Source organism: Triturus cristatus, chromosome 6 (assembly GCF_964204655.1).
Source record: "Triturus cristatus chromosome 6, aTriCri1.1, whole genome shotgun sequence".
NCBI lineage: Eukaryota > Metazoa > Chordata > Amphibia > Caudata > Salamandridae > Triturus > Triturus cristatus.
In genome coordinates this window covers 88,451,371-88,523,459 of record NC_140589.1, presented here as the reverse complement: position 1 = coordinate 88,523,459, position 72,089 = coordinate 88,451,371, and positions in this window count along the sequence as shown.

Sequence of the window (72,089 nt, the reverse complement as noted above, 5' to 3'; positions counted from 1 at the left end):
GGAGAAACAAGACAATACCCCCGCATACCAGGGATCCATGCAAAAGTACAAGAATTTAATCAAACAAATGATTAAGGCACAGCAGCGTTCAAAACGCCAACAGCAAAATTGTCCACAGAGGCATGTAAAAAATCCAGGCAATAATACCCGACAAATGTGTGAAGGGACTGCCAAGGGGCCACCGTGCAAATCTCCTGGATAGAGACCCCAGCCGCCTCAGCCCAGGAAGCGAACACAGAACGTGTCAAACGACCCTGCACCTGTGACAGAGGAGGCAGACGCACAGACTTATGGGATTGGCAGACTGCCACATGCCCCCAACGACTGATGTTGGAAGTAGACACCTTCTTCCCCTTAGCCACACCCCAACAGGAGACAAACAGAGCAGGGGAAAGATGAAACCCCAGCGTAAGTTGGAGGTAAACCTGAAGGGCTCTGCGAACATCCAAGGATGAAGTAACAAGGGAATCCCCATCCCCAGGTAAATCAAGAAGGACCACCTCCTGCTGCAAAGGGAACTTGGAGGATATTTTTGGTAGAAAAGCTGGGTCAAGCCGCAAAACAACGATATCCTGCAGGAACTGCAAATAAGGGAAGGTGATAAGCAAAGCACCCAACTCACCCAACCGCCGAGCGGAGGTGATGGACAAAAAAAAGCCACTTTTGCCAACTAACACAACAAATCAGCCTCCAATAAAGGCTCAAAAGGGGGCAACTGAAGATCCCTCAAAAAAGTCGGCAAATCCCAAGAAGGCACAATCATAGGAGAGACCGGACGATGAAGCCGAAAACTACGCAGAAGCAAACTCACCAAAGGAACAACAACCTCCAAGGAGGCCCCGGGACCCCTACATGCCCGAACCTCAGCCCATTGAGCTGAAAAGGTGGAAGGGGAAAGGTCCTTCATAAACCCTTCTGGAAGAAAATCAAGAATAGAAGCCGGATCCCCAACCACAGGATACACATCATGTGAGAAGCACCAGGAGACAAAAGAGCCCCAATGCTTACCATAGCTCTTAAGTGTTGAATGTCGACCCAATATTTGAATGTCACAGGCCACCACAGAACAGCCCAAAGACTCCAACGTCAGCCGCTCACGAGCCAGACCGTCAGATGCAAGCGACGAAAACTGGGCAAAGACAGGAGCAGATACTGAAGCGGAGCCGGAACCAAGGGAAGCAAGAAAAACCTGTCCCCCGCCAGCTGCATCAGGAACGAAAACCAAAGTCTGCGAGGCCAAAAAGGAGCAATCAAAAGCACAGACATCCTCTCCCCCAGAATCTTCTGCAGCACCCTCGGGAGGAGGGGAATAGGAGGGAGGCATACAGAAGGACCGAAGGCCAAGGAATCGAGAGAGCATCCACCGCCCAAGCCTGAGGACAAACCACCTCGGAGCAAAACTGTGGGAGAAGAGTGTTGTAAGGGGAAGTGAAAAGATCGATCCAGGGAGTCATGAACCGGAGACAACTGTTCCGGAACAGAGGAGCAGACAGATGGTTCAGAACAGAGGCTGGAAGGTTGCGGCTCAAGTGGTCCGCATGAAAGTTCAGATGCCCCTGAATGTAAACAGCCCTCAACGCCAACAAGTGAGATTCCGCCCAGGCACAAATAATGGAAGCCAGTAGATTCAGAGACGCGCACCTGGTTCCCCGCTGGAGATTCAAGTAACAATGAGCCACCTGATTGTCAGTACGAACCAACAGATTCACCCAGAGGAGAGAAAACTGAAAGAACTGCACTGCCTGCCAAATGGCCACCAACTGCCGCCAGTTTGAGGAACGGGCACTGTCCCTCCGAGACCACTGGCCCTTGGCCTCCAAGGACCCCAAAGTGGCCCCCGTGGTCAACAAGGGGGGAGGAGGAAGCTGAAAACGCACCCCCTTCTCCAGATTGGGAGTGCAAAGCCACCAGTCCAAGTCCCGAACCAGAACAGGGGAGAGAGGAACCAGAGCCTCATAATATGCCCAGGAGGGGTCCCACTGAGCCAGCAGATGATTTACCAAGGGCTTGAGATGCAGGCGAGCCCTAGGAACCACCGCCGTTCTGGACCCGCAGCCAAACCCGAGCCGGGGCAGAAGGGCGACCCAGCAGGTCCAGCAGTAGTGTCTGCAGGGAAAGAATCCGAACTGGAGAGAGAAACACTGCCCCCAGCAAGGTGTTGAACAGTTCCCTGATGAACTAAAGTCTCTGACCAGCAACCAGATGAAACTTGGCTGGATTCAACTTGAACCCCAGATCCTGGAATAAGGCCATTGCTGCTTCCACTGCCAGAAGAGCCTTAGGGAGGGAGGAAGCAGAGACCATATAATCATCAATATAGGGAAACACAGAGCAACCCTGACGCTGCTGCAAAACCCCCAGAGCAGGAGCCAATACCTTGGTAAAAGTCTGGGGAACAGTAGAGAGGCCGAAAGGCAACACCCGAAACTGGTAATGGATCCCGTTCACCGCAAACCTCAGGAACCTCTGACTTTCCGGATGGACGGGAACGTGAAAATAGGCATCTTCCAAATCCAGAGAAGCCAAAAAATCATCCTCCTGGATGAGGGGAATGACGAACTGTAAGGAAAAATGATCCAGCCGCACCAACTTGTTCAAAGACTGGAAGTTCAGATTCTGGTGGAAGGTACCATCTGGTTTTGGGACCAGGAACAAAGTGGAATAGAACCCCAGGCCCTGCTTTGCCACTGGAGCCAGCACAACAGTGACCTTTGATAACAACAGGCTGACGCCTGACAACATGGCAGACCATTTCATGGGGTCTTTTGTCAAAGGGGTAACCCAAAAACAGTCCAAAGGGGGATGGCCCCAGAATGGAATCTGGTAACCTAGATCACTGACTTATAAGACCCACTGGTCGGAAATCAGACTTGACCAATGGTCCAAGAACAAATGGAGCTGAGCCCCTACCTTGGCATAGTCACTTTTGTCCAGCAGCCTGGAGATGCTGCTGCTACTGCTGTTGAGGCCGGGATTTGTAATGGAACGCAGCCTCCTGACCACAGGCCCAACCACGAAAGGGCTGAGAAGAGGACATAGCACCCTGAAACCCCTGCTTATGGAAAAAGGATTTCTTCTTCTGTACAGTCTGAAAAGGTTTCAACATCTTCTTCTCCTTCACATACTGCTGCACCATCGTGTTTAAATTGGCCCCAAAAAGCCGGGGACCCTCAAAAGGTCCCAAGGACCAAGGCCTTCTGAGCAGCATCAAGACACCAAGGCTTGGTCCAGGGAGACCTCCTACCCGCCACCGCTGCCCCGGCAGCCGAGGAGAAGGCCCACAGTGTATCAAAAGTCACATCAGATAGAAACTGAGCTAAGACCTCCATCTGCGCCAAGATGGGAGTGGGATCCCCCTGATCCTAAAGACAGTCAAACAATTTTTCAAAATCCTTGATAAGGAACTGTGAAGCATAGGCTGAATAAGTGCTAGCATGCACCCCAAAATGAGAAGCAGCAAAGAACGCTTGAGAGCGGACTCCACCTTCCGCTAACCACAAGGGAAGCCTCCTCTGAAGACAAAGAGGAAGAAGAAGCCATAACAAAATAGAATTGACCTTAGGAACTTGAGGGAACTGGGTATCAAAGTCCGCCAGGCAATACCGATTCTCCAGAAATTGCGTAATCCCCTGCTTGTCGACTTCAAGCCATTCTTTAGTCAGAATATCTTTGATGACATCATGAAAAGGCAGGTCATCTACCACCAAGTAAGTAGACTGGGAGTAAAACCCATCATCAGACAACGACTTAGGATCAAATCCCAGCACCTCATGAATATGGACCAACATGTCCGAAGAAACCTTCCCTTGGATGTGCTTCCCTTTAGGGGAATTGTCCATGTCCTCATCATCATCCTTAGCTTTCTTAGCAGAAGTTTCAAGCAACGCAGCCTGGAAGGAAGAATGAATCAAATCCTGCAAATCAGACCTGGAAATCTGCAACAGGACCTCCTCCTGAAGCTCCTGAACATTATGCTGCTTGGAAAAAGACTTTGCAGGCACCGGAGATGAATCCTCATCACTCATGGCCACAAGCAGAAAGAGCAAACCAAACAGGAAGCCCAGCACACACAGGAAGTGCCCAGCCACTCCCCTTTAAACCCTGTCACCAAGCAACCAATTCCCAAAGCAACACAAGACTTGCAAAAACAAAGGGACAGTCCTTCCGCCTCCCCCACAGCCACAGAACAACAAATCATGGCTGCGGGAGCCGGATGCTGCTAGGAGAATCCAGAGCTGGAAAGACCCAAGGTCAGAACACCAAGGAGAGCTCCCAGCCCCAGCACGTTCTAACAACGGAGCCGGAACGCGACTGACCGGAACACCGTTGCGGCAGCAAGCACAGTAAGAATTACAATTCAAAAACTCATCTTGCAAGAAAAGAAAAAACTCACGGCACCGTTGTCCTCCAGTCACCTGAAATAATCCAGAAACAGGAAAACACGGCAGAGCACACCAGCACTCCGACCGACGTGTCGGAGAGCAAAAAAAACAGGCATAGCGGTGGTTGGGAGGGGTTTATATAATAAACATTTTTAAAAATACTAGCGTTTCTATTGGCTGTACATGATAAGGACTGGGACGAGGAGGACATATGAGGGGGTAATGTGCTCTCTGAGCCATTCCTTCTCATCTGGTAGCCTGTAGGCAACTGCTTTCATTCAGGGTGTTAGTCCGAGGTCTAAACCCATGTCCACCGGATGGCGGTCCGCAAGCTCTGGCTGCAGAAGTTAACATTAGATAACAGCTTCCCATGATAAGGAAGTAATCTATATGGGACTCGGTTCCATATGGACAAGAACAAATGGTACAGTCTCTGTCAGATGGTTGTAGAAAGTGGCAGACCTCCACCAATGCATGATTGTCAAGATGGTCCTGGAGTGAGGACCTATTCTTTAAGTTGTGCATGTCACCACTGCCCGACCTGTCCAATACTGGGTCTGGGGGAAGATTCCAGTCCTTGCCCAGAACCACAGGAGATGTCCAAAATGATTGCAGTAGTCTGGACAGTTGGGGCAAGTTTTATCGGAAGTGGGTGTGTAAATGGAGCCAACAGTAAACATCCTGTTGAGTACCCAGAGCTCAGCAAAGGCCCATTGGCTTTCGTCATCATCCCATATTTGAAGGACCTTAGAAGCGAGCCCTTTCTGTAGAAGTATTGCGACACCATATTTCCTTGAGCAGCGCTCCAGGAGGAGGGCTGCCCCTGGGCACTGACTATCCTAGTGCTACTGACCACCCTACCAACCCAATCGCACTTGAGCTTACTCGATTCCTCTGGGGAGCGATGGGTCTCCTGCAGGAGGGCTGTGTCCGTGTGTTTTGCATGTAGGTGATGCAGACTTTTCTTCCTCTTAACATAATGAGACAACCCACTTACATTCATGGAGACCAGTGGGAGTGAGCTGGTCATCGAGAAGGTGAGGAAGTGAGTGTCAGGAATGCCCAGCAGGAGAACCAGATGAGGATGAGGCGCGTTCCGACAAGGGCAGCAGAAGTGGGGTGCAAGTCAGTGCCGGAGTGTGTGGAGGGGAAGGAAACCGCCCAAGGATACGCCTAAGTGGGTAGAGCCCAACCCCATATCTGCTGGCCAGCGATCCCACCCCAGTCCTCAGGGCTGGAAGAAGAAGATATGCACCATATGAACCAGCCCTGAGCACTTCAACCACCTCTTACTTGCTCTGGAAGAGCTAAGGGTGGAACAAGGAGCACAAACTACAGAGAGTAAACCGGGCTCTCATGGGCTCCTAGTCTGGTGTTCGCGAGGGCAGTGCCACCAGCAGCACAGGGGAAGCCAGATCTAGTTCCTTCCTTTCAAAATGACTGGGGCGGAAGAAACTCCTTTTTATTCCTCCTCAAGTCTTTCTCTGACAGTCTATTGTGCCTGCAAAAAAGCACCCCTGTCGCCGGGAGGTGGCGTACCTTCAAGGAGAGGCTGCTAAAGTGTTATCCTCCCAAGTACCCCACCACTGAACCCTTCTACCAGCATCAACCAGACTGCAGGAGCGAACACTAGCCACAGTCAGCGCCCACCAACACTCTTGGTTGTGTCCATTCTTGAGGCGATCACCACCCGCCCTGTTACAGGCAAGGTCAGAGCCACCAGCACTGCACGTCACCACTACCACCATCTTGCCACCATCCCAGCCTCTCTGCAGTCACATGTCCTTCAATCACAGTAGTCACCAATGCATCAGCTGCCCTCTCCTCTTTGGATACATCAGCTGCCCTCTCCTCTTCGAATGCATCAGCTGCCCTCTCCTCTTCGGATTCATCAGCTGCCCTCTCCTCTTCGGATTCATCAGCTGCCCTCTCCTCTTCGGATGCATCAGCTGCCCTCTCCTCTTCGGATACATCAGCTGCCCTCTCCTCTTCGGATTCATCAGCTGCCCTCTCCTCTTCGGATTCATCAGCTGCCCTCTCCTCTTCGGATTCATCAGCTGCCCTGTCCTCTTCAGATACATCAGCTACCCTCTCCTCTTCGGATTCATCAGCTGCCCTCTCCTCTTTGGATACATCAGCTGCCCTCTCCTCTTCGGATGCATCAGCTGCCCTCTCCTCTTCGGATTAATCAGCTGCCCTCTCCTCTTCGGATGCATCAGCTGCCCTCTCCTCTTCGGATGCATCAGCTGCCATCTCCTTTTCAGATTCATCAGCTGCCCTCTCCTCCTCGGATGCATCAGCTGCCCTCTCCTCTTTGGATACATCAGCTGCCCTCTCCTCTTCGGATACATCAGCTGCCCTCTCCTCTTCGGATTCATCAGCTGCCCTCTCCTCTTCGAATTCATCAGCTGCCCTCTCCTCTTCGGATTCATCAGCTGCCCTCTCCTCTTCGGATTCATCAGCTGCCCTGTCCTCTGCGGATTAATCAGCTGCCCTCTCCTCTTCGGATTAATCAGCTACCCTCTCTTCTTCGGATTCATCAGCTGCCCTGTCCTCTGCGGATGCATCAGCTGCCCTCTCCTCTTCGGATTCATGAGCTGCCCTCTCCTCTTTGGATGCATCAGCTGCCCTCTCCTCTTCGGATTCATGAGCTGCCCTCTCCTCTTTGGATACATCAGCTTCCCTCTCCTCTGCGGATTCATCAGCTGCCCTCTCCTCTGCGGATTCAGCAGCTACCCTCTCCTCTTCGGATTCATGAGCTGCCCTGTCCTCTTTGGATGCATCAGCTGCCCTCTCCTCTTCGGTTTCATCAGCTGCCCTGTCCTCTGCGGATTCATCAGCTGCCCTCTCCTCTTCTGGTTCATCAGCTACCCTCTCCTCTTCGGATTCATCAGCTGCCCTGTCCTCTGCGGATGCATCAGCTGCCCTCTCCTCTTCGGATTCATGAGCTGCCCTCTCCTCTTTTGATTCATCAGCTGCCCTCTCCTCTTCGGATACATCAGCTGCCCTCTCCTCTGCGGATTCATCAGCTGCCCTCTCCTCTGCGGATTCATCAGCTGCCCTCTCCCCTTCGGATTCATCAGCTACCCTCTCCTCTTCGGATTCATCAGCTGCCCTGTCCTCTGCGGATGCATCAGCTGCCCTCTCCTATTCGGATTCATCAGCTGCCCTCTCCTCTTTGGATGCATCAGCTGCCCTCTCCTTTTTGGATTCATGAGCTGCCCTCTCCTCTTTTGATTCATCAGCTGCCCTCTCCTCTTCGGATTCATCAGCTGCCCTGTCCTCTGCGGATTGATCAGCTGCCCTCTCCTCTTCGGATTCATCAGCTACCCTCTCCTCTTCGGATTCATCAGCTGCCCTGTCCTCTGCGGATGCATCAGCTGCCCTCTCCTCTTCGGATTCATCAGCTACCCTCTCCTCTTCGGATTCATCAGCTGCCCTGTCCTCTGCGGATGCATCAGCTGCCCTCTCCTCTTTGGATTCATCAGCTGCTCTCTCCTCTTTGGATGCATCAGCTGCCCTCTCCTCTTCGGATTCATGAGCTGCCCTCTCCTCTTTTGATTCATCAGCTTCCCTCTCCTCTTCGGATACAACAGCTGCCCTCTCCTCTTTGGATACATCAGCTGCCCTCTCCTCTGTGGATTCATCAGCTGCCCTCTCCTCTGCGGATTCATCAGCTACCCTCTCCTCTTTGGATTCATCAGCTGCCCTGTCCTCTGCGGATGCATCAGCTGCCCTCTCCTCTTCGGATTCATCAGCTGCCCTGTCCTCTGTAGATTCATCAGCTGCCCTCTCCTCTTCGGATTCATCAGCTGCCCTCTCCTCTTCGGATGCATCAGCTGCCCTGTCCTCTGTAGATTCATCAGCTGCCCTCTCCTCTTCGGATTCATCAGCTACCCTCTCCTCTTCGGATTCATCAGCTGCCCTCTCCTCTTCGGATTCATGAGCTGCCCTCTCCTCTTTTGATTCATCAGCTTCCCTCTCCTCTTCGGATACAACAGCTGCCCTCTACTCTGTGGATTCATCAGCTGCCCTGTCCTCTTTTGATTCAGAAGAAGATTGTTGGTACCAAGTTGTGGTCATGAAGGCTGCACCAGGGCCAGAACTGCTAAACAGCGGCAAGAATATTTGGAACAAATACAATTCTTACCTGGTGAAGATGAAAATGATAAAATCCCTGAGAACATTTTCGTTGTTACCTTCACAAGCACGAAACCATACACTGTAACCAATTATGTAAAGTCAGCTCAGTGAGCCAATCACAGGCATGAAACGAGGACGTTATTAGTCCATGATTCCTAAACTGTGAGAGCAAAGGAGGCCTTGTTTTGATGGTGAGGCGTGGCTCACTGTTGTCTTGTGTGGCCTTCAGGCTGTAGCGCTACCAGGCTCATGATTGTAAGTGTCTGTGTGGCTGAACTGATGCAGAGGAACCTACAGTTTTTAGGTCGAGCCTAGCGACAGCGCGCAGGCGCTGCTCGCTCTGCGAGGCATGCAGTAGCCGAGTATGCTGTGGAAGCCTCGCCTTCTCTCTGCCCATATTTTTGATTGGCTGGTGGAAGATTCTTAGGGTACGCCCCAAGTGATGTCCTTGAGTGTGGAAGTGAATGGAGGCAGTCAGACGCTCTGTGTGCGTTCTGAGAGGAAAGAAGTGATCTATTTGAGGCCGTTTAGCTGTATGCCGATGGTTTGGAGTCTGTTGATGAGGGTGTGGTGGGAAAAGGTTACAAACACCGCGGAGCGGTCGAGGAGGATCAGGCCCACAGTTTCTCCGTGGTCGAGAAGAAATCTGATGGCATCTGTGGCGGCGATCAGCATGGAATCCAGACTGTGGGGCGTCGAGTAGTTGGTTGAGTTCCAGGTATTTGGTGAGCTGTTGGCTGAGGGCTTTGCCGAGTACTTTGGCCGGAACGGGGAGCAAGGAGATCAGTCTGTAGTTTTTGAGGTTGCTGGGGTTGACCGAGGTCTTTTTTAGAAGAGGTCTGACTTCGGCGTGTTTCCATCCATCTGAAAAAGTTGCTTTGGAGATGGAGGTGTTGAGGATGCTGGTGAGCTCTGTGCTGATTAAGTTGGCTCCGAGGTTGAAGAGAGGGAGGGGGAAGGGGTCGGTGGGCACCTCCGAGTGGATGGACGACATGATGGTAGAGGTGGTCTGCGCAGTGAGAGGTTGTTAGTGTTTAACTAGAAATTAATGGTTGCTTGAGGTTGTTGAGGCTGAGGGTGGTGTGTTGGGGGTTGAAGTTGTTGCAGATTGTGACTATCCTGTTGTGGAAGTGGTCAGAGAGGGAGTCGCAGAGTTCTTGGGAGGAGTGGATGGTGTTCCTTTGGCTGGAGGGTTGGCAAATTCCTTGACAATCTTAAAGAATTCCTTCATGTAGTCGGCTGTGGTGTCGATGCGGTCGGAGATGGCTACTCTCTTGGCTTCCTTGATGCACTGATGAGAGTTGCTAAAGGCTGCTTTGTGGACGGCTCTGTCAGAGGGGTCCTTGAAAACTCACCATCGTTTCTTGAGTCAGTAGCAGTTGCACATGGTGGTTCTGAGCTCTAGGATGTACTAACTGCCTTGCTTGGAGGCTTTATTGGTTTTAGTTGGCGCATTTGGTTATCCAGATGGAGAATTTCCAGATGGCCTGGTTGAGATTTGCTGAGGTTTCAGGTTGTGTGGTGCTGAAGCATTGGGTCCATTGCATTTTGGTAACTTTTCCCACACGGCGGTGGGTGGTACTTTGGTGCTTGGTGGTTGCATGCTGAGCTCTGCTGTACATGGTAGAGTTGATGATGGCATGGTTGGTCCAGGTGAGCTCTGTGATGTGGGTGAATTTGACTCTTTCGCTGGAGGTGAAGATAGAGTCGAGTGTGTGTACGGCTTTGTGCGTGGGATTGGTGATTAGTTGGTTGAGGCCAATGTTGTTGAGGTTCTCCAGGAGGGAGGCAGTGTTGATGTTGTTGAGGTCATTGATGTGGAAATTGAGATTGCTTAACAGGACGTGGTGGTGGGAGTTGATGGCAAGAGGGGGCGATAAGGTTGGATATGGTATCACAGAAGCTGGTCAGGGTCCCGGTGGTCTGTAAGTGAGGGTGCCTCTTATCGTGGTCGTGGCGTCGATGTGTAGTTGGAAGTTGTGCTGTTTCATAATGGGTGTGGGGTCAACATTGATGATGGTACATCAGATGGTTTCTTTGAAGATTATGGTGATGCCTCCACCGTGTCTATTTGTGCGGTCTCTGTGTATCACCTTGGAGCCGAAGGGTGTGGCAGTGGCGCGCACAGGTGCAGATGCGCGAAATCTTTGACACGCCTTTGGCGTGTCTAGGACGCGGCCTCGCAGCAGCATTCATAAGTAGTCCTTGGGAGGTGGAAGGGACTATCAGAGATGTGGGAGGCTGGGGGCTTGAACAGGCGGGAACCAATCACAGTTTCCAGGAGGAGGATCGCAGCCCTGAACCTGAGAAGACTCAGGTCTTGCTGTGGGCTGCGAAGCTGTGAGAGCTAGGAGGAGGCAGGGGAGAGCTGCGTGGAGACCGGGGGCTCAAGGCTGCTCACGGGGACCGCTCGGTGGCCTCCATAAGAAGCTCTTGGGAGGTAGAAAGGGCTGGCTGGGAGGTGGGAGGCAGGGTGCGGGAACCAGTGGGAACACATTAACAATTTCAAATAACACAATGGCAGAGGCACTATATTAGCCAAACTATTATTAATGCCAAAACCAACCACAATTACCACAATGGCAGGGGTGCTATGTGTGCAAACTATGCAAAACTAAGTTGGAAGCTAAAGACCAATCATAATTACCAACAGATGATCCCTATTCTGGGTTTCGCAGCGGGAAGCGAAGCTGTGAGTGCTAGGCGGAGGCAGGGGAGAGCTGCGTGGAGACCAGGGGCACAAGGCTGAAGTCATCAGGTGAGTGCTCTGACCCATTGTCATTCTTAGGCTGAGCCTAGGGCCTCTTTGAATCACTCCAGACTTCCCAGAGACTTCTCCATGTGGGTCGGACTCCTCCCACACATTCCATTGACCTTTGCTTGTGGCTTTCAATAATGAAAGCATGCAAATGGCCAAAGACAGGTGCATGTCCTGCCTTTCCTCTAAACTTTCACTCCCATGGCCTAGGGGTCTCGGGAGCGAGCAGCGGCATGCATTGTGCCAACTGCATTCCTACCTTATCGTTATTTTGGCTCATGTTACTAATTAAACAAAGCACGGTCGCTAATGCGGCCGCGCTTATTTAAACTTTGTTTTTCTCCCTCTTTGATGCTTAGAGCTTCTGCCAGTTCAAAAGGACTCTTCATTAAAAATAAACACTAAAACGTTTAATGTTAGGGGAGAATTGTGTTTATATCTGTGCAACAACGTGCAACAGTCTTAAATGTAAAGAAACTGGCATAGAATCCAATTGCTGTTAAAAGATTTATTTTGCGCCTCAGAAGCAACATAGGTTCCAAGGAGTCAGGCACAGTGTTAAGGAGATGTGAGAAAAGATGGGAGGCTTGCTACAAAAGCGAACAGACCCATTTAGAGCGATATTAATTTTCGACAGGGAAATGTTGAGATATACAGCAGAAATGACATGCCACTGCGCACTTACCAATTCCAGTCCCGTTGGGCACGATGCCTGTAACGAAAGATAGCAACGTAGGGGTGCACGAGTACGCCCTCTAAATAACTAGCCGCACTTTACAGGACACTACATCACAATATCTTGCACTCCCTTTCCCTTCAGCCTATCCTTTATGCTGCCGCCTCAGCACAAGTACACATAATACCGCTCAGTGCCACATAATTACACACCACATATTTACACTCTACTCAATACAACATAAATACACTCCACATAATACCACTCAGTGCCACACAGTTATATGCTACATAATTACACTGCACTCAATGCAACATACACTCCAAATAATACCACTCAGCACCACATAATTACACACCATATAATTACACTCTACTGAATGCAACATACACTCCACATAATACCACTCAGTGCCACATATTTACACACCACATAATTACACTCTACTCAATACAACATAAATAGACTGCACATAATACCACTCAGTGCCACGTAATAACACGCTACATAATTACACTCTACTCAATGCAATATAAATACACTCCACATAATACTACTCAGTACCACATAATTACACACCACGTAATTACACTCTACTCAATGCAACACAAATACACTCTGTGGTAAATAAAATAAATATTACCGGACTGAATTTCATGCGGAATCTTAAATTAAAGTAAATAGCTCAAAATAACAAGAGGCAGAATCCGTGGTATAAGAGGTTTTCTAATGGGCTTTATTCCATTCAAAATGGCCGACTCGAGTCGCGGCCCTCAGGTTCCGTCACCACGAAGGTTCAGGAAGTGAAGTACAATAATTTATTAACAGACATGTATTTTTATAATAAGTACATTACAATGAAACGAATGTAGAAGGCGTGACATTTGATAAGAAAAGTGACGTGACAGTGACATAATCGAAACTAGGCGTAATAAGGAATAAAAGAAACATGATTGGTTAGAATTATCAGACATAGGTGGATCTATAAGATAATACTTGGCATAGATGCGCGCGCGGCAGCATGACGTGTAATTGACGTGCAACTAGGGGGTGAAGGGGACTTGACATTTAGCTCTACATGTGGAGACGAGAAGTCTGGGGTCAAGTCAACCTAATCCCAAATCATATCTAACATCCTATGTTTAAAGAACTATGTTATCCTCAAGGAAGAGACTCTCGGACAGAATCTATTCTATACTGACTGTGTGCGTGTACAAGCGTCTAAGTGTCTATATGAGATGCGAGGGGCAGAAAACTTTCCATGGCAACAGGGCTATGAATCACTTGCAGGAGGACGGAAAGGCTGAGTCCTTTGCTTGTGAGCTAAAGGAAATGTTTACCTAAATCACTGGACAGGAATGCATCGGCTGGAGAGCAAAATAGATAATTCGAAGGTGAAATACAACTTCTTGGCAGACAGGCGAAAACTGGCCGAGGCAGGCACCGTTAGCTGCACAGGGAGTAGGACAAAGTTCATGGATACAGATGCGAGCTCAAGCTGAAGCTGTCAGAGACAGAGAGCAGGGAAAGGCTTTGAGGACAGAATCGGGCCTACTCGCCTGAACTGTAAAAATGAAGTAACTTAGCCATATAAAGTCGGTGGCCTTTCATACTTAGGAATCTAATATCCAGCCCATTGATGGCGGATCTGACAGAGAACATGTTGACGGTAGACACACATATGTTTGCGTCTTAGAAACTGGAACTGGAGGGAACATACATGTACTTGTAACATGCATATAGAACCGTTGGGGTCCAAGATAGGGGACATAACTGATCAGGAAAATCCACATTTCCACATTCCCTCCTTGTCCCCTTCTTGCCCTTCACGAGACATCAATCTTCATCATTCCTTCGATTTGCTCATGGAGCATCATTTCTTCTTCTTTCTTCTTCCGGGATCTTGAACGAAAACCTTGATGTGGAATGCATGATGTGGCACACAGACCACAAATCGCTGGTCCACATTGTAGGCATAAACAACAACTGAAGAGCATAAGAAGGCCAATACCTAGGAAGGATAGAACTCTCCATCCCCAGGCTGATATCACACTCCAAAACCACCCGGACCACGTCCAAGTGCCTGGATTCTCGTGTATCTGGCTTACAATCTTATGAAGGCGTGTTATAGCTTTATATACAGATGGCGAATTTTCTGGTATGAATATGCAGCAGCTGGATCCGATGACCCTGCAAGCTCCGCCCCTATCGGCCAGGATGACGTCAAGGACAAGACGATTCTGGAGAACAACAATTCTCATCACTGATTGTTCCTCTGTCAGATTGCCTAGGGCGGCTATAGTCTCGTTTACTACAGCTTCAAGAGTCTTGGTGAGTCTGCGTATCAGCTTACTATTTGATATTGTACCTATATAGGGAAAGATACCTTTATTGAAATCTACATACTTGTCCCATGCTGTCTCAGTATAATCGACAACTGGGAGATCTCTCCGCTCTCTATTGTGTACTAAATGAACATCTCGATAATAATCAGGGGGAGCTAGGAAAACAGGTGGCAAAAGGAATGCGATGTAACAGGTACCATCCCAATCTAGAGGCAGACGCATATATGCCGTCTGACCACATATGAAGTAAGAATGGCGAGAAGCTCTAAATGAAGATTTACCTTGATCACTATATTCTACTGTAGTAACGCATTGGCTATGGCCCATATGTATGGAACCAACTTTTCTTACACATAATTCACCCTTAACTGGAAATACTGACATAGTGGGCAGAATTAGTTCAACTTCGGATTTGACATTCAAAATCATAAGATTAGGCGTAAAATTACCTAATTTATACACTTCATTTTCTAAATCAGTTCCTGTTCTACTGGGGTGACCCTCCTTATTAGGGTGACAGACTTTGAATAAAACTAGATTCAGATTTCCCCATATCCAATGTTGTTGATAAACTGCTGTGTCTGGGTCTATGGAATTTAGTAAACTAAACCATGCTCCACAGGAGCCATTGTGTGTGAATGGATGTGGAAAGAAAGGCAGAACTCCTTTGTTATTCTGATAGGGAGGAAGTCGGCCACACACCCAACAATTGGTCGCATTACTAGTCTGATGGGAATGATGTAACATACTAATGAATGTGTTATTGCGCAGCGCAAGTCTATAAGATAATTCATGTGGCGGTAGGTCACTAAAAGAATGTTCATCAGTTATATTGAAAACACGTTTAGAGATAGGATGATATATGTGCAAAATCATACTCGTAATAATTACTAAAATACTCAATAAAAACAAAATTAATAATGTCACAATACAGTGGTTACGCAGTAATTTACAATAAGCATGTCGTTTCATTATGATTCTGGACTCTACATGATTCAGACCTAAGGGGTACATGTCGGGACAGATTCAACCGCTTCACCTTGGAGAGGACTTAAACAATCAAATCGTCCGACAGTTTAGATCTGGACCTGAGTTTCTGTTTATAGAGTTCGGTGCTACTGGCCTCAGCCAAAGGTAGCTTTGAGTCAATGGGGGAAGACACACGGGCAGTACTGTCTGTGTCAAGAGGAAGTCCATGAAATTTTTTTGACGTGACTGGAATGAATCCACCCTTTTCGTCCCTCGATCTTCACGGCTGTTCTTGTGGTCAACAGGACCAACTTGGGTGCTTTCCACCTGGGCTCCAATTGACTTTTCCTGTCGAAGTTTCTCACAAAGACAAGATTACCCGGAACAACGTCATGGGGTTTCGCCTCAGTGTTGTCGGGAAAGGCTGCAGCTACCTGTGAACGAGAAGATTGTAGTGCAGACATCAAGGAAGCCAAGTAATCTGTCAGCATATTACAGTCAATATCAGTTATTTTACGTGGTATAGGCGTCCCCCACATATTCGGTGGTCTACCAAAGATCACCTCATACGGGGATAGCCCTGTTCTAGAGTGTGCTACCATTCTCATGTAAAAGAGTGCAACTGGTAATGCTACTATCCAGTCGACACCTTTCTCTCTACATATTTTGGACAGTCTGATTTTCAGTGTCTGGTTATGTCTTTCTACGAGACCTGCTGCCTCGGGGTGTCGGACACAGTGGAATTTCCACTGATATCCCAACAAGAGTGAGACATGTTTCATTAATTCGGATGAGAAAGGCTGACCGTTATCTGAATATACAACACGTGGTAAACCGTACCGTGGGAAGAATTCTCGAACTAGCTGCTTGGCAGTAGTCGGGGCAGTGTAATCTGATACGGGATACGCCTCTGTCCAACGGGAGAGAGCGCAGACAACTACGAGGACATATTTGAATCCTCGACAACGTTCCATCTGAATATAATCCATCTGGAGGACTTCAAAAGGATGGTCAGGAGGCTGAAATCCACCCTGCTCTACGGGAACACTCTTTCCTGGATTAAACTGACAACATATCATACAGGTACGAACTTTTTGTTTAGCTGCTGCTCGTAAATGTTTGTTGAACCAAATGTGCTGAATGCTGTCTAGCATAGCCTTCTCTCCTAAATGTGCTGGACTGTGAACTGTAGCTATAATGGCTTGAACCATGGAATCAGGGAGAAACCATACAGATTTCTCCTTCGTCATCCATCCTTGATCTGTCTGGATCCCTCCTAGTTCAGTCCACTTCTTTATTTCTTCTGCTGGTGCATGTGTCTGTATGTCAATTACGTCAAGTGTGGGATCCTTAATTGTCATACACTGTGTTGGTGTCTGAACTATTGGCTTTGTCATGTCTAATGTGCGATTCTGAGCAGTCTGTTTAGCTGTTCTGTCAGCTAAATCATTGCCTTGAGAAATGGTATCAGTAACCTTCGTGTGTGCTTTACATTTCATAATCGATATAGCAGTGGGTAGATGTATTGCGTCTAACAAAGCATGAATGAGGGGCCCGTGCTGAATGTGGGCACCATGGGACGTTAGATAACCTCTCTCTCGCCACAGCACGCCGAAGTCGTGTACAACTCCGAATGCATAACGTGAGTCAGTGTATACATTAACTTTCTTATTTGTGGCTTGAATACAGGCTTGCGTTAGAGCAATAAGTTCTGCTGCTTGGGCTGACAGAGTATCTATACAATGTGTCTCAATAACTTCAGTGTCTGTTGTGACTGCATACGCGGCCACTAAATCTCCTTTACTTGTTCTCATGCATGATCCGTCTACATACAACGTCAGGTCTGGATCTAACAATGGAACGTCTGTCAAGTCTTGTCTAGGTTTCGTCTTTATTTCAATGATTTCAACACAATCATGAGCTAGTGGGTCTGTTCCAATTACAGGTAATAGTGTAGCAGGATTCAATGTATTACACCGTCGGATCTCTATGTGTGGTTGAAACAATGTCAGTTCATAACCGGTAAGTCTTGCTATGGTCAAGTGTTGTGTTTGTGTTCGGTTCACAAGAACCTCTACTGCATGTGGTACTTGAACTGTCAATGGGTGTCCTAATACTATGGCATCGCTTTGTCTGATTGCTAAAGCTGTCGCTGCCACTGATTTCAGGCATGCAGGCAAAGCCTGAGCTACGGGATCTAATGTACTGGAAAAATAAGCACATGGCTTGCGTGATCCTGCTTGATCCTGAGTAAGTACTGACAAGGCAGTACCTTCGCGTTCTGTAACAAAGAGTGTAAAAGGTTTGCTATAACATGGTGTTGCTAAAACAGGTGCTTGACATAAAGCTTCCTTTAGGCTTTCAAAAGCTTGTGTATGTTCCTGAGTCCAAGGGAGAACAGTCGATGTGGCTGCCTCCTGTGTGGTTAACTGAATGAGTGGTTTTGCTAGAAATGCGTACTGAGGGATCCACTGCCTACAATATGAAGTGAGGCCTATGAAAGCCCGCACCTCCTTTTGTGTCTGGGGTATTGACATGTTAGCAATTGACTGGATGCGATCTGGTGTAAGCTGCCTTCCCTCCTTGGACAGCGAGTGACCAAGATAAATAACTCGCTGAACACAGAATTGCAGCTTAGAAGGGGACACCTTGTGCCCCTTGTCGGCTAGGAAATGTAAAACTGTCAGAGAAGCTTTTTCACATTCTGGCTCGCTTCTCGCGGTGATCAGCAGATCATCGACATATTGAAGCAGTGCAGTATTGACTGGCATGTGGATACTGTCAAGTTCTCGTTTCAGTGCTTGGCTGTAGATGCTGGGGCTTTCTGTAAATCCTTGAGGAGCGCGTGAGAATTTAAAGCTGCGCCCATTTAAACTGAATCCGAACAAGTATTGGCTTTCCGGATCTATTGGGACGCTGAAAAAGGCATTCTTGAGATCAATTACAGTAAAAAATGTTGCTTCGGAATCAATTGCTGTCAACAATGATGATATATCAGGGACCACGGGGAATTGTGGTACAATACACTTGTTTAGTTCACGCAAATCAATAACCAATCGGTACACTGGTGGAGCAGTAGGATCAGTTCGTTTAAGAATCGGAATTATCGGTGAATTACATACATTGGAGTCTGTTTCTACAACTACTCCCTGGGCAATTAGCTCATCAATGATTTTCAACAAAGCCACTACAGCATCATGCGGTAACTTGTATTGTCGCATTCGTGGTAGTACCACTCCTGCTTTCAATGTAACTCGATAGGGTGTAATGTTCATGCAGCCAACATCCGTAGGGCCTTGTGCCCATAGATGTACCGGTAAAGTCTGTAGTCGGGGATCCATGTCTCTAGACACATAGTGACCTTTAAAATCACGCAAAAACAACCTTACTCCTTCCGGAGAACAACATATTATGGCTCCTAGTGCTTTCAGAGTTTTAATTCCTAACAAATTTTCTGGGCATGATTTAGTAAGCAATAAATCTGTAGTTCGTGTCAAAGGTCCTATCGTAAGTGGTAGAGGCTGTGATACTTCATTAACAATAGGTTTTCCTGAAAAACCAAGGGAAACATTTTGAGAGCCTGAGAGGGGTGCCCCTGGAACTTCACTACGTTTTATGGTTGTTCGACTTGCCCCTGTATCGAGTAAGAATTTTCTATCTTGACCTAATAATTCACTATGTACATAAGGTCCTTCTTGATCTACCGGAATCTCGATAAGCGGTAAGTCAACTTCCCTCTCTAGGCTGGTTCATGCGTAACGCTGATACTCAGGGTATTCATACTGTGCAGTCTGATACATTTGTTGTGTTGTGGTTTGTGTGGCAGTAGCAGGCAACGGTGGTGCAGCTGGCACAAACTGTATGGGTTGCTGTGAGGCTGGCATAGACTGTTGCTGAACTGGCACGGACTGTCCATGCTGCATAGCTCCTTTTTCATTCTGATCTTGTCTAACTAATCGTGGTCTCTCTTTTGCAATACCTGTAGCTATATTTCGTTTCAGGACTTGACAATCATGTACATAATGGCCTAGTTGTTTACAGTAATTGCAGGTTCCTTTTACAGGAACTGCAGAATCACCAGAATGTGTCACACCCTTTTTGTGACCATCTGCTGGTACTGTCTGAGAAACTAGCATTTTCATTTTTGTATCCTTCATGCGTTTATGCTCGTGTTCTTGTTCATCCCTAATTCTATTGTGATGATACTGTAACATTTGTAGCATTTGCGACGGAGTGTTACTTTGCCAGGTACTCTCGAATTTCAATATTCTATTCTTCACTGGAGGCAATGCATTTTCCACTAATTTTGTCACAAATAAATGTGGATATGAATCACTACTTGCTTTTATACCACTATTTATACCAAAACATTTTTCAAATCGAGCATAATAATCGCTTGTGTCTTCATCTTGCTTTTGTTTACAAGCTGTGATTGCACCCCAATCTTCCTTTTTTGTAGTTAATAAACGTGGCAGTACCTGTACTAGTAAACCTGGTAATAGTTTAACTTTATCCCCGAGCCCTGAACCTGCAGCTCGGCCCCTTTCTTCCTCTGCTAATGCTGTCCAGTCTATCTTTTGGTCTCCCACTTCCCACTCTTTTTCTTTCAGTTTTTCATAAATGCCAGCAGGCAAAAGCACCTTTAATATCGTCATAATATCAGGAAAGGTGTACTCTCCCATCAGTAACATGTCTTTAATTTCTCGGTGGAAACCCGCTGGGTCTTTGTCATGACTAGGTACTACTTTCTTCATTTCTAATAATTCCATTTTTGATATGGGTGTGTAAACAAATACACGGTGAAACTCATTGTCTTCGCCTTTTATTGGGTGCACTTCCCGTAAAGGATTTTGTCTATCCATGTAGTACGGTGCTCTTTCTCTGGGGGGCAAGGAGAGAGAATCTGGACTTACAAAAAGGACGTACTGCTTACGTGACACTAATATCTCTTTAATTAGCTTGTTACTAGAACCTCTCCATCTGTTCGTGAGTAGTTCCGTTAATATATCAGGTAAAGGACCAGGGTCAGCATGTTGGCTCTTATATAATATGAGGAGTTGCTGAATCATATAGATTCCAGCTAAACGTTGTTCATCTGTACTGAGGTTAAAAAACGTGTGTGCTACGGTCTCATCACCGTATTTTTCAGGACTGTCAATCCAGTGAACGGCTGATCTGGCTAATTCTTGCTCATCTATGGAATCGAGGAGGTGGTAACCTCTTCGTTCTCGTAGTATTTTATCTGCGGCTTGAAACGAATGTTCAGGAGATTTCAGATTTATTACAGGCGTCGGATACGTTCTGCTATTATTTGGACATACAGAGTGTATTGGATCAGAAAAACATCTAGTATTTTCACAAGATCTTCCTCTGCCTACATAGGCTATGGTCTCTGACTGTCTTGCGGAGTTCCCTGATTCGGACACTTCATCTTGCTCAAACTCGTCTGTTCCCAATCTTTCTTCATGAATACGCTCTATTTCTTTACGTATTTTTCGGCACATGGCTATTATACAATTTTGCTTATCGTGTCTCCCTTCCGATATATTCTGACTCCATCTTGTAAGAGTAAGCATTGCATTCGGGTCTACCCCCGGACGATCTTGATTTCTGATCACACAGTTTATGAGGAAACGTAACAGTTCCCCCTGTATCTCTACTTTCTGGAATTCCATAGCTCTGTTAATACATCCTGAATCTCGTCCTGTTTGAACAAAATGATATATGTTATCCAGATGCGTAGTCATTCCTGGTAACCTTGCTAAATACTCTGCGGCTCGTCTGATACGTAATGATGCCAGGACCATTTCGTCCTCTTTACCAACCACCGGGTCATATCTACAATTTACAAGGAGTTCCTTAAGCGTACGTTCATTTACGAATTTAGGTGTACGTGAATGCGCTGACTCTTGAAAAACAAGTTTATTTATTCTAGGTGGTGTGAAAGTACTGCTAGCACCTCCCGTGGCCCCATCTGGGGCGTCGGGTGTGAAAGGATTCGTTGAACGTGACACAGCAACTATGGGTGTCGATACCTCTGTAGAGTCGACTGCGGAGACAGATGCGGAAACAGATGTGCTTGCCGAAGCTTGTATCGGAACTTGCTGTTGCACGGGGACAGATACCTGCTACGTGCTTTTTCTGTTCGTCTATGAGATTCTTTACGCCATAACTCAACAGCGTCTTTCTGTGACTGTCTGACCTTTCTTTTCCATAACTCTTCCTCCACTTTCATGATGCACTCTGCATCCCAGGTTCCCGCTATGGGCCACCTTTGACTTTCCGGTAATCCTTTGGTATAATCTACCCATAGATCAAGAAACAATATGGCATCTAAGCCATGTTTATGGTACATGAAATGTCCTGGAGTGTCTCTAGGAGGAATAGGAACTGCTTCTTCAAGCACCCCTTTTCTGGTAGTAATCTGTCTTAACTTCGAAAAGAGCGGCATATTGACAACTGATCTGGTACTTACTCTTGAACTTGCTTAATACGAGAAACACAATAATGAACAGTGAACAATAAACAATCATTCATACCACAATATGCAAGACATTTTCTGAATACTTTAAACATTAAACATTAAACATTATAACAATGATCGACAATGATGACAGTCTGCCTAACTAATCACCACGCTGAATTCTTGACAATAACTGAATACTTCGGAATACTTGATATACTGCTAAACAGTACATTTACACTGCTAAACAGTGCAGACCGGATTTGTGTACCCAAATCCGTCTTGACCGGCACAACCTATGTGCGCGTCAACACGCCTCCCCGGCGATGGTACTCACCGAGTAGCTCCTTGAAACGGAAGGCCTCAGAGAATGGACAGGACTCGATAACTGCGGACATCGGACCCTCTGCACGTCGGGATTTCGGAAAACCTGGTGGGCCTCTGTATACCTCGGATCTTGCTCTCTCAGCTAGGCTCTGGTCGGGATACTTCGCACTTCTCACCGCCTCGTCTGGGTTGATCGCAGCCTCAGTCGCCCCCGCTTGACCGGAGGGAGCTTACAGGAAATCCTGCTGGTACGCGTTTATGGTCCGTCCAGCTGTGGCAGGAGACCGGGCCTGCAACGCACCGCCGGCGCGTGAGATGAGAAAGTGTCCCTATTCGGGCGCCATTATGTGGTAAATAAAATAAATATTACCGGACTGAATTTCATGCGGAATCTTAAATTAAAGTAAATAGCTCAAAATAACAAGAGGCAGAATCCGTGGTATAAGAGGTTTTCTAATGGGCTTTATTCCATTCAAAATGGCCGACTCGAGTCGCGGCCCTCAGGTTCCGTCACCACGAAGGTTCAGGAAGTGAAGTACAATAATTTATTAACAGACATGTATTTTTATAATAAGTACATTACAATGAAACGAATGTAGAAGGCGTGACATTTGATAAGAAAAGTGACGTGACAGTGACATAATCGAAACTAGGCGTAATAAGGAATAAAAGAAACATGATTGGTTAGAATTATCAGACATAGGTGGATCTATAAGATAATACTTGGCATAGATGCGCGCGCGGCAGCATGACGTGTAATTGACGTGCAACTAGGGGGTGAAGGGGACTTGACATTTAGCTCTACATGTGGAGACGAGAAGTCTGGGGTCAAGTCAACCTAATCCCAAATCATATCTAACATCCTATGTTTAAAGAACTATGTTATCCTCAAGGAAGAGACTCTCGGACAGAATCTATTCTATACTGACTGTGTGCGTGTACAAGCGTCTAAGTGTCTATATGAGATGCGAGGGGCAGAAAACTTTCCATGGCAACAGGGCTATGAATCACTTGCAGGAGGACGGAAAGGCTGAGTCCTTTGCTTGTGAGCTAAAGGAAATGTTTACCTAAATCACTGGACAGGAATGCATCGGCTGGAGAGCAAAATAGATAATTCGAAGGTGAAATACAACTTCTTGGCAGACAGGCGAAAACTGGCCGAGGCAGGCACCGTTAGCTGCACAGGGAGTAGGACAAAGTTCATGGATACAGATGCGAGCTCAAGCTGAAGCTGTCAGAGACAGAGAGCAGGGAAAGGCTTTGAGGACAGAATCGGGCCTACTCGCCTGAACTGTAAAAATGAAGTAACTTAGCCATATAAAGTCGGTGGCCTTTCATACTTAGGAATCTAATATCCAGCCCATTGATGGCGGATCTGACAGAGAACATGTTGACGGTAGACACACATATGTTTGCGTCTTAGAAACTGGAACTGGAGGGAACATACATGTACTTGTAACATGCATATAGAACCGTTGGGGTCCAAGATAGGGGACATAACTGATCAGGAAAATCCACATTTCCACAACTCCATAAAATACCCCTCAGTACCACATAATCACACGTCACAATTACACTCTATTCAATGCAACATAAATACACTCCACATAATACCAATCAGTGCCACATAATTACTCACCACATAATTACACTCTACTCAGTGCAACATAAATACACTCCACATAATACCACTCAATACCACATAATATCCTGTCACATAATTACACTCTATTCAATGCAACATAAATATACTCCACATAATAACACTGTGCCACATAATTACACACCACATAATCACACTCTACTCAATGCAACATAAATACACCCCACATACCACTCAGTACCACATAATCACAAGCCACATAATTACATTCTACTCAATGCAACATAAATATACTCCATATAATACCACTCAGTGCCACATAAATACATGCCACATATTTACACTCTACTCAATGCAACATAAATACACTCAACATAATACCACTCAGTACCACATATTTACATGTCACATAATTACACTCTATTCAATGCAACATAAATACACTCCACATAATACCAATGTGCCACATAATTACACGCAACCTAATTACACTCCACAAAATACCACTCAGTGTGACATAGTTACATGCCACATAATTACACTCTACTCAATGCAAAATAAATACACTCCACATACCATTCAGTACCACATAATTACACTCTACTCAATGCAACATAAATACATTCCACATAATACTACTCAGTGCCACTTAATTACACACCACATATTTACACTCTACTCAATGCAACATAAATACACTCCACATAATACCCCTCAGTGCCACATAATTATATGCTACATAATTACACTGCACTCAATGCAACATACACTCCAAATAATATATCACTCAGTGCCACATAATTACACGCTACATAATTACACTCTACTGAATGCAACATACACTCCACATAATGCCACTCAGTGCCACATAATTACACACCACATAATTACACTCTATTCAATGCAACATAAATACACTCCACTTAATACCTCTCAGTGCCACGTAATAACACGCCACATAATTACACTCTACTCAATGCAACATAAATACACTCCACATAATGCCACTCAGTACCACATAATTACACATCACATAATTACACTCAATTCAATGCAACATAAATACACTCCACAAAATACCACTCAGTGCGACATAGTTACATGCCACATAATTACACTCTACTCAATGCAACATAAATACACTCCACATACCACTCAGTACCACATAATTACACGCCACATAATTACACTCTACTCAATGCAACATAAATGCACTCCACATACTACCACTCAGTGACACATAATTACTCGCCACACAATTGCACTCTACTCAATGCAACATAAATACACTCCACATAAATGCACTCTATGCCACATACCACCAATCAACATAAATGCACTCCACACCATGACACAATTTCACTAAGCATAATTTCACTCAACACCACAGTTCCAGGCCACACAATTCAACTCCACACATTTCCAATACACACCACATAATTACACACCAAACAACATCAACTCCACAACTCCACAATCCACAACGTACCCCTAATCCACACCATATAGTGGCACCACCTGAGCACCAAACATCACTCACCACCATCATTTTGCATCGGCGCACCACCTGAGCATCACCTACGCATCACGTCAGTCTGCCCTCGGAATCGGGCATCTGTTGATTCTCCCCTAGTGTCCGTCCGCTGCTCGTGTTCTAATTAAATTACTATTTTCCAACCTCCACTCCCCTGTTATTTATGTCCCGCTGTCCCGCTGCCCCATAACAAAAAAAAATTATAACAAACAAGCATGAGAACAGGCAGGAAGAAGTTGCCAGCAGTGCAAGTACAAAAAAACTAGAAGACATTTTTTATGTTAAAATCGTTTTTTAATCAGGTTGTTCAGTTGTATATAATGTCGTCTTGGTTTGTATAAAGGTAATAAAAATGCTTAACACTTTTTATTTTAACTTTTCAACATGATACACAGCAGCCACAATGCTGTACAACATAGCCAAAAGATCTGGATAAATACATAAGGTCCCAAAGGCCAGACCTATTGGCTTTGCCAGTGCTTGTTGTATTTATAGCCTCTCTGGAACACCTTGATAGAACCCTAGAATGGGTGTGTCGTGTACTAGAAAATGCAAAGCTGACTCTAAACCCCACCAAATGTGAATTCCAAAATGTCATCTAAAATTCTTTGTACTTATCTTCACAGACAAAGCCATGCACCCTATTTCAGAGAAGTTTACGGTCTGAATGAGAATCCAGCACCAAGAGATGTCACTGATGTTCAATCATTCCTGTGAATGTCAAGCTACTGTGCTCGGTATATCAAAGACTAGCCTACCCTCAGCAATGAACTCTGGGAGCTGCTTTGAGTGAACACGGCAGTGTGAACAGGCCTTCTGTGAGGAAAGTCAGCCGTGTGACCAACATGGCCCACTTTAATCCAAATCTGTGCACAGAGATCGCCATAGACGCAAGCTCCGCAGGCCTTGGAGCCATCCGGGAACAAGATGATCATAGAGGGGTAATATCATAATCTATTAGAAGCCTCTCAGACACACCTTCACATACAGCAAATACTTCACCCCCCATAACTGATCATCCTGCACATCTGACCAGTTTTGAAAACCCGAAGCCAAGATGCCACCACGATTGGAGGAATACACAAGCACCATCATACATAACCAGGGAAGGATAACATGCCACTGTGCTTCGTGTCGCGTCATCCCTCTGCCAGGAGGAAGACAAGGAGATGCTCAGAGGAAGAATGCATGAATGTGGCCATGGACCAGATAACGCCACCCTCTGTACTGCTCAAAAGAATTCTTGTAGCTGCTCACACAGACTCTACTGTACACAAAGCTAAAAGAGGAATGGAGAGAACCAAAGGGCTTCACAAAGATGACTCCTCCCCTCAACTGGCATAGACATGCAAGAACTGAGCTCTTCTGACTTGTCAGTAAAGGACTGTCTGTATCCACAGGTGGCATTTTGCATTGAGACTGGCAAATCATCATTTCTGCAACTCTGAAAAAACAGGTTGTTGACCGGGCTCCTGGAAGGCACCAAGGGCCAGCTGCAACTAAGCAAGAGTTTTCCGCATTTCCAACGCTCCACAGTTTTCAGAAAATAATGCCTATGAGGCGCATGGTAGAGCTGTTCATGTCAACCATCAATAGATCCCTACAACAAGCCGACAGGCATCAGTTTACCACAACAAACACCGTTCTACCAGCTTATGGAACTACATCTCAAACCACCACTGGCCCATGGTCAGCTACACTCATACCTGGCTGTGAAATGTGCACACGAGTGCCGCCCTGACCCCACCTGACTGCCCTGGTGCTGAACATGACGCGATGAAGCGGTGTGCAGAAAAAAATACCAAGTGAAAAAAGATGAAGAAGTTTGCTGATTCTTGAAGACACACGTCAAACTCAGACCTAAAAGAAGGTGACTGGGTGCTGGCAGGTGAAGAAAACGGATTCCAAGTTCAACCCGGATCCTATGCTTTAAAATAATCCATGATAACTTTAGGAAACAGACAGTTAAGTCACAATGTGTCTGACTTCAAGACCTACCATTCACCCACCACTGCGAGGTGAGAGCCAGAGGCGACCGAAGACACGCAATTAGGCGATGACTCCATGGCGAGCGGTCCTCTCGAAGAACAAGACCGGGACCATCTGAGAAGATCACAGTGGACCCCAAACAGACCCTCAGACTGACTGAAGAGATATGAACACCCCCACCATCACCAGGAGTCCAGCGCAGTCCCTGGGAGGAGAAGAGATGCTGTTTCTTTCTTTCTTCTCTTCTCTTGGTTTTTTTTCTTTTTCTCTCTTCTCCTCGTTCCCGCGCGTTGTATGTCGGGGTTGGGGGGGGGGGGAGAACTGTCATATGGCCATCTAACGTCCCAAGTGGATAGGGGTCAGGCTGGTCCACTCACCAGTTGTCACATGACACTACTTCCTAGGGAGACAAAAGACTGGACAGGAGGCGACCAGGGGCAGGGAATCCAGCAACGCGAAGGACATGATCGGACACGAGGACGGGCAGCTCCAAGGTTCTTGACATGTATGACCCAAAATCATGGTAAAGGAAGAAAACAAGAGGGCTTTTACTCGCCAGTCCTGCACCACCTGCAGTTCTTCAGGAGGTGCCCCAACATCTCAGCCTCAAATATAAATTCAGTAGCCATGTTTCTGTCCTTCCTTTACTGGGCACCGGAGATCTGCCCAACAGGGTAATATTTACAGACCATACAATATATTAGGCGTTTAGATAGTGGCTCAGTGATTTCCAATATGTAGGAGATGAGGGTGATCAGTGCACATTAGCACCTTGCCTCCCAAGTGCATCGTGGGATATGCAGTTCCTTGTAAAACTAGTACTCACCAGTGAAGGTGCTTGCATGAAGTATTCGTGCAGCCTGTTCAGCAAATCCCTGGACACGTGTTTCCTGGTACTGGCCATTCATCAGCAGAGTGGGCAGTACAGATGCACTGTACTCACGCGGTAATCATTGGATCTCCAGCAGATGGTGTGCATGGAACCTTCCAGAAGGGTTTGACATGCACACAAACAGAGCAGCACAGTGGCTGGCAAAGCAACATCAATCCACCAATCAGCATTTGTATAGCGCAGCACTGTCACCCCTGGGGTATCTGGGCGCTGTGGAACATATTGCATGGGCTGCAAGAGGAGACAAGGATTTTGGTCCACAGAGGCATCCATAGACTGCCTGCGTTATTTATTTATTTACCAGTTGTGCTCTGAAGTATACGGTGCTTTATATTACAAGAATAAACATTGAGTGTACACTGAACAAGCGAAAGCCAGAGAAGGAGGATGAATGACTAAGTAAACGTTCATCAGTAACGTGCAGTTCAGTAGTGTGGTCCCGGTCTGATCTGTTCAACAGAAAGCCCTGCTGTACAGCATCCCACAACGCCATCACCTGCACTTGCCATATGCAGGTACAGCATAGACATACACAACGGAAGGACACCAAGGCCATTGTAGCGCTTAGAGGCGCTGCAGAGCCCATTTATGTGCTTGCAGATAGTTCGCAAGCATAGTTACCAAAATGCCCTTTAAAATGCGGCTTTATCTATTATTATTTTTTACAAAATAATAACTGGAAAGTTATTAGAGAGTATGTGACTTAAGGCCAGAGCTGCCGACTTTGGAACGGGCTTATTTACAAGCCCCTTGTGCCACTGCTGCATCACTTTGTTTTTACGCAGCGGCGACGCAATCAGTGCGCCACACTGTTCCATATCTACAAACTAACGCTTTGGGTCCAATGTGTCAGTTTGTAGAGCCCGGTGTCACATTATACCTGTGCCAGGTATAGTGTTTGCAGGGTGGGCGTTCCCACGCAAAAAAGCCACGTAGAAGTGGCGCAGTGAAACTTGCAACATTCATTGCGTCACTCTTGGATTTCATTACGTCAGAATTATTACGTATGCTCAGACCAGGCGTAAGGTTTGATGCAGGGCTTTTACAATAGCTTTTACTCATAGCAATACCTATGAGTTCTGACGCATTGCTGGAGTTGCGTCAGTCTTACAACCGACTCCAGCAATGCGTCACTTTTGCGCCAGCAGATGCGTCAGAATTTCTGATGCATCTGTTAATCCTTGCGCCATGGAGCCTTGTATTGTAAATACAGCGCATACACGGTGTCGCAAGGACATTTGGCGCAGGCGCATCACTGCTGATGCGTCAGTTTCTTGTAAATAAGGCCCTAGGTTCGAGTCTCAGCGTCGGATCAACATCCTGTGATTCTAGTCAAATTCCTTAATCTCCCTGTACCTAAAAAAACCAATGTGACCTTTTTCGACATACCTGGTGCTCATACAAAGCGCTCCAGTACCTTCGGGTGCAGTCCCGTTATATAAAGCTGCAAAACACAGTCTAGGACCCATACATCAAAACGGTATTTTCCTTAACTGGGGTAAAACCTGGAGTGAATGTTACCGTTATTGCAAGGAGCGGTTGAGGGCCAGAAGCGTAAATGGTTTATTTTGAGGCCTAAATCCCTGTTTTCAGTGGTCGGGAGTCCAGACACTGTAAGAGTTACATATTTCTCCTCGAGCTTGTAGCAGACTAATTAAGAAAAAACCCTTTGCCCTTTAGCCGGATTACAAAATCAATATTGTGACAGGACAAGCGATTATTGTCAGTGGTGAAAGCTCCGCGGAGCCGCGCCGGGCGCGCGGGTGCATGGAACGGGCCATCTTTGGGGGGCAGGAGGAGAGCTCATTAGCCATGGATAAGACCCTCGGGGCGTCACCTGGGCCTGGCCAGCGGCAGCATCGCCTCTTCCTCCTCCGCTGCTGTCGGACACAGTCACCAGCCGCTCAGCGCCGCTCCATCCATACATTTGGCAATTCCTACATCCTGCGCACTTCTGGGAGCGGGTCCCTCTCTCACCAGATAGGTTTGCTCTCTATGAATCCCGGCGCCTCACAGTCCGCCTCAGTGAATGCTCCTCGCTGGGTTTTCTTCGGTTTGCTTTTGTACATAAGCGCGTCAGTTTTTTTATTTGTGTTTCTGAGTTTATTGTAAGTCCACCTGTAATCAATTGTCGCTCATTATGTTAAGACGCGTTCTGGAGGTGTTTATTTACTGAATGTATGTGTGGGATCCTTTTCAGGAGTCCCAGAGCAATCACTAGTTACTGAGCTCAAGAACATCAGTCGAACATTCATCTCCCCTCTTCCATCCTTTGTACTCATTCACAATAAATGAACTCCCGGTACAGCTCCTTGCAGGCCTCCTTTTCCAAGCAGCCTCTCCTTCATGCTAGGATAACTCCAGCTCTACTCCTCAGCAGTCAGTCAGTCAGTCAGTCCCTACCCCGAGGCCGGGCTCGAGGCAGCCCTCCTAGCAGGCTGCGGAAGGTCCGGGTTCTAAAGGGAGGGGGGCCGTCAGCGGCCACTTCTGGTCCACAGAAGAGTGTCTTGGTCGCCACTGCTGTGAGACCACGGATTCTAGTTAATGACAAACCTGGGCGCACCGACTAGCGGTTTCTGTTTCATTGGTATACGGAGTTTGCAGACGGATTTTGTGCACTCCACAGGTTCAGGGTTGAGAGTAATTTTCCTCAATCCCTGGCATTTGTGCATCCCTTCCAGACTAGTCAGTCTTTGTTCCCCGGTGCCACCAGGGGCTGGAAAAGGGACAAAACAGAGAGAAACGATCTCACCCAGCTACCTCTCATTGGTATTCAGTGCCAAGATGGCCCATGTGTTTCATGTTTGCTTTAAAATATGTCATGTTCCATGTGTTTTCACACCTAAGGCTGACACACACGCTAGTGAAAAATATCCCAGCTGTCTGTCCCTGTTCAGTCATCACCCCTTGTTGTGTGATATGTTATGATGTTGGGGGTTTGGTACCTTCTCCCCCTCTGGCTCTATGTCAGATCAGAGATGGTGTGGCTTGTGAGTTGTAATCTGCAGCTGCACCGTATAGGACTCTGGGCCCAGATTTACTAAAAAGTAACACAACGCAGTGTAGCGACTAACATTGCTGGCTGTGTGATAGAGCTGAACATTGGCGCCATATCTAAGATGTGCTACTGTGTTCCTCTCTGCCTCCGCGTGCTCACTTGTGGCTGCCATGCCCTAGCGAACACACACTCCTGCGCCATAGCGCAAGCGTGCGTGCGTGCGTACTGTAAGGAATAGACTTCCTGCTTTTTGCGTGTGCTGACACTGCAGCACATATGCAAAGTAGGAAACCAAGGATAAATGAAAGCCTTTCTCCTCGTTGCGCCTGCCTCCCTGTCTGTGATTGCTTGTTGCTAGGAATTCGCATAAAAACCCATGGCTGGTTGCATGGGGGCGCCCATGTACCAGAGTCGGATTAGCCTATAGGGCGAGCAGGTAGTGCCCGGAGGGCTGTTTCTCCGGCTGGTTGTGGGGCGGAGTTATGGTCTGTTGGGCCGGTTTTTACTGGTAATTTCTGTGCTATCACCACAAACAGGTTCTGGAGAAAGCACAAACACATGTAGTTTCTTGCAAAGCACCTATGCAGCTTGTCTTCACGAGTTTAAAATGAACTGATTTGCAAAAAAGGGCCACTTTATTAGCTATCTGATTCACTAACGGGGCCACTTTCAATTTGGTACCTGACGATTTTTTGTCCTAGTCCGAACCTGCCATGTACCACCCATGGAACGCCCCTTAATGCAGGGTAATGCAAGGAAGCGCATTACGCACGTGTGTGTTTTGGGAAACTATCCAAGGCACCATAACCATAACACCGTGTGACGGGTTTGTGTTACAAAAGTAACACAAAGACTTGGTAAATCTGGTCCCAGGTGTTTGTTGGATGTCTTCTAAGTGTGTTGGGTGTGGCCAGGATGCTTACAGGAGAGAAGAGATTGTTTCATACTCTCCTGGAAAAAAGAGCTCGCGACTGACAGCCTCAGGTCAAGCTGCTTTTTAGTTTCATCTTAAAGTAACTCAGTCTTCGGGTGTGACTTCCTTCAAGTGGCCACGCCCTGCCGTGGGCCCATCACAGCTGGAGTTATTTCGAGGGTAGGTTTTAAGATATGGGCAAGAGATGGTCAGGTCTGCTCAGGGCCGGACTGGGAACCAAAACCGGCCCTGGCAAAGTGCACGGCCGCCCCCCCCCACCCCCCCCTTGGGGGTGCCGCCGAGCTCTTTTCCAGGGCCGGTTTTCGGCCGATTTGGTTACAGGGCCGATTTTGCAGCTATGCTGCAAAAAAAACGGCCCTGTAACAAAATCGGCCCCCAGGGGTCCAAAACCGGCCCCCACCCGTGCAGCCCACCGGGGATTGCCCGGTGCCCGCTACGGCCAGTCCGGCCCTGGGTCTGCTGTGCGCTCAGCAGCAAATGTGAGCCTTCTCTTATTAGGTTTGATAGCAGCTGTGGCCCTGAGCGTGCATGGTTTGGGGGCGTGGCCAAGCAGAGGCTGCAGCCCCCCCACCCTCTGAAGTCAGGAGGGGTCAGGCGGAAGCAGGATCGATTGTGTCAGGCCGTCTTTGATGCTCCAAAGCTGACAGCTCTGAGCTCCTCACTGCACATCTCAATGCAAACATCAGCCTAATTGTCTCTTTGCTGCCCCTTAAGCTCATTACATGCAGTGCTGGCAGCCACAGGACATGACTGGCATGTGAATGATAAGGGGTGGACCTGCCTACTTCATCATAGGAAACTAGGGGGTGGTTGGGTAAGATCTCGGTTGACCGTTCCCAGGTGTAGCTTTTACCTGTTTTGAGTGTCTCCCGCAGGGCGAGGTTGATTGCACCCCATAAACCAGCAATGATGCGTACTGCAGAGAAGGCAGTCCTGGAGGTATTTATTTATTTTATTTTATTTTATTTATTTATGAAATTTATGTAGCGCGCAAATACCCTGGGGTGTCTTGGCGCTGTGGAGTAAAAGGAGCGCAGCTAAATTAGATGGCTACTGGTTGAAGAGCCAGGTTTTTACTTGTTTCCTAAATGTCAAGAGGGTGGGACTGGTTTTGATATGGAGGGGGAGGGTATTCCACAGTCTAGCCATGGCAACTGTGAATCGTCTATCTCCCCAGGATGTTTTCTTTGTGCAAGGAATAGTCAATGGGTGGGCTGAGGAGGAGCGCAAGGGTCTGTTTGGGTTGTATGGGCAATGTACTTTTTTTTAGGAACTCAGGTCCCGTGTTGTTAATCGCTTTATATGCGATGAACAGTGCCTTAAATTTAGTTCGACTTCTGATAGGCAGCCAGTGAAGCTGACGGATGACTCGAGAGATCGATTTGAACTTGGGGGTGCCGGACAGAATTCTGGCAGCTAAGTTCTGAACTAACTGCAGTTTGTTCAGGATTTTCTCCTGGGCGTTTAGGAGGAGTCCGTTGCAACAGTCAACCTTTGACATCACCAATGTGCACATGAGAGTCTTACCCGCGCTGGGCGGAGGAATGGTAGAAGTTTCCTTATCATTTTGAGGGTGTAGAAGGATGATGAGACGACCGCGTTTGCGTGGTGGATGAACGACAGCTTGTCATCAAACATTACACCCAGATTCCTGACCTTTGTGACCGGTCCAGGAGAGGGAGGGCTGCAGCCATGTACTCTCTGCAAGCGCCCTTCCAAGTAGGACCAAAATTCAGGAATGTCAACTTCCCAGAGCATGTCCCTATGTGAAGGTCCCCAGTGCAAGATGGCGCCCACGATCACAAAGGTATTCTTGACCATGGAAGGAGAAGGTCAGCAGTGTTTATTTGCTATACTGGACTATGATTAGTGGATGAGCCCCCATCTTGCGAGCAGTAGTTTTTACATCATAGAACTCTGGGTTTTGTAGTTCTTCTATGTCATTATGATTTAATGTTTGATCAATGAGGTTGCTTTTAATAAAAGCAACACGGGGAAGGCCTATTCTGAAGCCTCCAGCCCAGCCATTGAACTCAAGATCTTCTAAAAGAGCTCTCACTCTCTTGGCTGAAGCTGAGATTCAACTTTTACGAACACCATAGATGCCTGGATTGAGATATCCTTTCTCTACCGCGTCGAGTACGATGAACGCTGCACTGAGGCTCCCATGCGGAGCTTGTGGCATCTAAAACACTCATGCGACCTCAAGGAATTCAGGGCCTGATTTAGATCCTTGCGGACGGGTTACTCTATCACAATAGTGAAGGATATCCCTTCCGCCAAAATATAAATCCCACAGGATATAATGGGATTTATATATCGGCAGACGGGATATACGTCACCCTTATGACAGAGTAACCCATCCCCCAAGATCTAATTCAGTGCTTTAGTCTCCAAGTTTCATAGTAGAAGTGACGGTGCTGAGACTGCAGCTCAGAGCGGACGTGTACGTGTTTATATACTCAGGTACTTACTCGCGTTAGCTCATTTTTCCCAGCTCCTGGGTGGCATTGTCTCCTTCTTTTTGTTTTTCCCATATCTTCTGCTCCCCAGGGAGGCTGAGGGGTGCCCTTGGTTCCTGAACATGGTGTCTGTATCTGCCAGGCCGGATGGAACTATCAAACGGTCACTATGAGCTTGGTAGCTCTTGCGGAAGGGGCGGTGGTCCTAGTGGGGCACGCCCTTCCGCTCAGATGTATGTGAAAGCATGACGAGTCCAGGCCGGGTGAGTAATGTTCAAGGGCAGCACCTTGAGCTCCCATGCTGTCAACTCTTGGCCTGGAGGAATTATTTCTCACACTGACATTACAGGAGCCTGTGGCGTGAGCATCAATAGCTGTACACGCCTTTTGAAACCTTACGGCAACATTCAGCCTGTGCGGAATACATGTCAGCTTTCATTGCCTGGACTCACAAGATTTGAGTCATAGCCTGGTTATTGGAATGTAATGATGTAAATTGCAATTAAAATAACATATCATTTAATCCAAGTAGACTCCTGAATTTATTCTCTCTGACGACATGTTAGAGTGCAGTGCTCTAGCGAGACAAACAACAAGGTGATAGAGGAACGCTTGAATTAATCTCAGCCATTGACGACATTCCAGTCCATCATTTTTCGCTATCCTCAGCGCGACACCCCAGGTGCGACATGTATGCCCTGAAGTGGGGCCGTGCTCACTGTGCATAGGTCTCAAGCTGCGTCCTACTGACGACACGCAAATGGACCAAAACCAGCATGCAGTAGCTTGTGTTCCAGCCCCAATGGGACCAAGCCTGGCGGTTTGGGATGAGCTGTTACATTTCTAGCAGAACCACTGCTAATTTGCATATGGTTGGTTCCTTTCTGAGGTAGCATGGTGGACAAAATGATGGATCGGAATGTACCCCGAGTACTCGTCAGTGCCTGAGATTAATTGAAGCGTTTCAACCACCACTTTTCTTTTGCTCAGGGCAACGTCCTAAGTGCAACAGGTCCACCCAGACCCAGACGTGGGTCCTGTGCTCACTGTGCCCTAGGACTCACGCTGCACCCAACAACCGATGAACCAAACCGGAGCAAGTCGTGATTGGAAATTTAGAGTTTTAGGATACTTCGGGAGAGTCTACAAGCAAGTCGCTTACAGGGTAAGTAGTTCTAGAGCCGACACACACAAGAGCACCGTAGTGCTGGAGTTACCTCACCCAGGGAAGCCGGGTGCATAGGTGTCTTTTGGTGTCGGGCCGCGGCGTCGTTTTCAATGGGAGCCAAAGAAGACTTGCTACTTGTGAAGACAGGAGAAGTGTCCGGTGGAATCCAAGGCTGGATTCAGAAGAAGGAAGACCTGAAAGCAGAGGGGACAGTGTTCAAAGTCACCCGGGGCAAGGAAGATGGATGCCCACTGGCGTCGGGTGATTTCAGGTGATCACGGGTGTCTTGACTCTTCAGCCACGAGGTCCAGGAGGCGTCGGTGACCAGGAGCTGGATTCGGTGTGTCCCACGAAGTCTGCAGCTTACTGCGGTGTCGGTGACCAGATTGGAGCCAACAAGCCTTGGTAATAGCAAGTCTCGTGGAAAGGATAAAAAGTCCTGCAAGGTCTGAGGGACTCACCCAGCAAGGGTAAGTCAGGGCAGGCCTGGAGCAACCAGAGGAGCCCTTTGTAACTGTAGAAAAGTCTTCTGGGGACCCACAAGCCAACCGGCAAAGGATCGCGAAGACGCCTTGGGAGGATTCACTCAACAGGGACCCACGGTCACTGGGGATGGGGTAGGCCTCTGCTCTTCGGAGGGATTCCTGCTGGAGTCTTGGGCCACACGTGGTCCAATGCACAGGTTCGTAGAACGTCGTGAAGGGGTTGTACTCGAAATTAGTGCATGGTACCCAGGGATTGCGGTTCCTCGTCACTCGTGGGTTCCACTTGCCTCAGCGTCGCTGGGGACTCACAATGGCCTTGAAGAAGTTAGGAAATCCTCTTCCTAAGCTGCAGGGACTTCGTACTCTGGCAGGAGTGGGAAAGTTTGCAACCGTTGATTACATGATTTGGTGCCTGCCAAGCAGGGGAGTCACTCCTTGACTCCAAGGGAGATTCTTCCGTCTTCCAGAGGTAGTGGAACGTCGAAGGTCCAGGATTCTTCTTCAGAGCGTCGTCCAGGGATATCGAGTTTGCAATGGCAAGGGTTCCCTAACTTATACTGAAAGGAAGGGAGGGACTAGCTCCAGTGCTTAATTTGTAAAATATGAAGTCCAGGTGCTCAGATGTTTGTCGGAGGCCATACCTACTTTTCACAGGCTCCACCCACTTCCTTCACTGGCTCCACCCACTTAGTCTATTGGCTTCACCCACATCCTCAACTGACACTGCTAAAAGTTAGATGTAATACCCAATCTGAATTTCAGCAAGGGAGCCTTCCTCATAAGCAAATGCAACAATAAACTTAATTTTACTGAAAGTAATGAACAATGAAGTAGTTTCTGAAGCTCGCTTGGATTATACCATAAAGAAGAATGCGTGGGGGCGTACTTGCCTGCATACGATTAAATATCTTCAGATTTGTGAGTTTGAAAGTTGCATCTAACGGGTGTTCTACGTTTATAAAGAGTTGGACGGGCTTGTCAGGCACACTGGGACTGGCACTTTGGCGATGCCTGATAGGCTGGTACAACGCTGCGTTTAAAAGCAGGAGTGCACTTACTAAAGCCACGGGCAACAATTCGTCTCTAGGGCAGTCTTTTAAAAAAGCAATAGTTGATGGTAAAAGGCAAGTGCAACCCCAGAGTAAGCCCAGGCTGTGCGCGGCTCTAAGGTTCTTATGAAACAATAGTACAAAATATACTGTTAGCACCTGTTTTTGCACTCCCTATGATAGCCCACAAGTACCTTTTTAAAAAAAATGATTTGCAAGGATTTTGATATTGTAAGAAAACCGAGATCTGGTGAACATAAAGGTTTCCTCGTTCTAACATGAACATGAGAATAAAGTCAAAGCTGTAGGTTGAGAAATGTCTGTCTGTCTGTCTGTCTGTCTGTCTGTCTGTCTCCGTCCGTCCGTCCGTCCGTCCGCCCGCCCGCCCGTCTGTCTGTCTGTCTGTCTATCTATCTATCTATCTACCTACCTACCTGTCTAGGAAGATGAAGCTACTGCCATTGTGTATGGATATCCTTCCTCTGGGATGATGTATACAAACTTCAGATTAAAAATCATACTTTTAAGTGACATAATGCATGCCAGTTTGGACAAAACCACGTTGCCACGCTTTCAATATAATGGCTTGCAGAAAAAAAAAACAGGCTTGTGGGAGGGCCACACCATTTCCATCAACATCGTGTTTCACATATAAACTAAATATGAGTCAGCCCTTGATTACTCAAAATGCTGTCACGCGGTGGTGATCTGAGAATGACAAGCATGTAATAAAAGAGAGATGAAAAATATAAGGAAGCATCAGGATGGAGCGTGTAAGAGACAGAAGGCTATTAAGAAAGAGAGGGAAGAAACAAGAAGCAATAAAGAGAGCGAAAACAGAGTCAGAGGGGCGGTGAAAGAGAGGGAGGGGCAGAAAAAGATAGTGAAAAAAGTGTGGGAGAGAGCGAAAGACAGAGAGAGACCTCTTTCTAACTGTAATTCCATTAAAGGTATTTTCGTGCAGTGCATTCCTAGAGGAGGGAGTTGCTGATGCAGAACAGGAAATACCAGTTCTTTATGACATTGTCATAGTATTTACCCATTAGCTTCAGATCACGTTAATAACAGGTATTACTTTAACATGAAAATATTAACTTGTTAAACTGCAGGGTCCCAAAAGGCTGTGACACCCGCCAGGCCTCAAGTTTTCGCCCCTCCGGGTGCTTACATGTCTCTACCGCACACTTGTAATTCTCTAAATTATCTTCACAGATTGTACGACCTTCCCGCGGCTTTAGGAGTGGACTCAAGTATGAAAAGTGACCTTACAAATAGGACTGGATGTGTTTTCACGTCGCTGCAAATGTCCTATGTTCATAAACCGGCTTAGTGCCCGTCTTGTAAAGATAACGTTCTCTTCACCATCCCGCTGCGAATTGATTATATTTAACAGTAAGGGCTGGTCAGTGGCCATGTAGACAATTAAAATCATGGCAAGACGTGGCAATCTGTAAACAAATCTGCGCACGCTGCCTGCCGCACCGCACACAGAACGAAATAATCCAGATTCCGGCCCCGGGCAGGGCCTTAACCTAACCGCTCCACGGCCCTAAATGAAGTTCACACATACTACGGGAGCCAAAGTCTCGATCAAACCAACGTCTATAATAGGCCCTTTTGCCTTGATGCTGCTTAAGGCTGTGTGTAGAACCTGGAAATGTGGATATTATAATGTGTACCATCGACGGCCACGGGACGCTACTAGGCCAGGGCAGGCACTGCAGTAGCGCATCATGGAATCTTGTGGAGCCGCCGCTGGTGTACCGCCACGGTGATCGGCGTCATGCCACCACGCTAAAAAAACATAAAAACAGCGTTGGTATAGCAATGGCATACTTACGGTTTACTCGTGGTGGGGGTCGTGGCACTGCCATATTAACTGGATATGCCTCTGTTCCTCAACGCCGTCAGGGTGACTATGACTCGTGGGTGTGGTGCGGCCGCGGGGGTGTGCCAGGGCGTCACGTGGCACTCTGAAAAAAATCTGCGCAGGGTGCCTGCCTCACACAGCCCCGCAGAACCAAATACATCCAGATTCCAGCCCAATTCAGTGTCCCTACTCCCGCCCTCCGGCAACACTGAGCCAAGGGCCGCGACATCCTTCGTATAATATGAATTTTCGCTTAGGCAGCAGCTCTCACAGCCACAAAACTTCACCGGGACTGAGTCTGGAGACAAGATCAACACTTTGCACAATAAAGCAGTCATGCCGATGTGACGTGCAGACGCCGTCATGTGTAGACCCGGCCCTGATAAGTAAGTGCCGGTGCTAAGCACCGGAAAGCATCGGCACAAATTAAGCACTGACTAGCTCTATGACCCCACCAATGGGAGGGTCAGGGGAGTGGGTGGCTACACCCACTTCCCTTTGTCCAGTTTTGCGCTAGAGCAGGGGCAGGTAGCTCCTTAGCCGGTTTGAACTGGTGTATGCACAGAGGAGCCTACTGCTCCCCCAGTGCAGGACTTCAAAGCACTCTAGGAGTGCACCCACCCAGCCCCAATACACTAAACCCTGTCTGGGAGGTGGTCACACCTCCATGTGACAGGATACCTATTGTTGGGCCTCCTCCACTGCGAGTTTCGGTCATCAGCAGGAGGGCAGCCCAGTGTCTGTGACTGGTGGCATCCATTTTGTGATGCCATGGCTCTTCAGGATTCTACCGCGTTTCCACAGTAGGTACATGTCTATCCCTCTAAAAGGGTGGGATCATACTCCCACACCAGTTACTGGTGTGGGGGTATGATTCCAAAGCATTTGACACCAAACACAACATGTTTTGATGCAGCCATTCCAAAGTTAGCATTAACCGTGAGGTTATAATGCACTTAGGAGTATATGGTTTGACCGCATTCACAAACAGCTACAGAGAATGGACTCTGAGAGCTGCAGAGGGGCCCTGCTCAGGCAGAGGCACCCCCTCACATGGAAACCAAGCACCCTGCCCTCAGGATTGATAGGGCCTGCCTTAGGGGTGACTGATAGGTTTATATGTGGGTGTAAGGAGAGATATAGGGAACCTATATCTCAGGGAAGAGTGCTAACACTACCTCACCCAAGCTGCAGTAGCAGGCCTGTGGTGTCAGATTTAGTCTGCTTCCCAGGGGTGGCATAATACATGCTTCAGCTCCTGGTAGGCCTGTGAAGTACCTATGCCCTTGGTACCTAAGGTACCACATACTAGGGACTCATAAGGCACCACAGTATCCAATCACTAGTGCACCTAATATGCACTCCATGTCGTTTAAGGGAGTAAGCAGATAGGCTGGGGTCCTGGATAGCAGGTTCCCAGCCAGACTAGTCAAAAACCATCAAAACACCAGGAAAAAAGTGGGGGCAACCATGTAGTCAGATTCCACCTTCCTACAATGGGCGTTGTGGTGGGTGTTCCCACGCAACACCCACGGATTTTGACACTACCCCAGATTTACAAAATCATGTAAACCTGGTGAAGCACCAAACCCTTAGAGGCGAGGTGCAATGAAGAGAAATATCTTTATTTCTCCTTGTTTCTTCCTCTTTCTATGAAGAGGAAAAAGCCGCTTAGGATTGTTTCTGTGCATTAAGGTGCCCCTTCCTGCAAAAAAACAATCCTGCATGCAACAAAGGCACCCTTGCACCATGGTGCAAGGGTACCTAGGTTGGCGCTAGGCTGCTGAAACGACGCCAGCTCAGGGCGAAAGGACAGGAATGCACAGTATTGCATATATAAGGTGCACCTCTGCCTTTCACTTTAGGGTAGGGCAGTGCAGCAAGGTGACTTGCTGCGCTGCCCTATGCCAAAACCCCATAAATGAGGGCCAGTATGTGCGTTGAAAATCTGTAAACTTTCCATCTGTAGATATTGGCAGCTGAACAGAAGCTGCTCGTGGGAGGCGATGCCAAGTCTAGCAGAGACCCTGCTCGGGACTATCTTCTCCTCTGTGGATGAGGTCACTTGGATCTCCTCAGAAATTAAACATGGTCTTATGGTCTGATACCCCAGGAGGAAACAGAGCCTCGAATACAGCGGAAACCCTACACCCCCATGATGGCCATATGAGTCCTGTGGTGGTGATGGAGGTCTCAGTGGGGCATTTAACACCCCCACAAGTGCATCAGATGGTGACAGCCTAAGCTCTTAAGAGCACAGACTGCCCTATCAATTTCACTGCCCAATATATGAAAGATTATTGAGATTTTCTATAACCCTGAAATTTAAATATTTTATAAACACTGTGTGTTCATTTAGAGAACACTGGGAGGTTTATGAAATCTTGTAAAATATGAGGTAAGGGCATCGCCATGCACTTAACATGAATTTATATTTTAGACTAAAACGGTAATAGTGCACCACAAACGCAGTGGTACCGCTTGGCGCACAGAACCCCTGTGCCTGCTTGGAAAATGCACACTGCAAGTTTAAATGTGGAACAACTCGCAGAACCACCATTTCTGCATGATACATTTACTGTAATACCATGAATACTGATGGCGGTGACACAGTTACCCAATTGTGGAATTACCGTGCATTGGCCAACATACTCTAAACGACTGCCTATGTTGATTAATTATGAACCACCGAATCCAAAATCCCTATGCTGTCCATCATATCTGTACCCATGTGCACAATGTGAGCAGATGGAAACTGATATAAGAGGCCCCTGGAGAGCGGGCACGCCCGACTCCACTTCGTCACAGCAAGCTATATGAATGAATGAATGAATGAATTTATTGTTTGCATAGTTATTTAAAACCATTGCAATAAAACAGGGTTTAGAACACAAAGTACCGATAGGCGCCATAATTAACATAAACTTAGAAGGTGAAAACGGACCCACACATCCGCTGATAGATCATGTGCGCGGCTTCTTAGAGCATATCATAACATACATATTTGTAAAGCGCACGTTCACCCCCAAAAAGGCATCTTGGCGCTGAATAACAGATATTTATTGTTACCCAAATCAATGGTACTCGTTTTATTGACCTCAGAAAGGATGAAAGGTTGAGTGGACCTGCCAGGGTTTGAACCTATGACCACAAGGTCAAACACCGGTTCCCGCAGTGGATGCGTTAGTCCACTAAACCACCAGAACCAGCGAAAGCCGTCACGTTAATACCATAGTTTAAAATGCAGGGTGCCACCACCCCATCTGACAGCTCGTGTGCCGGAACCGTAGTTTGAAGTGCAAAGAGCCAATAGTCACAGTTCACAAAGTAGGCATGCTAACATGTACAGCCGCAGAGCCCTGCACATAATGAGTGTTTTTAGGTCTCGCGAGCCAAAGGCTCGAAGAGAAATTTTATATGTGGGCTTCTCAAAGTGCTGCCGTGGCCTAAAGCTACAGTGCACGTGAACGCCATGTGTCTTTCCTCCGTAGCGATCGTAATCACGATCACTTTCACTTTCGCAGGCTCCTCTGTTGCTGACATTCCCCCCTCCCTTCTCGCCCAGCCCTTCTTGTCACCTCAGCTTGTTTATAGCGCGAACTCGACCCGAACGAAGGTCGAAGATAAAAAGCGCTTTTACGCGAGCACCAGTTACAGTACACAAGGACACATTCATTTTTTGCAGGCACGGGGAGATTAAGTGATTTGCCCAGGATCACAGGATGTTGAGCCGATGCCGAGACTCGAATCTAGCCACCCCCTCCCCCCACACGCAGTTCCAAAGCAGGCAGTTCTGGCCATTCATTACGCCATCTCTTCGTCTGTCCCCGGCGATTTAACCCAATTTCTGTCCCTTAATCATCGCTTCTTTCCTCTTATATATATCACAACCTATTTTTTTTTGTGGCTCAATCTGTTCTCGTCTGTCCCTACCTGGTCCTATGCACACTGTTTTTTTCCCATCCGTGCCTGAGACTGTTTCCCTCACGTGCTAACCGCTTCTACACATCACCGCCGCTCTCCTTTTCTAAAACGTCTCGCTCCCCGGAACTTTTTCACTAACTGTCAAAAGGGAAAGAAATTGAAAGTGTCTGGTAGAATAAGGCAATGGACTAGATTACGTATGAGGAGAGCATGCCCCTCGTCACCCTGTCTCTCCGGCATTATATCCCATCGAGACTGTCAGCTGTCACTCCCCCACGACACCCCTCAGCTTATCTGTTTATAAAAGCGTCTGCGAGAAGGGACAGCAGGTGCGTGCGGGTTCAAATCCCAGGATAGTTTTAGGCAATGAGCCCTGTCTGCTAGGGGTGGCTGCTTGGTGGGTCTGAAGGAAAATGTTGGGCACTCGTAAAAATTTAGGTCACAGGGTCGAAATGAGAGCACAAGTTAATATTTACCGATCTGCTGCACACTGCTGCATTAATCACTGCTGCTTACTGCACAACACTGCTGCACGCAGCACACTGCTGCACGCCGCTGCACGCCACACAGTGCTGCATGCCTCACACTGCTACACGAAACACTGCTGCACGCCACACGCTGCTGCACGCCGCACACTGCTGCACGTCACACACTGCTGCACGTCACACACTGCTGCACACCGCACACTGCTGCACGCCACACACTGCTGCATGCCTCACACTGCTGCATGCCTCACACTGCTGCACGCCGCACACTGCTGCACACCGCACACTGCTGCACGCTGCACACTGCTGCACTCCACACACTGCTTTTATGCGAGTTTATGCTACTGACATTGTAAATGACAATGCCTTTTATTTGTTTTAATACCAAAACATAAATAAAAGGCATTGTAATTTTACAATGCCAATAGCTCAAACTCTTATAAATGCGAGACCTATTGCATTGCAAATGCTTGTTTTAGTTGAGTTGGCCCGGGCCGCCGTCCACTGGCGATGTCAGTCCAACTCTCGGTTAAGTTGCTGCAGGCACGGTGATTTGACCGGAAGTGCTATGTTGCACAATTTTTTTCACTTTCAGCAAAAATGTAACAGTTCCGCCTGGCCAAGGACTGTTCTAGCAAGCCAACTCCAATCGCATCTGTGCCCGGGAGGTAAAGAGGGGGAGGGAGGAGATGAGAAAGGCGGGAGCCGGTATCGGCCCCGCCGCAGATATGGCGGGGCACCGACCCCCTTACCCCCCCTCGCCTGCTCGCCCGGCGCGTTCCACCGCATCAGCATGACGCGGTGGGCGCGCCGCGGCGGGGATTGGCTGGTGGCGGCGAACCCTTGGCCCAGAAGCGATTAAGGCGCTTCCGGGTCAAGGGGGGGCAGGGGGCAGGCCAGTTAGAACTGGCCTGCCCCCAGTACAAAGAATAAAAGGCCGGGGAGCGCGGGACTCGGACTCTTTGTCCCGCGCTCTCAGGCATCCGGTACGCAACCTATGGGAGGCTGCTAACATTTGTTTTCTTTTGTATTTCAGGCCTTTCGTTTGCGGTGCAGCGGATTTGGGTCCGGAAGAAAGGGCGACGACCCGGAGGCGTGCTGTATCTCCCTTCCCTGCGGAGATCGTCTGGCAAAGACTCCCTGCATCGACGAGAGTTTCGGCGGGCAGCGGCGTGAGGCAATCCGGAGCGGATCGCCGGTCCGAAGAAGCAGTGCATCTACAAGGCAGCACAGGGTAGCGACGTGAGCGGAGCATCGGCCAGGGTTTCGTGTAAGGCGCGCGCACGCGCTGACAAGGTATTGGGGAAGCGACGCTGGGGCTGTGTTTATGAGAACGCTCGAAAGAGTAGCTGTGGCCTAAGATCTGTGACTCTTACTTTCAAGCATACAGGTTCAATACCCATTGACTTTGTTCAGGGGGATGTATAAAGGACGGCTAATGTGTATTTTGGCATACCACTGCAGTTTTTAAAATAAGTTAAACATGCTTAATCAAGTTCATGGGTCCTATTGCATTTAACAGTTAGCGGTAGTGTATTAGAGAGACTGTTTAACCGCGTAGGGGAGGCCTCTCGGTAGGCAGCTTGAGCACAGGCACCAAAAAAAAAAAAAAAGAAAAGTTTTTAAGGGAAGCACTGGGGATAGGGAGTAAGGTCTGAGACCCCTTTTTTAAACAAGGCTACGGTTACAATTTCATTGTCAGTGATTCAGTTTGCTTTTATCCATAGGCAAAGTCAGTAGCTCATAAAGGAACACACCTATTAGCTTTTCCAACGCTGGTCTTTTTTCAAGGCCATTGATGCTGTCTAGGGTGATAGGTTGTAAGGTGTGGGAGTAACACTGGGATGTAGTATTGTAACAAAGGCTATGCTAACTTGTTTTTCACCGTAGGGATACTGTCGGAGTGCGCAGCACGCGAGACGAAGGGGGTGTTGAGTGACGGTGTCGCAGTAAGGGTGCATTGGCAGGCCTGCACTTCACTGCTTCTGTTGGCCGCGGGGCTAAGAGTTTGCTTGCCTTTCCGCCCAGGTTAGCTGGTGTGGTGCGGTCCCAGTTGCGTGGTGCTTGTGGCCAGCCTGTCTACTCCCAACGTCAGGTAAGGGCCCGTTGGGTCCCGGTAAAGGAGCGAGTAGCATTGTATTCGCAGGATATTTAGTGAGCAGTGTGGGGGTATCTGATATTTGGACATGTCGGGTAAACGGGGAGCCAAGCGTTCCCGCATGGAGCATATGCTTGAGGCCATGATGCGCAGGATGGCTACAATGGATAGGAGATGGGGTAAGGTGGAACAAATGGGGCACAGCTTAGCAGAGCTCAGGCAGAAGGTGGAGGATCAGGGCGGGCCATCAGGCAGGCCCAAGCGGATAATAGTGCCCCCAAAACCTAGGGGGGAATTGGAAGCTCTCCCCAAGCGGGTTAGAAACAAGAAAGGGAAGAATCAGGATCCCAAAACCGGGCAACCCGGAGAGACACCGGATGGGGGCGGTCCCTCCAGGCTTCCTGTAGCGCCAGAGACCCCTCAAGGAATTCCTGATTTAGCGCACAATGTTCCAGGAACACCTGTGCCAGTATCTGCACCAATTCCGGTGCCTCCAGCAGCGGAACCGGTGGTACCAATTGTTATACCAGTGTTGCCCACACCATGCCCAAGTGTCCCGGTCATGCACCCTGTTACCCCGGTCCCGGTGTTAGCGCCAGCAGGGGGTGGGCAAGTGCCGCTAGAATTAGCTTGTCGCTACATGTCGCCTGGCCGCGGCGGTGGCCAGGCGACATGTAGCGGCAGTTTCTTTCTTTGCGCAGATCAGAGACACAAAAGATCCCACGAACAGTTTAATTGTACGGAAGGCATTGAAAGGGTGGCGACGAATCCAGGGAGTGGCACCTGACACCAGGCAGCCGATAGGGTTTGAGCGGCTGAGTGCGTTGCTGAGGGCATTGAGTGTCATCTGCAGTTCAGAGCGGGAGGCATTATTATTTAGAGCTGCCTTTGCATTAGCTTTCTATGGGGCATTCAGGGTAGGTGAATTGGTGGCACATAACAAGTTGGATGGGCAGGGCGGGCTCCTACTGGAGCACGTGAAGATAAAGGGTGACACTCTGTTATTAACCATCAAAAAATCAAAAATGGATCAGGAAGCTCGGGATGAGGGTGTGGTCCTTCATAGGGCACAAAACAACCCTTGTTGCCCGGTAATACACCTAGAAACGTACCTCAGACAGAGGAGCAGTGCGTTAGGCGGGACTTTGTTACTACACGCGGACGGTACCCCACTTACCATTTTCCAGTTTAAAAAGGTATTGGCGATGGCGATCAGCAAAGTAGGTCTGAATCCAAAAGTTTTTGGTACACATTCATTCAGAATAGGGGCTGCCACTGAGGCAACGGCTAGGGGGCTGCATTGCAGTAGTGTACAGAGGATTGGACGATGGGCTTCCAATAGTTATAAGCGTTATGTGCGGCTGCACATTTTGTAAATACACAATACAATTGTGGTCTGACACTTGTCTTGTTTATCGATTTATTTCACAGTTTCTCGAACCTGTCACGCAGGAGGGGAACTGCCGTCGCCACAACAGCAAGACTCTTCTCAACGACGGTCAAAACTACAGGGCACAGGAACACGTAATGTGTGGGTCGTGGGTCATTCGTATGTACGGCATATGAAATCTGTTTTCCTTTCAGGTAATTAGAGGCAAAGAGCAGAGCAGGGTGGTTTCACAGTATCTTTCCATGGAAAAGGGGGCCTTTGCCTTAGTCAGTTTAGGGGTTTTATGACTGATATTCTGAAGAGGCACAGTCCTCCTCCCACAATAGTTATTTTGCATTTGGGGGGCAACGACTTGGTGACGTTAGGCAGAAGGGTCTTGTTTGAGGAAATAATCTCCGAGATCGGCTGGTTAGCCAAGGCGTGCCAGGGCTGCAACATAGTTTGGTCGCACATGATACCCAGATTGAATTGGAGTGGGGGGGAACTCTGTGAGAGCGTTGAATCACTCGGTAAAGAGGGTCAACAATAAAATAGGGAAACTGTTCAGATCTCCTAAATTACAGAGCATTGCACATGGGTGTGTCAGGGGAGAACCGTGCTTCTTAAAAGACGGGGTCCACTTGACTAGGTTAGGTAATGAAATAATGGTAGAGAATTTCATAGCTTGGCTAGGTGGTTTAAAAGAGGGGGCATGACCTTTCTGAAGGACAGGATGGGGGGGGGGCCAGATAGTCGGGCAACTATGCTGGCCTGTGGCGGTAAGGTCATGACTGGTGAACAGTAAATTTAAGGTCCTTAGGGGGCGGCACCATTCTCGGATGGGGTCGCCCAGGGGGAGGGACAAGGGTTCTCTCCTATAACTCCAGGGGCGGTACATCCGGTTGGCTGGATGGGTGCGGGGAAAGGGGGAGTCACGCTTTCTTTAGGCTGGTTGGCCACCCCGCACTGGCATGGACGTCACTAAATGGCGCAGAGTGCAAGACCCCCCAAATTTTAATGGAGTTCAGGGAATGTATGGGGGTAACCGTGGGGGGGGGAAGTACCCTCTCGGTAAGCGGGCCCTCTGCGCATGCGCAACTCCTACTGGAGGGCGTGGCAAATTGATAAGGATCTGACACCAGTTAGCGACCTTGCCGTAGGCCCAAATAGGATACGCAGAAAGTAATTAATGTATGATTATGATCCTTATGTTAGATTCGGATAGGAAAACTATGTATTAGAGATATGTTAAGGTTAGCCATCTGATATCTGTGCATATGAATTGTAATCAAATGTTGTGTTATGTTTCTGCGTATAATTGTGTAAATATTGTTTATTTAAAATTCCAAAAGAAATTCCCTTCTCATGTCCATCATTAGAAATGTGGTTATGCGCAGGGGGGGAGGGGGAAATTCGGTAGTCCCAGACCATAAAGTCTGTATGAGCGATTATATCATCCAGAACTCTAGTATCTCTGCCTCTTAGTGGTTCGCCCTCAGATGCAATCGTCGGTGTGAGTTTGGCCTGTGCTACTGGAGTGAGGGGCGGCAGCCAGGGCTCGGCCTATTTCCTTTAAAGGCTTTTAAGGGTTACAGCCAGAGCCAATCCTTTCCTCTTTATCGCTTCTTTCTGGGAGGCGAAGGAGCCTTTATTATTATCAATAATAACACCTAGATATGTTTACTCATTCAGACTTTCTGTCCGGGTGTCACCTCAAGTCCATGTTAGCACTCGTTTTTTAGGTCTCGCCTGACCCAGCGCATGCGCTGGTCTGGCGAGACATTTTGTGAGGGCTCCAAAAAGTGCTACCAGGCCAGCCTAGAGCTACAGTGCATGTGCGCGGACGCGCGCGCCGCGCTTTTCCGCAAATGCTTTCACTTTGCTTTCGCTTTCGCTTTGAAGTTTGATCGCGATCACTTTCTTGGCCGCTTTGATGTTCTGCGTGAGGCTTCAATAGATTGCAGCAGTTAAAACAAGCATTGGCATAGCCAATAGGTCTCGCTTTTGGGACCTTATAAGTGTTTAGTTATGCAACTGTTGCATGGCAAAACACTTCTAAGGTCCCAAAGGCGAGACCTATTGGCTATGCCAATGCTTGTTTGTTGTTGTTGTTGTTGTATGTCATGGTCTTGGTTTTTCCGAGATTGATAGTCATGCCATTGGCGATTGAATAGGCCCTCATGGCGTTTAGCAGCCGTTAAAGTCCCACCTGAGTTCGGCTGACCAAGACCTCGTCGCCAGCGTAGAGAAGGTTGGAAATTGCCTCATCCCCTAGTTTTGGAGCATGGGAGTTACAAGATTCCAACTGCGAAGTCAGGTCTGACAAAAAGAGGTTGTACACAGCGTCGGTGCCAGGATTCACCCCTGCTTTAGACTGTGGGTCATTGGAACTTCCCTAGAGAGGGGCGTTCCCACGTCCAGCTTGATCCGTACCCAGATCTCCTTGTGGAGCAGCATAAGCATGTTCAGCAGAGCTTGAGCTATTTTCCAGTTTGCCAATTTGCCCCACTACTTTCACCGGTCAACGTGGTCAAAGGCCACTTTAAAATCGGTAAATCAAAAGTGCAATGGCGCTTCGGCACCTTTTGCTGTGTCCACTAAAAGTGAGAGTGACGAAACGTTTGTTGTTGTGCCTGATGTCTTTGAGACGCCTGCCTGGTTGGACAGGATGATGGAGTTGCTAGGGGCCCAGAGTCCTAGTTCTTGGAGTAGCGGTCCGGGGAAATACTTTGCCTCGTTGTTGATCAGGGCTACCAAACGATACCTGGTTAGCAAAGTTCTGTCGCTGCTTTTGAAGGTTGGTGAATTTATCGAGCCCGTCCCCGAGGAAGGCATGGTGCCCAGGCTCTGTGAGAATACTGGGGCTAGTGTATCCACCCAGAGGGCTTCATCCTGTTTGAAGACCACGTGTGGAATGCCATTTGGGCCTGGAGCGCCTTCCCTATGCCCTTTGGCTATCTGCCTTTTGATTGCATCTACATCGACCGTGTTTGGCCCTGTGAAATGGACAAAATGGACGGCTTCTGGGTGCCCTGCGGGGCGCTGAAAGTCACTGGGGGTTAAGGTGCTCCATTAGAAACTGTGCCGAATTTGCTTCAGTGATGTGGGAAGCAATGCCTTCGTGTTCCGTCCAGAGAAGATTGGGGACGAAGGCCCAGAGCCTGGTACTGTCATTAAGTTTTAGGTCTCAGTGCAGTTTGGCTGAGAGGTCGTCATCCTGTGCTCTTTTCATGGCCCACTTCAGCAGTTTTCGGCAGTCTTAGTGCAGCATGGACACTTTCGCCCCCTGGTCTTTTCCGCAATAATCTAAGGGATTTGTTTTGCCGCCTTCTTGAGCAGCTTGAGGTGTGAGACTTGTGGTGTGAATCTATTGCTGGGGTGGTTTGTGCAGGCGGACCTGGCCTTGACCGATGTTGCAAACGTGGCCAGGAGCGTTCCGGTGAAGGACTCCCACATGGACAGCGCATCGCATCTCCGTGCCCTAGTGCTTTGCACTATGTTCGCCGCAGCCCGGGGCAAGTGTCTGAGAGTGGCTGGTGAAGTCTTGATTCGTTTGTAATTGATGGTATGAGCGGTGTCCAGTGTCCCCCTGGTGTGCCTTGAGGCGGATACACCAGAAGAGAAAGTCCCCTCCTGCAGGAGGAGATCGCTACCAGTTCTGTCACTGACTTGATACGTGGAGACCTGATGAAATAGCGGAAGAGTGACCAAGGTGTGATCCAGGGTTGAGCTTGGTCTGTTGGAGTGACATGTGGCGGCTGGTGGATTGTCTCCTAAAAACCTTCCGTTCAGTGCCCTGAGGCTAAGGTGTTCGAGATCGTCCAGCAAGCGGCTGCCTGTTTGAGTTTGAGCTCCTGAGGTGTGTTTGCCTTGTGTGGGAATCTCCCAATGTGAGGACTGGGCTACAGAGGTGGCTCTTGAAGAGGAGCCCAGTAGGTGCACATTAAAGTCCCCGCAAACGAATAGATTTGAGGAGCCCTCCTCCTCTGTGATTCTCAAGAGTTCCTGCACTAGTTTCATAGAGTCCTTGGACTTGCTTTTTGGGTGGACATAAGCGTTGATTAAAACCCCTTCGAGTCAGCGTTGTCAAGCTGGAGGACGCACTTGGTTGAGTATAAACCAGAGGCTTTGACATTCAAAGCTGTGGCAGATGCCATCCCCGGTGTGGAAATATAAGTTGTCGGGCCGCTCGAGAGATTACCTTATTTGGACCTTTTCATGGCTGGAGCAGAGAAGTTCATAAAACCTAGGATGTGGGCTGGTCCGGGGAGCCAGGTCTCCTGTAAGAAGATGATCTTATTTGATCCCATGTACTTGTGAAAATCTGGATCATCTATCTTTGCGGAGAGACCACTGATGGTCCAGGAGCACAAGCGCAAGGGGTGGTGATTAACTCTGCCAGGGGACCCCTGGGGAGAGAACTGTCATCTCCTCCTACACAAGCAGATGATTGTCCTTGGGCACATCTCTTGCCAGTTCCCATTGCTCACTAAGTGCTGCTTGTACCCTTGGCGTGGGTCCCCTCGTACCCCTAAGCTTGGCGGGAGTTGGCTTTTGCTCCCAGGCTTGCCCTCTTGATTGTCCAAGGGATAGGAGAGGGTGAGGATATCTTGGGTCATAACGTTGAGAGATTCTCTCAAAGGTGGACCCTTCTGAGAGGACTCTGTGTGTGATTTCATTCGAACTCTAAGTGGCCATGGTCACTTCCCATACTAGCGCATCTACTCTTAGAATAAACTCATTTGCCGTAAAGTCGCTTGATCTCAGATCGCCTAACTTTGGGACTGATGAAAATAGCCTGAGGATGTTTCCCCTGTTCAGGACATCATCATGTCCTCTAGAAAGGTATTGTGGGGGTGAAGATTAGCACTGTGGCGCTAACTTGATGGTGCAGCCTTTGAGTGGTGGAGTGTTCATGCTCCCCCATACTTTGGTGGGTTGTTAATTTGTTTTCTTGTTGAAGGCGCCTAATAGCGTTGGTTCCAGGATCAGCCACTTGGGCTGTGCAGGTGGTAAGGGGAGGTTTCTGTCCTGTGCTTAGTTCTACTGTGGGCTCACTAAGTATCCAAAGTATGTTAGGTTCGGTGCCCATGTGCTGTTGCTGTGCACCCTACGACATGATGTTGTTTGCAGGGACCGGTGCCATTGTGTTCACATGTGCCTCTGGAGTTGATGCTGACCACAGGCAGTTGTCTGGGCAATATGGTTGAGATATGGGTGTCCTGGAAATAGACGCTGGCCTCTTCTGTAGGCAGATTTTTGACCCCGCAGGTGTTTGTTGGGGGGGGGGGGGTGTTTGCCCTTCTTCTTGGAGTGCTTGGAGATATGAGCCATTTTTACTTGCTGCTTTGCTGAAAAAGGGGTATCGTCCCGTCTGAGCAACGTTTTTTTTCTTTTGCCCCTGGTTTCATTATGCCGACCTATGCTTGGCATTGTTTCTTGTTTTCGCAGTTGTGTTTTTGCCGGGGGGTCAGCTCCACCTGACTGCGCCCGTGCTCCTGTGCCCAACTACTACCGAGTGCCGAGTTCGAGGTCCGCCTCTACCCGCAGGCTACCACCTGCACCTCATCCCTGGTGGCCAGTGGTAGGCCGTAGGTTTGCTTTTCTGCCCTAGAGTTGTATTGTATTGTATTTTGTATTGTGCTCCTTTTGCTTATGTGACCGCTTTAATTGTGCTCCTTTTGCTTATGTGACCGTTCTAATTGTGCTCCTTTTGCTTATGTGACCGTTCTAATTGTATTTTGTATCTGGCTTCTGCTCTCTGTGACCGCTTCTTCCAGATTGCTTCTCTGCTGCCTTTCCTGCCTCTGCGTCTCCTGCGGCCCCGCCCCCCCACTCGCCCATTCGTCGTTCCCCCCTCCCAGCTGCTCTTCCCTCCCACCTCCCCTTCTTATGTCGGCCGCTGGTGCGCCAAACGCGTGCCTAAGGCAAGCCTGTCTGTGCCCGTCCGCGCCTGGACCGCACCCAGCGCCAGAACCCCTGGCCCCCGCGATCACCACAACGCCCGACTACACTACGATGCCAGCACCCTCCATGCACTCAACCCCGGACGAGAACATACCTGTTACCGGGCCACCCCGAAGCGCACCCAAGAACCCTTCACCTGCTGGAACTGTAGCTTCACCAGCACCCGGCCCGCCAAACCGCCAACCAAAGAGCCCAACCACCTCAGATGCATCCTCCTCAACACCCGCTCTGCCCGCAAACACGCCGTCGAACTCTGGGACCTGCTCAACTCAACCTCCCCAGACGTCTCCTTCCTGACGGAGACCTGGCTGAACCCCACCTCAGCTCCCGACATCGTCATAGCCATCCCGGAAGGCTACAAGATCATCCGAAGGGACCGTACCAACGGTGTAGGAGGAGGAATCGCCATCCTCCACAGGAACACCCTCAGTCTCGACTAACACCGACGGCACCCTCAGCACCGCCGAACACATGCACTTCCAGATCCACACCGACCCCAACACCACCCTCAGAGAAACCCTCGTCTACAGACCCACCGGACCCCGACCACAGTCGCCCACGCCCTTGCCTCCACTGCACACACGCCCTTGCCTCCACGGACTATATCCTCCTCGGGGACCTGAACTTCCACCTTGAGAACAACAACGACACCAACTCCACCACTCTGATCGCCAACCTCGCCAACCTCGGACTCAGACATCTCGTGACAACACCCACCCACGCCGCCGGCTACACGCTCGACCCCATCTTCACTGCAAGCCCCCACGTCACCTTCAACCACACCACCGAACCCCACTGGATCAACCACCACTGCATCCACTTCACCTTCAGGAAGCCCACCACGCACCACCACACCCAACTGATGCCTCGACGCTGCTGGAGCAAAGTCACCGTAGACCAGCTAACCACCACCCTCACCCAGAGCCCACCCGCCGACTCAACCAACCCGGACACCGCTGCCCGCAACCTCAGACAATGGATCGACAACTGCGCCAACACCCTCGCACCACTCAAGACACCCTCCAACAGCCACACCAGCAAGAAAGCCACCTGGTTCACCGAAGACCTCCAGGCCTCCAAACAAACATGCCGAAATCTGGAGAAGAACTGGCTCCACGAACGAACTCCGGACAGCTACGCAGCCCACAAGAACGCCACCCGCAGGCACCATCAACTCATCAGAGCCGCCAAGAGGGCCTCATTCAAAGACCGCCTAGATAACAACGCACACAACAGCAAAGAGCTCTTCAACATCGTGAAGGAACTCTCCAACCCCAGCTCCAACACCAACGACATCCCGCCTTCGTAAGACCTGTGCGAATCGCTGGCCACCTTCTTTCACCGCAAGATTGCCGACATCCACGACAGTTTCAACGCCACGACCGCCCCAACAATCACCGCCCCCACGACCACCACCTACACCAATCGCCTGCTCTCCTGGACCAGCCTCAATGACGAGGACACCAACGAGATCATGAGCACCATCCACTCCGGATCACCGTTAGGCCCATGCCCTCACCACATCTTCAACAAAGCCTGCACAGCCATCGCACCCCACCTCCGGAAAGTAATCAACATCCCCTTCGAGACAGCAACCTTCCCGGAAAGCTGGAAGCACGCCGAGATCAACGCCTTACTCAAGAAACCCAAGGCGGACCCCAAGGTCCTCAAGAACTTCCAACCCATCTCCCTCCTCCCGTTCCCGGCGAAGGTCACCGAGAAAATCGTCAACAAACAACTGACCTGCTACCTCGAGGAGAACAGCATCCTGGACCCATCCCAGTCCGGGTTCCGCAGCAACCACAGCACCGAAACCGCCCTCATTGCCGCCACCGATGACATCAGGACCCTGCTTGACAACGGAGAAACAGCGGCCCTCATCCTCCTGGACCTGTCAGCTGCCTTCTACACGGTCTGCCACCGCACACTACGAACACGCCTACACAACGCCGGGATCCAAGAGAAGGCCCTGGACTGGACCACATCCTTCCTCTCCGTCAGAACTCAGAGCGGCCGCCTCCCCCCCTTCCGCTCCATTGCCACCGAGATCATCTGCGGCGTACCCCAGGGCTCTTCCCTCAGCCCGACACTGTTTAACATCTACATGGCACCCCTCGCCCACGTCGCCCGACAGCACGACCTCAACATCATCTCCTATGCCGACGACACCCAGCTGATCCTCTCCCTCACCAAAGACCCTCATACCGCCAAAACCAACCTCCACGAAGGAATGACAGCCATCGCCGAATGGATGAGGAACAGCCGACTGATGCTGAACTCGGACAAGATGGAGGTCCTCGTCCTCGGCTCCACCCCTTTGGCCTGGGACGACTCCTGGTGCCCAACAACACTAGGATCAGCCCTGACTCCCACTGACCACGCACGCAACCTAGGGGTCATCCTCGACTCCACCCTCTCCATGACTAAGAAGGTCAACGCCGTCTCCTCATCCTGCTTCAGCACCCTCCGAATACTCCGCAGGATCTTCATGTGGATCCCCACTGAAACGAGAAGAACAGTCACCCAGGCCCTCGTCACCAGCATGATGGACTACGGAAATGCCCTCTACGCAGGAACGTCGGGCAAGCTTCAGAGACGACTGCAACACATCCAGAACACCTCGGCACGTCTAATCCTCGACATCCCCCGCCGCAGCCACATCTCATCACACCTGAGAGACCTGCACTGGCTCCCCGTCAACAAGAGGATAACCTTCAAGCTCCTCGTCCACGCACACAAAGCTCTTCACAACACCAGCCCAGCATACCTCAACAGACAACTCAGCTTCTACACCCCCACCCGCCAGCTCCGCTCCGCTCCACCGGCCTCGCCCTTGCCACAGCCCCCCACATCTGAAGAACGACCACCGGCGGCAGATCCTTCTCCCACCTAGCCGCCAAGACCTGGAACACCCTCCCCACCAACGTACGGCAGACCCAAGACCTACTGGCCTTCAGAAGACTCCTCAAGACCTGGCTCTTCGATCAGTAGCAGCACCCCATCTCCTCTCCCCCCAGCGCCTTGAGACCCTCACGGGCATGTAGTGCGCTTTACAAGTGTACTGATTGATTGATTGATTGATTGATTGATTGATTGATTGATTGATTAAAGGATGCACCACCTCGCCCCTACTGTGAGTTCCTGATGCCGCTGACAGAAGGGGGGCACGAGCACGCTGATAGGTTTATTGTTAGTAGGGTAGTTGGGTATGAATCACATCCCAGTTCTCACCGACTCCGCTCTATATTCTCCGACAACTAGTTGGCGATAAATGTCATTTGTAGATTCATGCCAGGGTAGGGTAGGGGGGTTGAGGGGCAGAGTAGTGACCAGCCACACCGGTCCAAGCCAACCCGCTTCCGCAGCTCAGGGCTCGGCCCTCAGACCTGTAGTAGTGAGTGTCCTCGCCGGGCCCTCCCCTTCTCCTTCCCCTATGTCTCCTTGTCAGGGCTTATCAGGGATTGTCAGTGGACTTCAATGGGGCTGAAGTAGCAAAAAGGTCCCTTTGGTTCCCAAACCAGGTGGAGAAGAGTTTTAGAGCAGGGGTTTGTGACCTTTACAGGGCACGAGCAGTGTCCGGAGAGGCACAGGGGGGCGGGGTGTCCAGGCAAAGGGGCTGCATACTGCGAGCAGCTGTGGCGCAGCCACGGCCCATGCAGGTAAGAGTGGTGGGGCGGTGCGGCCCGATTGGGGGGGATTCAACAGACGACCACGAGGGAAAATTAAATAATTCATTTTCCCTTATCGTTGTCTGTCGAAATCCACCCGCACTCCGCCCCACCGCCCCACCGCTCTTACCTGCATGGGCCGTGGCTGCTGCAGCAACTGTTTGTGGAGAGTCTGATGCAGAGAAAAGGGGGCGGGAGTGGATGGGCGTGCAGGTCAGGCCCCAGTGCAGTCAACTTGCTACTGCGACCCCAGGCTCCTGCTTTGCCACCCCTACAGCTGCTCAGTGGCGTAATAAGACTTGAGGGGCCCCCTGCAAAGTGCATGGAGGGGCTCCCTTCCAGACTTACTAGGGAGCTCTCAGGCCAGGGTACTCTGTTGATGCCCCCCCTGGAACTGTGGCCCCGCCGCAACAGGGGGCCTGTGGGGGCCTTTGTAACGCCACTGCCACGGTTGGCGCAAGGCATAGGTAGTGTGGGCAGCTGCCCAGGGCCCCCTAGTCAGCCCTCCAACCTGGGGCCCCACACCAATACGGCAGAGTCAGACCACGCATAAAAGGTGCCACCTTAGGAGGCCCCTCTCCCCTGGGATCACTGCTATGGTGTAGCAAGGGGAACATGCAGAGGGACAGCGGGGTGGCTATTGCCTCGCTGTTTAGTTCCCTGGCAGTATTCACCCTCTTTGGGATAAGCAACTCTCACACCTTCAGCCCTTTCTGAGCTGTTAAGAGATGCTTGTGGTGTTTGAGAGGGAGGATCTGCAGCTTGAGGTGCAGAGGCATCTATCAAGATCCAAACAGCCCTGAATGTGTCACGTCTATGCAATTTAGAGGGGCCTCGCGCATTTCCTTTCTGCCCAGGGCCACAGAAATCCCAGAATCGGCCCTGGCCACTGCAGCTGCGCCGCCCCGATCCTCTCTCCAGATCCCGGTGTCCCCGACTCACCTCCGCAGGCAGCTCTCCTGCCCAGACCATGCAGGTCGGAGTTGAGGGCGGCTGCCTTACGGCCTGCCACCTCGTAGTCCACCTTGGACCTCCGCACCCGACCCAACACTGTCCCAGCGCTGTCTCCTCGACCTCGCCACACGTCCACACGCTCCACCTGCAATCAACGCAGAGCACCGGCAATCGGAGAAAGAAACAGGAGGAGAAGGGTAGTTCGTTGCAAAGCAAGCAATACGTTTTTGACCACCACATCCGCACACGCGACACTCATGCATGTGCACTGGAGGTATTTTGTGAAGTGGATTGAGACCCGGAGTGGGCTCTGTGGCCTGGAGTGGCACATCCAGCCCACCCTACTTTAAGCAAAAGTGACTTCCATCAGCTCACCCGGCAGTAGAGGACCCACTGTGGCGGCTGCAACGTATGACCCTGGCAAGATGGGCCTTTCACCTGCCTGTGCCCAGGAGAGTCACCCACTGGCCTTTGCCACCATTTTGTAAATTGGTCTTCCAGTCCCCTGCAGCCAGGTCCATGACCGGTCGCATGGGATCCTTTGCAGTGAGTCAGACTTTTAGGTGTGAATGAGGGGACACAGGGGCATTGTCTCAGACTTTTACATAGGAACGTGTTTCGTTTGATACAGAACACAAGGTGTATCACTGAGGGAGCAAGAGCTATGTCACAGAAATCAATTGTTTGCAGAAAACACCACATGATAAAGCGATGAATTGTATATACACAAAAGACTATCTCCTACAGTGAGGAGAGAACCCAGAGGGTCCAAAGTGAGGAAGCGATTTACAAAGGCGTAGTAGAAATGATTAAGTGGCTCTTTCTGTGCGTTTTAAGCCAGATTGTATCTCTATTGACTTTGACTTTATCAGAGGAAGTGACGTCAGAACAACAGATTCTTTAGGAGCATATTATCAAGAAATGGCATTAAAATTATCGCCGCTGAAATTATGGTGATAATGGGCTTGATAATATGCCCTTGAGAATTCCAATAGAAGCCCATGTTCTGGTGTCAACATGGGCTTCTACTGGAATTCTCTGCGGCATATTAACAAGCCCATTATCGCCACTTTAGCAACAGTTTTCTGCCGCTAAAGCGGCGATAATTTCAATGCCGTGCTTGATAATATGCCCCGAAGTTATGATGATAAAATTTTACGTGCTGGTGAGGTAGAATTCCAGGCCCAATGTGTACTTCCTGTCGAAGATTGTTTTAGAAGTTTTTTCTTGAAAGCTGAAATTCCGGACATTAGGTTCGCTCTCACTTCCATACAGCGCCCTCCTGCCCAAGAAGTCTAATTTGGCAGTTCCTGTCTAGGTACAAAAAGTTTGGTGGATGGCCGGCTTTGGTTTTGACGGACAGCCACCAAACTTTAACAAAGTTTTTGTTTTTCAACACTCAGTATAATGCCCTACTCTGCCAGACTCTTGGAGGAAGCTATCTATTGATCGAGAGTTGGCGGTGCTCCCAACCCATCAGTTTGGAAGACAAAGGGCCAGATGTACGGCCATGTCCTTTTGTGAGCCGCAAATGGCGCTCAATTGCGAGTCGCAATTTGCGGCTCGCAAAATGACATATACAACAGTGTCAGAGACACTGTTAGCGATTCTCAATGGGGTCGCAAATTGCATGCCTCATCAATATTCATGAGGCACTCGCAATTTGCGACCCCATTGAGAATGGGTGGCCCTCCCAGGTATGGTGGCCTGCTGGGCTCAGCAGACCTCCATGTCAGGTACTTCTTTTAAATAAAGCAGTTTTTTTAAATGTAGCCCGTTTTCCTTCAAGGAAATCGGGATGCATTTAAATTTAAAAAATGAAACGTTTTCGTCCCTGGACCACTGCGTGCCCCTTAAAAATATTTCCCCCTGCATTTGCAAAGAGGGAAGGGGTCCCCTGGGGAACCCTTCCCATCTGCGAAAGCATTACCACCCTCTTGAAGAGGGCGGTAAATTGCGAGTGTTTTGCGAGCGCAATTCTTACATTGGGTAGCGTTCCGCAATTAGTAAGGGAAGCTCTTGGAACGCCCCTTCCTAATTGCGAAATAAATTGTGACTCGCTAAATAGGGTTTGTACATGGCCCTGTAGGCTTTTGCATGCGCAAACAGGTCACAAATCCGTTTGTGCATGCAAAAACGGGTCGTACAGCTGGCCCAAAGTTTTTCGTCACACTTGCGATGCAGTACCATTTCCACCAAATTCTAAATCAGCCCCTAAGTGTTTTATACTGTGTATAGTTTTAGTAACATGCCCCTTAGGAAGGATAATTCTGCGAAACTGAAGGTGATGCTTTTTCGTATGAGGGAAGCTCATGATTTTGCTCATTCTACTATCACCGGATTGTGGTTTACAAAATGGGTGTGCCTCGATTCAGATACAACAGATGTGCGTTAATACAGACACAATGGGTATGCATCGATTCACACACAACTGGTGTGCATCGATACAGACATAATGGGCGTTCATTGATACAGACACAATTTAATTTATTTATTTATTCAGGGTTTATATAGCAAGAACATGACCCAATTGGGTATCAGAGAGCTTCACAGTTCTATAGCATTCACCGTTGCAACATTTCGTTAGAGGAGGCCTTCAAACACCTATAGAGCATCAATATGAATTATTGAGTAGAAACATTTGCAAATTAAAATAAATATGTGTCCTTAAAGAATACATAGTATAGCAATTAGTACAGTTGATTGTAAATAGCAAACAGTCTGGTTATAAATGTTAGTGTTATAACAAGGCATATGTCTCTGTCTGATTACTCGGTTAGCCTCTCTCATATAAATTGGATAGATCTATCATGCTTCATTTACAGAGTCTTCTGGAGAGAGCAGATTACCTGCATAGAAGGATTATGTGAACAATCTCTAAAAAGACAATTGTTGTATTTAATCTGCTGTTGTTTATGGTAGGAATTTGCTCATAAGAAAGATCTTAGCTTCCTTCTTGAAGACTGAGGTGGTCGGGATTCTTCTAATGTTTCGAGTAAGAGAGTTCCAGATTCTAGGTGCAGTTCCAGAGAACACTGCATGTATGCATTGTGTAACATGTGTGCATCAATACAGGCACTACGGGTGCAGATCAATAAAGACTCAACGGGTGTGCATCGATACAGGCACTACGGGTGTGCATCAATATAGACACAATGAGTGTTCATAGATACAGACATAACAGTTGTGCATCGATACAGACACAACGGGTGCAGATCGATAAAGACTCAACAGGTGTGCATCGATACAGACACAACGGGTGTGCATCAATATAGACATAATGATTGTTCATAGATACAGACACAACAGGTGTAGATCGATAAAGACACAACGGGTGTGCATCGATATAGACACAACGGGTGTGCATCAATATAGACACAATGAGTGTTCATAGATATAGACCCAACAGGTGCAGATCGATAAAGACACAACAGTTGTGCATCGATACAGACACAACAGGTGCAGATCGATAAAAACATAACGGTTGTGCATCGATACAGACACAATGGGTGTGCATCCATATAGACACAATGAGTGTTCATAGGTACCGACACAACATGTGCAGATCGATGAAGATTCAACGGGTGTGCATTGATACAGACACAACGGGTGTGCATCAATATAGACACAATGAGTGTTCATAGATACAGACACAACAGGTGCAGATCGATAAAAACATAACGGTTGTGCATCGATACAGATACAACGGGTGTGTGTCAATATAGACACAATGAGTGTTCAGAGATACAGACACAACAGGTGCCAATCGATAAAAACATAACGGCTGTGCATCGATACAGATACAACGGGTGTACATCAATATAGACACAATGAGTGTTATAGATACAGACACAACAGTTCTGCAGATTGATAAAGACATAACGAGTGCGCATTGATACAGACACAATGGGTGTTCATCGATTCTGATCAGGCGCCCAACACACATTGGACTCAAAGGGCTTCAGCGCCTCCCCCGTCGTGTGTGTCAGCCCGGGATGAGACAGCTTCCCGGGCACACACACAGCCGCACCCGAGCACTTCACAGGTCTTTAAAAGACCATTTGCATGTTAATGAGGCCTTGCTGTTGTTTCACCCCTTCTAAGAGCCCCTGCAGCTCCACTCTGCCTATTGCATAAAGTTTCAGCCCCCCCGAAATGTTTTCTTAGCCCCCCCCCCCCGAAATTTGGCTCTAATTGCGCCTCTGATTCTGATGGAACCTTTTATGCACTCCCATTTAAACTCCCTGTCTGGATGGTATGGTCCAGATTAGAGGTGCAGCAGTGTATTAGTTCCATGAGGGTGTCTAGCATGCGGTTGAAGATGGTGTTACATGTTACAGACAGGTGGGGGAAGAGTAAGCACTCTGCTGGCCTTCTGCTGGAGGGGTCAGGAGGCTTCAGGAGCCTGCCCTCGTGGCCTGGGCTGAATTGCTTGTCGCTGACCCAACCCTACCGGCGTGTTGTGACGTGTTTCTGTCAGTGTCTTAACATAACCGTCCATTCACAAGGATCGGCTTAATGTACTGGTGAAGGCCCGGCCCAGCCCCGACAATCTTTCAGGTCGACCGGCTTAAACGGTGTCTGGGCCTGCCGCAGCCGTAATGGCCTTCGAGAAAGACACGCCTTCTGTGCACTCTTTCCAGCCTTACGTGGCTGCGATCTAACCTGCTACTGGCTCCGCCCCAGCCCTACCATTCTTTGACAGGATGTGAGAACGGCGCATCCATCCTAACAGGTCCACCCGAGGCCCCGCTCTGAGCTGTGATTGGCTCGGATCCAGCGCTCTCTGAAGTCCAGGAATGTGTGTATTTCTACGGAAACCTCCCACGCGTCCTCTGCGTTAGTCGGCCCGCCCTGTCAGCAGGTTCAGCTGGTATGGAAGCCCAATGACCGTCCCGCGCAGACTCAAACGGACGGGAAGTCATGTTCAAGTAAAGGGGTTGGAAGCTCCAAGGTGCTTTCCTGCACGTGTGCAGAAACAGACAAGAAACATGAGATATGCGAGTGCCTTCCGAGGGATGCATAGCAATGGTGCCATGGGCTCTCTCTAATGCACCTATCGAAAATATGCCCTAATCTACTGGCCTGGCAGTGCAAACAAATATAATGGGGGAGCAGTGGGCCCCTTCTAGCCCTGGGCCCCCGGGACTGTGCCTGCTGCTGGAACCCAGACTTCTGAGTCTAACGAGGCACGCTTCGAGCTGTCAGGCATCTGCCCGGGCCTGGGGCGGAGAGTCCTATGGGCAGCTGCCCGGGCCGGAGGTGGAGAATGCTGTGGGCAGGTGTCTGGGCCTGGGGTGGAGAGTGCGGTGGGCAGGTGTCTGGGCTTGGGGTGGAGAGTGCTGTAGGCAAGTATCTGGGCCTGGGGTGGAGAGTGCTGTGGGCAGGTGTCTGGTTTGGGCCTGGTGTGGAGACTGCTGTGGGCAGTTGTTTGGGCCTGGGGTGGAGAGTGCTGTGGGCAGGTGTTTGGGTCTGGGGTGGAGAGTGCTGTGGGGATCTGCCCGGGCCTGAGGTGGAGAGTGCTGTGGGCAGGTATCTGGGCCTGGGGTGGAGAGTGCTGTGGGCAGGTGTCTGGTCTGGGCCCGAGGTGAAGATTGCTGTGGGTAGGTTTCTGGTCTGGGCCTGGTGTGGAGAATGCTGTGAGCAGGTGTCTGGGCCTGGGGTGGAGAGTGCTGTGAGCAGATGTCTGGGCCTGGGGTGGAGAGTGCTGTGGGCAGGTGTCTGGTTTGGGCCTGGTGTGGAGACTGCTGTGGGCAGATGTTTGGGCCTGGTGTGGAGAGTGCTGTGGGCAGGTGTCTGGGCCTGGGGTGGAGAGTGCTGTGGGGATCTTCCCGGGCTGAGGTGGAGAGTGCTGTGGGCAGGTATCTGGGCCTGGGGTGGAGAGGGCTGTGGGCAGCTGCCCGGGACTGAGTTGGAGAGTGCTGTGGGCAGGTGTCTGGGCCTGAGTTGGAGAGTGCTGTGGGCAGGTGTCTGGTCTGGGCCCGAGGTGAAGATTGCTGTGGGTAGGTTTCTGGTCTTGGCCTGGTGTGGAGAGTGCTGTGAGCAGGTGTCTGGGCCTGGGGTGGAGAGTGCTGTGGGTAGCTGCCCGGGCCTGAGGTGGAGAGTGCTGTGGGTAGGTATCTGGGCCTGGGGTGGAGAGTGCTGTGGGCAGGTATCTGGGCCTGGAGTGTGTTATATCTCACCTCTTTAGCTTGGTTTGACAGAGTAGACTCTGTCATAGAATCTTAAGTGTTGCTAGGCAACTCATTGTCAGTGTTGAGAAAGACAGTTTGTGGAGCTGTTGGTGGAGAAGCCTGCCCTTCACCGTGCTCCTGTCTTCTGTGTAGCTGTAACCTGAATAAACTTCATTCAGCACTATCAACGTTGTGGTACTCAATTACTACAATTATTGTGGCGACGATCCAGTGCTACACAGAAACGTCCCGGACTACGCGCGCAAAGCTGACTTACAAGCTCTATTTATTTGAAGACGAATTGCGGTAAGACTATTTGTTTGTTTAAAAAAAGGATTATCTCCTTTCACTGCCACCGCAAAGTCTTCTGTCCGAGATGCGCAGAGCGGATGACTGTTGACATATTTAAATTACAAGAGGCCACTCCGTGCCAGTAGAGTTCTTACCTTGCACGACGCTCATTCCCGTGCATGTGGAGGAACGTTTTGTTGTCCTGTCTTGCGCAGTAAACCTAAAGCTGCTGGCCGATCCTTGCACCTGCGCAACAACGGTTGTTGGCTTCGTCTTGCCTGATCTGCCTGACCTAGGCCGCAGCATTTCTGTCAGAGTTTGTTGGGACATCGCGTCATCAACGTGGACGACGCGCAACGGCATTTTCAGAGCCTCGTCAGTTTCAGTTCAGCCAATCACGACGATTGGCACGTCTAAACTCCGTCTCAGCTGTTTTTAAATTTAAAGGCATTTCTAGTATTGTTTTTTCTACGACGTTCAGCTCGTTTTGCAAAGTTACTGCAGTTTTGCGTTTGGAAGGCATCAGCTGTGTCTGCTAAACAAGAAAATTGACACGTTTCTTTTTTGAAAAAAGAGATTTAGGGCATTAAAAGAGCATGTTTATCTTTTTAAAAAATATGTATTTATGTTAGGTTCACATTTTCTTTGTCTATATTGTGAAACATTTGGCAAAATTAGGACTGTAGTGAAACATTTTATTATCTAAATTTTTATTTTTTATTTTGTTGCTTACACCTCTTCATAAATAGTTTTGCTGCAGTTCTGTTTTTATTGTCAACTGTTATTAATACTAGAGTATATATGTATTCTAAGACTGTGAATGGTAAAATGTTTTTTTAGTTAGACATATTTTTTTTTTTGGGTCAACAGCATGCAATCTGTAGCTCCGCCTCCATCATTTTTAGAAGCGCCAGGTGAACCTCCGGTTAGGTGGGAGGTGTGGTTTGATGCATTTCAGACATACCTGGGTGCCATTGGAGCATCTAGGTTTTCTAGTGAAAGAAGAAAATATCTTCTTCTACATGCTCTTGGTTTCGAAGGACGTTCTATTTTCAAGCATCTTCCTGAAATCAGTTATGCTCCTGATGAAATTGTTGATGCGTTCCAAGATACTGTTGCAAAACTCAAGTTAAGATTTGACAAGAAACCCAGTCTAATGGTGTTACGACACAAATTCTTCAAACGTAAACAGAGTGATACTGAAGATGTGGATTTGTATATTTCGGTTCTACGCAATTTTGCTTCTCTATGTCAGTTTGAAAATTTTACTGACCAATTGATCCGTGATCAGTTTGTTTGCCACTGCAAAGATAAACAGATCCGTCAGAAACTTCTGTCTCTAGCCAATCCCACTCTTGACGAAACTATAAAAATAGCTAAAAGTATTGAGACTTCAGTAACTTCTTTGAAAGAACTGGAGGAGAATGTTACAGAATCTGTTAATGTTATTACGTCTCAAAGTAAAGATAAACTAAATTCGTCAAAATCATCATCGACAAAGATCAGTTCACGAAAAGACATTGGCGGAGGAAACAGTGTTTATCAAGCACAATTTACAAAGAACATGTGTTACCGATGTGGAAATCCACCACACCAAAAAGGATCAAAGTGCCCAGGAGCAAATGTCATGTGCAATTATTGCAAAAAATATGGACATTTCGCTAAAGTCTGTATGAAGAGGAAAAAACCACTCAAATCTGTTGCCTGTATTGTTGAATCGGATCAAGATTCTGATCCTGAAATAATCTCTGTGGTCACTGATGTTCATGATATGGTGGCTAATGTTAATGATTCTTCTGAATGTGTAGATCCTGTTGAAGAGATTATAGTAGGCGGCAAATCCCTACAGCTTTTGATTGACTCAGGGGCTAGAATTACTATGATTACTCAAACGTTATTTAATGATACATGGGGTGATAGACATCTTCAACCCCCTGATCGCTCCCCAGTCTCGTATGAGGGACGGAAAATTGACCTCTTGGGTTTTTTTGAAGACGAACTTGTTTTTAAAGACAGGAAAATTTTGGGTAAAATTTACGTTGCTGTAAAGGGCCTTAACATTCTTGGTTGGTACCATCAAGGATTATTCAGAATGGTACTCAGACCAGGTACAAGTGAACAGGTTTTAGTGATTACTGAGGATCAACTATTGGGTAGTTGGAAAGAACGTTATCCTACTGTTTTTGGGGAAAGTTTGGGCACAATTAAGGGCTTTCAACATAAAATTATAGTAAAGAAAGGTGCTCTTCCAGTAAAACACAAATTGAGAGGTGTTCCCTTTAGTGTGAGGGATGATTTGGACAAGGAACTTAAAATGTTATGTAAACAGGGAATTATTGAGCCAACGGAGTCCTCACTTTGGCTTTCTCCCTTGGTAGTAGCCCGGAAAAGGTGTGGCAAACTTCGGGTCTGTGTGGACTTGAGGTCTCTTAATAAGGAGATCTGGGTCGACTCCCACCCGCTACCTAAGATCTCTGATCTTTTATCAAGTGTGAAGGGGTCGAGGTATTTTTCAAAACTAGATCTTGCAAGTGCCTATCATCAGGTTGAATTAGATCCTTCCTCTCGTCATCTTACTGCATTTATTTCACCTCTTGGCACTTTTCAGTATAAAAGAATGCCATTTGGTCTTGCCTCTGCAGCATCAGTGTTTCAGAGGGTGATGCAAAACATTTTAGGTGGGATTAGTGGGGTTCTTGTTTTTCAGGACGATATTTTAATCCACTCAAAAGATATCCCCTCACACGATGAACTGCTTAAGAAAGTTTTTGATGTGTTAAAGAATCAAGGGGTGGTTGTTAAATCGGAGAAATGCAAATTTCTTTGTGATGAAATTGAATATCTTGGACATTTGATTTCAAGTGATGGTATTAGGCCTAGGCAAGGTTTACTCGATGCTATCACTAATGCACCATCACCTTCGGACAAGGCTGGAGTAAAATCACTGCTTGGATTGCTGGAATACTATTCCAAGTTTGTCCCGAATTATGCTACTTTTGTTCGTCCGATTAGTTCTCTTTTATGCAAGGGGACGATCTTTGCTTGGTCTGATGAGTGTGAATTGGCCTTATAATTTGTGAAATCGTCACTTGTTAAGGGTGGGGCCCTTAAACCTTATGATCCTACTCTTGCCACTTGTATCATAGTTGATGCAAGCCAGGTTGGTTTGGGAGCTGTTTTAACTCAAGACTCTTCCTGTGGGGAAAATACTGTTGAGTTTGCATCCAGAGTGTTGAGAGATGCAGAGTCACATTATTCTGTGATCGAGAAGGAACTTCTTTCATGCTTGTGGGCTGTTGAAAAGTTCCGACGATACATTTGGGGAAAACGTTTCACTCTGAAAACTGATCATAAACCCCTTGTTAGTATATTGAGTTCGTGTTCTGGAAAATCATGCTCCCCACGGATACTTCGTATGGTTTCTCGACTTATGCAGTATCAGTTTGATGTGCAGCATATTTCTGGAGGTAGAAACCTTAGAGCGGACTATTTATCGCGTTTTCCTTTTGACACTTCGCAGTTGGGTGATTGTGAGGTTGGCGATGATGATTCTGAAGATTGTTTTGTAGCTTCTGTGGATCTTCATGAGCATGGTTTTGACTCGGTTGATGAATGGGTAAAGGCACAAAGTGAGGATCAAGTTTTGCAGCGTGTGTGTGATTTAGTTAAATCTGGGTGGCCAAAAGAGCGTGTGCTCCCTCAGTCTTTACAACCGTTTTGGAAAGTAGCGTCTGAAATCTCTGTGGAGGATGGTGTACTGTTGCGTGGGGACAAGCTTGTTGCTCCTCATAGTCTCAGAAAGAGTATCATGTCTAAAGCACATGAGGGTCATCTGGGTGCTACGCTTACTAAGCGAAGGGTTCGCCAGTCTTTTTGGTGGCCAGCTATGGATGGTGATATCAATCAACTTATTGATGACTGTGTGATTTGTCGTTCAGCCGATAAGGGTTTGAAGGTGACAACTCCTCCTCTTCTTCCCATAGAATGTCCTTCAGAACCTTGGTCTAAGGTTGGTCTGGATATAATGGGACCTATGGAAATATTGCCTGGGGGGTGTCGATTTATTTTTGTCTTGATTGACTATTCGTCAAAATGGCCTGAAATTAAGGTTGTGAAGGATTCTTCCTCACGTTCTGTGATCTCTTTTTTAAAGGAGGTTTTCTTGAGGGAAGGGTTTCCTGGTACAGTTGTTACAGACAATGGAACACAGTTTATTAGTTCAGAATTTGAATGTTTTTTGCGCTCTTGTCATATCAAGCATGTAAAAAGTTCGCTTTATCACCCTCAATCAAATGGTCTTGTTGAGCGCATGGACAGGGTGGTGGGTGATTGCATTAGATGGGCTAGGTCTCGGAATGCTGATGTTATTAGTTCCATTGATAATATGCTGTGGTTCTATAGAACTACTCCACACTCAACTACCAAAGTTTCTCCCTTTCAACTTTTGAGAGGTAGAAGAGCCAATACAAGTTTCAAACCTGCATGGATGAATAGTTTACTTACTTCCATTCCTGATGTTGACAGCCTTATGTCATTGGTACGTGAAAATGTTGCTAATTCTCAATGTAAACAAAAAGTCTGGTTTGATAACAAACATGGGGTCAAATCTGTACATGTTGTTGTAGGCGATTTTGTTCGTATTAGATCTCCTTTGCATGTAAACAAAGGTGAGTCTAAGTTTGGTTGTCCTGTACAGATTATTAAGGTGGGTAGGAATGCAGTACAGGTCGTTGGAGGGAAGTGGTGGAACGCTAACAGAATTGTTAAGGTTAAGGAGGTTATGGGTTTACCTTTGCCACCTTCAACCTCACATGCTTCTCAACATAATAATGTAGAGGGAATTCCGAGAAGAAGCAACAGAACAAGGTGTGTACCTTACAGATATCGTAATTGATGATGTAATTACTACAGAGTGGGGAGTGCTGTGGGCAGGTGTCTGGGATGGAGAGTGCACTGGGCAAGTGTCTGGGCCTGGGGCGGAGACTGCTGTGGGCAGCTGTCTGGGCATGGGGTGGAGAGTGCTGTGGGCAAGTGTCCGGCCCTGGGCTTGAGAGTGCTGTGGGCAGCTGTCCGGGACTGGGGTGGAGAGTGCTGTGGGCAGGTATCTGGGCCTGGGGTGGGGTGTGCTGTGGGCAGGTGTCTGGGATGGAGAGTGCACTGGGCAAGCGTCTGGGCCTGGGGTGGAGACTGCTGTGGGCAGCTGTCTGGGCATGGGGTGGAGAGTGCTGTGGGCAAGTGTCTGGCCCTGGGCTGGAGTTTGCTGTGGGCAGCTGTCCGGGACTGGGGTTGAGAGTGCGGTGGGCAGGAGTCTGGGCCTTGGGTGTCGAGTTCTGTGGGCAGGTGTCTGGGACTGGGGTGGAGAATGCTGTGAGCAGATCTCTGGGCCTCGGGTGGAGAGTGCTGTGGGCAGGTGTCTGGGCCTGGGGTGAAGTGCTGTAGGCAGGTGTCTGGGCCTGGGGTGGAGAGTGCTGTGGGCAGGTGTCTGGGCCTGGGGTGGAGAATGCTGCGGACAGGTGTCTGTGCCTGGGGTGGAGAGTACTGCGGGCAGGTGTCTGGGCCTGAGGTGGAGAGTGCTGTGGGCAGGTGTCTGGTCTGGGCCTGGGTGGAGAGTGCTGTGGGAAAGTGTCTGGGCCTGGGGTGGAGAGTGCTGTGGGCAGCTGCCCATGCCTGAGGTGGAGATTGCAGTGGGCAGGTGTCCGGGCCTGGGGTGGAGAGTACTGCGGGCAGGTGTCTGGGCCTGAGGTGGAGAGTGCTGTGGGCAGGTGTTTGGTCTGGGCCTGGGTGGAGAGTGCTGTGGGCAAGTGTCTGGGCCTGGGGTGGAGAGTGCTGTGGGCAACTGCCCATGCCTGAGGTGGAGAATGCTGTGGGCAGGTAACTGGGCCTGGGATGGAGAGTGCTGTGGGCAGGTGTCTCGTAGGGACCGTGCAACCCAAACCCCTGAACACCGTGTACTTTTGCAGCAGCATATGCTTTTCGTCGATTCCTGAGGCTGTTCTTTGGACTACGTGTAGTCTCGACCCCGAGCAGTATTTCCACTGAAGATCTCTGACCTCCACTCCACGAGTGCTCTGTGGGCTGGTGCTTTGCGATTTCGCTCGAGGTCCCTTCGCGATCCCTGGTCCATTGGCCTGTGGGTCCTAGCAAGGGTAACTTTGATTTTCCTTGGGCTCCCCTGGTTGCTCCAGACGTGCCCTGACTCCCCATAGTTTGGAGAGTCCCCTGGACCTTGCTGGTCCACACAGTAACCTGTTTTCTCTACCGGCGTGTGTTGCATTTGCCAAGGCTTGTTGGTGTTCAATCTGGAAAATGAACCCTCAGCACTCGACATCCTTCGGGGGACAGCTCACCTCTGGACTTTGGTCGACGTCTCCTAGTCCCCGTGGCTGCAGAGTCAAGCATCCTATCTTCACTCCTGAAACACCCGACATCGGTGGACATTGTCTAGCGAGCCCCTGGTCACCCTAAAGTGGCCCAGACTCTGTCCCCTCTGCTTTCAGGTTCTTCTCACCTCGGATCCAGGCTTGCAGTCCACTGGACACTTTTCATCTTCCTGGCAGCAGCACTTCTTCGCATCACGCCATTGAAAACGACGAGGATTTCCGACACCACTTGACGCCTATGCACCCGGCTCCTCTGGGATAGGTAACACGGGTACCTCGGCACTCGTAAGGGTGCTGGTCTTAGAACCTTCTATGTTCCAAAGGGTTTGCTTGAAGTCCTCTCCGAAGTGTCCTTAAACTGTAATGTTGCAACCGCGACTTTCCCATAGAATTGTATGGAGCACGCGTCTGTGTTCCCACACTGCACCCATCCTCCGTGAGCTCCTGGTGTCACTCCTTTGTGTGGTTCCTTGGGGTCCCAGCGATTCTACGTGCTCTAGGCACTGTGTCTAGTGAAGTCGTTGTTGTTATACCATTTTTTTAGTATATGGTTCAGTCTCCCCCTGGAGCCAGCTGTGTATTGTGCTATTTACTGTCGTTCTGTTGATTAAGTATTGTGTGCTTTGTGCTCTAATCTCGTATAGAGATTAGTAGACTGTTCAGTAATAAATACTTGTGTGGTTTTCCTTTCATTTGATTGCTCAGGAGGTTCTGATCTGGTAAAACAAGCTGCTTTACATTCCTTCAAGACTTAACCTGAAGGCTGCTCTCCACAGCTACCACTAGAATAGCTTTCATAAAGGTTATCTTTAACCTAATCACCGTAGGGGTCATTTGGACTGTTGCACAGTGCCCACTTTAACTAGTGGACAGCATATACCAGGCCAACTTCTCACATTGCTGTGCAGCGGTTGGGATTCAAGCTTGCTATTGTTTTACAAGATAAATCTCATTGAGTGATTAACTGAAAACCACTAAAGGTATTAGGCACATATGATACATCAAGATTAGAATAAGTAAGTTCTACTGAACTTGGAGTTGGGAAAAGTCAAGGGTCTAGCATACTCTTTCTCCAACTCAAGAGAGTTTAGTCTCCACTAGGTTAGGTAGGTGCCTACACCACATAACACTAGGATGTCTTCTAGAGGAGAAGCCAGTGGCTCTCTGACAACTAGGTATGACCATCTCTCATTCCAGGAATTGAGAATATGTGTACATCTAGGAAGCTGAGGACAGGGAGGAGTGCAAGCACCCAACGTCTCATAGAGATGTTGCTCTTAGATGACCTCAGAAAGACCCCAGGGTCTGATGAAGTAGAAAGAGTGGGTGGGACAGGAGGTGAGGACAGAGCAGGAAGTGAACACTTCTTTGATCTGGAATCAAACCCTGGCCAGGGGGATCAAGATGATTCCAACCTGGAAAATCCAACTCTTCCTTTAGGTGGGGTAGAAGGCCCCAGTGGCCCTCTCTTTACTCCACCAGGAAGAGTTCAGAGTTTGCCTAGAATATCAAGAACTCCCTCTGTGGAGTCTAATCATTCAGGTACTTCTGTAGGGACCTCTGTATCTAACAGAGAGAATCCTCCTATGATAAGAAGTGCCAATTACTGGAGATTGAGAGAAGCAAGCTCAGGCTCAAGAAAGAGCAATTGGTCTTAGACAGGAAATCCCTAGAGCTCCAGAGAGCTTCCAGAAGATTGGGACTAGAGTCACATGGTGGCAGCAACAGTGTCC